The 60948-nt window shown below is 49.7% G+C and overlaps 2 protein-coding genes across 3 annotated transcripts; one reads left to right on the top strand and one right to left on the bottom strand.

Moving 5' to 3' along the window:
* The first annotated feature begins 1730 nt into the window (after positions 1 to 1730).
* Positions 1731 to 33569, top strand: HLF (HLF transcription factor, PAR bZIP family member). 2 transcript variants are annotated; one of them, XM_088535954.1, is made up of 3 exons: positions 1731 to 2066; positions 27779 to 27999; positions 30990 to 33569. In XM_088535954.1, exons 1-3 carry the CDS (start codon positions 1871 to 1873, stop codon positions 31206 to 31208), a joined length of 636 nt encoding a protein of 211 aa, XP_088392080.1. In that variant the 5' UTR covers positions 1731 to 1870; the 3' UTR covers positions 31209 to 33569. The 2 variants fall into 2 exon arrangements, with proteins under 2 accessions (XP_088392080.1, XP_088392078.1); XM_088535952.1 differs by having other exon boundaries at positions 1737 to 2066; positions 30993 to 33569.
* Positions 33570 to 51182: 17613 nt separating this feature from the next.
* Positions 51183 to 59450, bottom strand: USH1G (USH1 protein network component sans). Its single transcript, XM_010211799.2, has 2 exons — positions 59214 to 59450; positions 51183 to 52428 (listed from the first exon to the last, which is right to left on the bottom strand). The coding sequence occupies exons 1-2, from the start codon at positions 59375 to 59377 to the stop codon at positions 51183 to 51185; spliced, it is 1410 nt and encodes a 469-aa protein (XP_010210101.1). The 5' UTR covers positions 59378 to 59450.
* Positions 59451 to 60948: the final 1498 nt, after the last annotated feature.

Genomic DNA, 60948 nt, shown 5'->3' with positions numbered 1-60948 from the left:
GCGCCGCTGCCGCCGTGACGTCAGCGGCGGCAGCGGCTGCACATGGGCGCGCGGCGCAGAGCGGGCGGCGGTTGCTGCGCGGCGGCGGCGGAGGAGGAGGAGTAGGAGGCGCCTCTCCCGCTCCCTCCCTGCCCCGGCCGCCCCCGGGCGCCCCTCGGCCAGCGCCGCTCCGCTCCCCCGCGCCTCGCAGCGGGCCCCGCCGCAGGGAAAGGAAGACGAAGGAGCCGCCGCGCAGCCGCTGCCCCGACGGAGAGCCCACCATGTCGCGGCCGCTCCGCTGAACCCCTCCTTCCTACCTCCCACCTACGGCGTGCTGAAGTCCCTGCTGGAAAACCCCCTCAAGCTGCCGCTCGCCCACGAAGACGGTGAGGCTTCCGCGGGCAGCCCTGCCCCGCCGCCCCGGTTCCCCCCGCTCCGATCCCTGAGGTCGCAGCCCCCTCACAGCACCCCGAAATGGCGGCCCCTTCCCCCCCACCCCGCGCTTCCCTTTCCCTTTTTTTTTTTTTTTTTTTTTTTTACCCGCCCCCCGCGAGGTGATTAAGTAATTGGATGATTTCCGCGGGGATATTAGGATATTAGGCGGCGCTGGAGAGAGCGGCGCGTCTCGCCTAGCGGAAGGCGATGGGCTCGTTCCCTCCGCCGCGGCGGGGAGGGCTCCGGGCGGCCGCAGAAGCGGCGTTAGCGGCGCGGCGCTCCGCTCCCCCCCGCGCAGCCGCCGGCCGCGTTAACGCTAGAAACTTGCAGCCCTTTCGGTGCAAAGCTGGGCCAGGGGCTTAATTGTACTTGGTTCAAATCGTGTTAAAAACAAGAGAAAAAAAACAAAAAAACAAAAAACCCACAGCCCTGCAGCGGAGTCGGTGCGCGCGGAGTGCCGAGCTGCGCCTCGGCAGATGTAATTAATAAGGAAATGCTGGGAAGGCTTCATAGCTGGCAGAGAGCGATATCAGTTGAAACTGCAGCGTATCTTGCTGAGAAATCAGCTGTTCCCTTCAACGTGTGCTTTGCTGTTATTTGGTTTATTTATAGAAGCAAGTAGACTTTTTTTTTTGCCTGTTCTGTAGCTCTAGATTTTTTTTTTCCTCCACTTCTACACGTTAAAAAGTTTATTCTGTCAGATGCTGGCATTGTTTGTAACTTCAATGCATTGAGTTCTAATATCATAATTACTTCTGTAAATGATACTGTGTATTATTTATTGCCTCTTATGAGACTCCCTTGCTATCTTACAGTGAACTGTGCAGCTATTAAATTTCAGGGTTAATTCACTGTGTAAGAACTAGCAAGTGTAGGACCCTAATTGTACTGATGTACTTACAAATTGAGGAGTCTTGGCTCTGAGCTCTGATTTTTTTTCCATTTCAATAAAATTCAGTATCTAGCAATATGTTTTAGCTTTATTAACTTGAATGCATGGTCCCCAGAAGCCTGGGAGTACTTACTGAGGCTGACATTCAAAGCCACACATACAAACTGAAATTTTGCATACTAAAAATAGAGGGAAATCTTAAAAACACGTCTGGATCCAGCAAGGTGCTCAGCCAGCATGGCCCTCCAGTCCTCTACCAAATCGAATTAACTGAAGGATTTATTTTTACAAAGGATTTATTTATATGAAGGGAGCATCCCCCCCTCACATCTAAGGGAGTGCAGGAGGAGCAACTGAAGTAGTAATAGTAACTAGTAATTTAATTACTTAACATCTTACATCTTTATTATGTGTTTTGTTTAAGCATTCGGTAAAGAAAAAGACAAAGAGAAGAAGCTAGATGATGACAGCAGCAGTACCACGGTCCCTCAGTCGGCTTTCTTGGGCCCAACATTATGGGACAAGACGCTGCCATACGACGGAGACACTTTCCAGTTGGAATACATGGACCTGGAAGAATTCCTCTCGGAAAATGGCATTCCACCCAGCCCAAACCAGCATGAGCATAGCCCACACCAGTCAGGTCTGCAGCAAGCTACCTCAGCCTCACCTTCTGTCATGGACCTCAGCAGCAGGGCTTCTACTTCAGTCCACCCAGGCATGGTGTCGCAGAACTGCATGCAGAGCCCGGTCAGACCAGGTAAATCATCCCTAAGACCTCCGTGTGGATTTGAGCCTGAGCTTGCCCCCCTGCCTTCTCTCCATATCCCTTCCACCCCCGTCAGTAAATCACTTTCTACTGCATGGTTGACAGGCAGCTTAGGGCCAATATGATTCAAGACCTTGCTATGCCAAAAAATGAAATTAATATCTCTCAACTATTGCAAAGTTGCTCCGCAGGGATTTTTGTTTAAATTCTGTCAGGAAGCCATGGGAATTCCAAGGAAACATGCCTCTTATCTTTCCTTCATTGGTAACCTGCCTCTTAGAAAATGAAAAACAAAAACAGAATAGTAATGTTTAGATGACATGCTGTTGAGTGAACAGTGAGAAGGATCACGAAAGAGAATGTTTTCTTTGGCTGTATTTAATGTGAGAAGACAGGAATGACAGCACGGGCACTTACCTTGAAGGTAAACTTAAAAGACCGTGCTTCCTGTTTGTAGTTTTGGCCATCTGCTTGTCCTGTATTAAGCAAAATAAAATTCACCACAGTGCGTGGGACAGGAGATAAGCTTTGGGGTTGCATTTTAGTTTTGATTAAATTAGCATAAACTGAGTGCAACTCCACTGACCCTGGTTGCTGTGTTGGATCTATATTTGTCTTAAGCTGCAGGCAAAAAAGACGTCATGGAGCTGAGTTTTGATCAGGGTGCACAATTCCAACCCGTTCGATACCAGTGGAAGTTTTCTCTTAGTGTATTAGCACTTTAATTCATCCCTTTAGAGACACTAGTACAAATCTGGATAACTTCTCTCTGGCCTCACACCAGCATAGCTGAGATCATGGTCCAGGGAATAGTGTCAACATTGAGTCTTGGAAAACATGGAACTGGGTGTTTTTTAAGTCTGTGGGTGACTTATTTATTGTGCTCTTCTGTTCACGCAAGGTCTGCTAGACCAAAGTGTGCTCTGGGGAGCAGGAAACCACTCCTCTCCCTTCTGCTTGATCATTTGCCATGCTCAGCGTGTGAAGTCTTTGTCAGAATCATCCGATAAGGAGGCAAAATAAATAAATAGGAGGACAAAAGTTGTGGAACAGGATGAAGTGGAAAAGTCTAAATCTACAACATTGCTTTTCATTGAAAAGAAATTGAATGTGGTGGTCTTTGGTCCTAAGTCAGAAGTGTGCCCCCAAAGTGTGGCTTAAGTCTGTAGCTTTTATTTGCTCATCTTTGTTAAAAGTGTACTTTTCATAGTTAGCTTGAAACTGAAATATATATTTCCTAGTTAAACAGCAATTTGTGCAAGCTCCCAAAATGAAAATATGTTTGGGGTTGGCAGGAGAAATATAAAATGAGACTTTACTTTTCCTGTGGCTTACTCTTCCCAAGCCAGTCTTTAATAGCAGTGCATGTGTGCCTCCATATTTCTGTCACATATGCTTGCATAAAATTGAAAGCAAATATCTGACCTTATTTCTTTTTTTTTTTCCCCAGAGGAGACTGATTATGTACCAGGCTTTTAGTGATCACATGTCAGAATTTGCTTGTAATAAGTTATCTGCATGATTTTTTTTTTGCAACTCATTTATTTATTTATTTTTAATTTTTCCTGCGTTGTTCATAGCTTGAGGTTATAACTCTTCTCGTTAGAAATTCTGTATATTTTTGGTCCTGTTGTAAAGGTCTTTTGGGGTAAAACCATCTTGATCTACACGCTTTACTATCTGTGCCTTTCTGCTTTTAAGAATAATGTGGGTTTTTTTTTTCCAGAGGAATTTACTTCTCAAAATAATATTTTGTATTATTGTTATAAATATCAAAACAAGTAGTTTTCAAAACATCTCAATAAAAGCTAGTTTTATGTGATCTAATTGGTGGGAAAAATGAATTTTTTAGGTGATAGCAGTTCTTAAAAAAGCTGGTAGTGGTGGTAAACTCGGTATTTTGTATTAACAACTGACGCCTGTGTAGGAGTGCGGGCTCTGACTTTGGCAAGGTCGTCCCCTGCACTTTCCACATCCCTGCTCACTGCTTTAATTGGCTTTGTGGCATTTGGTGTCGGAGCTGGCCAAAACATGTCCACCTGCCTGTGCCCCTGCTGCCTACGGGGCAGGGTGCGTGGGGAACCCGTAGGTGCCTCGTGGATACGTGGCACCCCAGGCAGGCCAGCGAGCAGGAGTGCCACGAGAAGATTTCATCTTATATGTATGTGTTGAGATGCAGGCAAAGCACAACTGACCCTGACTTTAAGACGGCGCTGCAGAATCCTCGCTGATTTGTTTTCAGTAGTCAACAATAAATAAGTTAAAAAGCAACTCTTCTTCACTTAATTCTGTATTTCCAGCTCGGATTGTCTGGTTGGCAACAGTTTCATCTGTTTTCTGAGTTGTATGAAAAAATGGAGGAAGCTCCTACTTCCCTGTGAATTTCTGTGTTTGGGAAAGCTGTGGCACTGTCTTTATGATCGTGAGGAGGGATACATTGTATTGCAAGATTAGAATCTGATGCATTTCTATTTTCCAATTCAACTTTGGTCAAATAATATTTCGATGATTTATTTTAGCAATGCCTGTTCACTGTAATAGGTAGATGCATTTGAAACCTTTCCTCTGTTCCCTAGTGAATGTGGATTAGTTGATTGAAATCCGTAGCTTTTCAAATAACCTGTTACTGCAAACACACTTCTTTGGTTCTCCATCTGCTGTGTATCTCGTGTTATCTCTTGTTGGTTCTTTGGAACATAAATCTCCATTTAACTGTGACGTGCTTTAAGGGAAGATTTCCAAGTTGCCTTTTTTATGCAAATGGAGGTTCATATTTTACATTAAGTAGCTGGTGTTTGCTTTTACCTAGCCTTTCCCCTCTGTGTTGCCCTTACTTGAGTGAAGGGGGCAGCTAATGTAAAGAGTTTGTACGGAGTGAATTAGAGCTCAGGTGCCTGAGCCAAGTCTGGTGAAGATGGTAGTTGGATGGTTTGTGTTGTAGATCTGAATTCTCTGTCTGCCACCAAAGCCCCAGATCCAGGGCCGTGTTTCTGAGGATGCTGCTGATGCAGTGTTGTCCCATATTGTTGTTGCTGCCCTCCCGCTTGAGGAGGATAGGGATAGTGTTGGAAAAACTCCCTCTATTTTTATGTTCCTGTGGCGGTGGCCTTAGGTCCGTGATACTTGCACAGCTGGTGCAAGTGGTGGTACCCTATAGTGTTTGCAAGTGATCTGCCAAAGCTGATTTTAAAAATTCAAAAGCAAAAAAGCTCTATCATCCACATGTATGCAGTAGCTATCTAAGGGTTGAAAATGTCAGGGATATTCACACCATAGCACTACACAGGACTAAGTAGTTTCCAGCACTCCCCACTCCTGCTTTGTGGCGGTTGCACCAGCCCAGGGGCAGTGGTGGCTCTTGCTCTCTCCGGCCGCACGCCGAGTGTGAGTGGGGTGGCCCTGCGCAACCCTCCCTCCCTCGTAGCCTTCCTCCCTTGTGTTCCTTAATGTGACCTCCTCTTCGATCGTAGCTGCTGCAGTGCGGAGGGCTGTGCTCCCAGCAGCGTGTGGGATCTTTTCCTAAGCTTTAATCAGTGCTCGGAAGCAGTTATTAGGTGCTGCACGAGCCACAGCATGAGCCCCCTCTCTTAAAGTCCAAGGACGCTACCTGCAGCACTAAGAAGAGCTGGGAATTTCCTGAACTTTGCTCTCCCACGTGACGACGTGGGAATGACCAGCTAAACCGTCAAGCGGGCTGGTCCTGCCAGCTGCTCTGCACATTGCCGCTCACGTGAGGCTCCGAGCGGCGGTGCCTGCATGACCATGTGCTCAGGCACGTGGCAGTCCCTGTGCCGCCTGCTCAGCATGGCTTTTGCTGGAGCAGCAGCACGCACGCACACGCGGCTCCGCGCTCCTGCCGTCGCCCGCCTGGGCTGAAATCGCAGGGAAATGGAAAAGTTGAGCTCTGTGCGCTGCCGGAGCAAGGGAAGTGCCGTATGCAGACAAGCCAGCCTGCCTTCTGGATCAAAGAAAGATGCAGTATATACCCTGGCAAATATAAAAATAGCCTGTCGCATGATAAGAGGGGGAAAGTGCTTTAGCATTAACCAGGCTTGTGCATTCAGCAAGAACACTAAGTCACCTTTAGAAATCCTCAGGCTTGTGCATTCAGCAAGAACACTAAGTCACCTTTAGAAATCCTGCTTTAATATTCACTGTTAAATTTTGATTAATGGTTAAATCATTGCTTGACTATGTGAAAGAGCATAGAATAATTTAGGATTATAAAAAGTAAACCCTAAGTCTCGTATTGGGTTTGTGCTATAATTCTAAAATATACCCAGCCTGACTCTGTTTTTGGTGAGGAATAGTGCTTTCCACACAAGCAGTGCTGCTTCAGCTTGTAAGGGCTGCTCAGTGTCAGGAGGGAGGGTACGTGGAGGGACCACCCAGGATTTTTTTCACCTTTGCAGGGATGTCTGAGAACAAGTCAAACTTGTTGCATATACCTAGAAAAAGCACGGTGTCTTTTTAAGAGCCTTGCTTCGCATCTCAAGCTGTATTGAGGACCGTTTGAACGATTGTCTAGTGCAGTGATTGGATTTTTAAGATGTGAATGCACCCTGGGGTCTTTCATAAAGCAGTAAGTTATAGTTAGGAGGGGAAGATATCCTCAGGAGCTGTATGTGAGGAAGACGTTGATATTAGCTGCTTAGATGCAGCTCCTAGGAAACACATTTAAATATTGCAATTTGCATATTTATATGACAGCAGATTGGCAACTGTGGGAGCTATCAGTGGCCAGATTCTGCCCGGTTAAGCTGTGACGAGTACTTTACTCCTCGTGTAGTCTTATTGATTTCAGTCCTGCTCAGCAGGCGCACAGTTTATTGACTGTCCTCTTTCATCGGCTCCTAGGTGGAGCAGCAAAATATCACTATTTGTTCTCTTGTCGTTCATCTTTCTGGCTCTTTCTTTTTTTCCTCCAACTGCGGGGGATAACCGGTCTCAGTGCGTTGCTAGTTTTCTTCTCACAGGATAAAAGGACCCTTGTGATGAGGAAAATGTTCTTGCGAGCATTATGTAAACAGAAGCATGGTTGACTGGCAGTGCATTAGCATAGAAATATTCAACATGAATTTTGCTAATGTCATCGTCCTTTTTTTTTTCATTTTTATATTTATAAATATTGTAATACTTTTGTCTCTGAGTTTCCCCCAAAAAGCGGTGATTAGGAAAAGGCCATTTCAAATAATTCAGAGAAAACTGTGGTTTGAGTTGTTGTTTTATGCATGAAGTGCTATGGGTTATGGAAGAGCTGGAAAAAGAATTTACTTAAGGAAGAAAAAGCAGCTCGAATCCAGTAGCATTTAATGGAGTAAGTTACATGTGAGGAGTAAGTACAGAAAACAAATGTGAAATGCACCACTGTCAAAATGAATACACCACAAACAGTTTTTTGTAGCATCTGTGGCAACTTTTATGAACAAATAAGACTAAAGAAGCTGTCTGTTTACCACAAAAGCGAAATGGTTCCTGAGAGCGTCAGAGCTGATGTGGGGAGAGCTAACAGGCAGGTAAGGCAGCATGTGTTGCAACATTTTGCCTTTTTTTCCCCCCCCCCTCCCGTGTTAGGACTCTTTTTGGCACTTCAGCTGTGCATAACTAAGGCAGTATCTGTCAAGTTTTAAACTAATGCAAGTTATTCTTCAACCTCTCCACGTTTTCCAGCACGCTAGAGGCTGTAGTACGGTTATGCTTCCGTGTTCCATTCTCTGAACCAAATCTTGCCTCTCTAATGTGCAACTCTTTCTTGCTTCACTGCTCTCTTCTCAGCTTTGATAGAAACAGCTTTAGTTCTTCATGTTGCTGGTAATCTCTTTGTATGATTTGCTATTTAATGAAGACAAACATGCTGATCTTGAAGGTCTTTGCTCATAAACTCATGTTTTTGTGTAGACCATATGAGAATTAACAAGAAAAACATGTTGCATCTGGGTCCTAGAAAACTGATGATTTGTTACCTAGAGCCCAAATCTACATGAGTGCTAAAACAGAACTGGACAGGTACCCATGACTCGATGTGCTCCTTAGTAGCATGCATTTGTTACACGCAGATGTCAGCATGATCTGCAGCACTAACTCATCTGCGACAAAATGTCGTCCGTAGAAATGTAGGTATATAAATGGAGAGGCAAAAATACACTGTTAGGTAGAGATTTGTTGAAGATGGAGATTGGTAAAAATGACGACTTTTCCGATTAGCCTTAGGGATCTCAGCTTGCTATAAATTCTCTGTTCTGGAACATGGCTGTGGACAATAGGTCAAAGATTAAGTAATTCATTATAGAGCTGGTTGGTACTCCTGTATTTAATAAACAAATGAATGAACGAGGCTCTCCGTCCACCGCAAACTCCATTACTTTGTGTAGCAAGGATTGGACCTAAATTTTTGTAAAGCATTTGCGAGGCTCACAGCTCGTTTAGCTCTGGTACTTGAAAATTGCTATAGTTGAGGTAAGCTGGGAACTCGGTAACCACGATACAGATGGAAGCATTCAAAACAGAAATTAAATGCTGTCCCACCAGTAACTGCATATAATCTGAGTTTCTAAGGAGGCAAGGAAAGAAGCTATATCTTAACACTTCAAAAAATAGAAGCAACATTGTGAAACCTCTAAATGCAAAATGTTCCTGCAGAACTCCATTTGATGGAGGAAATCGATATTTTAGTACAGTGGAATTATTGAAATAACGAGCTAAGCCGTTGTGGAGCAGAGTACGTTACCCAGGGCTGCGGAACATAAAACACAGGTTCGAACTGAGAGGGGCTTAGCTGAAATAAAAGGGGTGTCTTGAAACAGTTTAGTCATTTTTACAAGCTCTCTATTTGAAGATTTGAAAATGAATTGTAGTCCAACAACAAGCCTGTTTAAAAAAAATCTGGGTGCTTAGTTTTTGTTGCTTAATAAGTAAGGAAGCACTTGAAAACAAATCCCGTTTCTCATCTAGAGAGGGTTAAACTGCCTTATTTGAAGGACCCCGCAGCAATCAGGCATCCCACTGTTCCCTCTTTCTTTGTGCTGCATAGTGGAAATACAGATGTTACTGACGTCTGTAATCCCCGCAGCTGCGGCCTCTCGTTGTGGCGTGGGGCATTTGGCCATTTTGTGGACGTAACTCTTGCAGTTCCGTCGCTCACTGGGAGAGATCAGAGCTGGGATCTTTTTGGGATCTTTTTTTTTTTTTTTTCTTTTCTTGAGTAGTTTGCTATGAAAACAAACCGTACCATTTGCTTGGGGTATGCGTGGCTCCTTGTGTGTTACTGCTTCATAATTTGTGAGTCTATGGACTGATTTCACCCAAATGTGAGAGGTTAAGGCAAAAAAGGGGTAAGACTGTAAAAGAACAATTGGATTCCAAGAGTTTCTTGGAAAATGGACGGCTGGGTAAAGTAGGGAGATGTTACTGAGCAGGAAGAGCTGTAATGCAAATGTGAGTTTTCTACATCTGAATTAACATAAGACCTTTGAAATGTGTCATCTATGTGAAATGCTTCTGTGAGCTGACACCCTTCTAGACACCATGAGATGTCAACCCGCTTTGAGAAACAAATATGCAACAAACCAGGCTTAATTGGTTTAGTGTGCGTTTGGAGGTTGGTCACAGAACTATTTTACCATTACTCTTCCTTTAAAATCCTCAGCTCCTGGAGTCATGTTGTTATATGAAACTGCAGGCTTAAAAGGAATTAAAAGAACAGTTAGAGAAACAGTTACGAGATGTACAGACACACAATTTTGATAGCAGTGAACCAAAGTAATGGATTGATCTTGGTCTCCCAACAATGTTTATGAAACTTATTTTACCCCCCAAAACTGCGTAACGTGCAGCCTTGCAATATCTTGTCCCTTTGGTGCAGCAGCAGCACCCCAGCTCCATTGACCTGTTCGGAACTGTCTTGGAGTCAGCCAAGTTTAAATTTGAGGCCAGTTATCTTATCATAATTATTGCAGTATCACACGTGGGCACACGTCCAAGTGACCTTGTGTGTGTGTCTTGCCATTCATTCCTCGGCGCGTGTTTGGGCCGGGGTGCTCTGCACAAAGCTCCCTTTTACGGCTTGCTTTGGTCGGTGTAAATTTCCACTCTGCCACTGGGGCCTGGGGACGAGGGTGGTTAGGAGTGAATGAGAAACATGGGAAAATGAGAGTGGGCTAAAAATGTTCAGGGATCAAAGAGGAAAAGTAGGTCGTGGCAGGGCATGTGTGTCGGGAGGAGGAACAGGGGGAGCACAAGTGAGGGGAAGATTTGTTTTCCTATTGGCCTTTCAAAGTTGTGCAATTTAAGAATTGGATTAACCTGATATGACTTTGTTTTTCTGCCAGATTAGATATGTTGAGTTTCTTGGCATTGTGAATTGTACAGTACATTGTGTGCTGTAAATATGGGTGTGTCGGGATAAAGCTGTAATGACACAACACACTCGCAGTATAATACCCTGCTGCTGGGTGGACTCCTCCGTCCCCTTGGTGTCCCATTCCTTCTGCCCCATGAAAGCCCGTGATTGTTAGAGCATTCCTAAATGCTAAGTGTTAGAGCCTCTCCACGTTGTTTCTAGCACTACATCAAGACATTTCAAAAGCCTTTGTGGTAAGGCAGCACTCGCTTATCCATGGCCTGAAAATCCTTTTGTTCTGGCAGTGGCATCATAAAGTAGTGTTGGCTCTATGAAGTGTATAAAGAGGGGAGACAGCTGTGTAAAAAGGTACTCAAGAATCTCTTCCTGCCCTCTCAACCTTAAGATACAGAAAGTTTTTCTGATAAATGTTGCAGTTTTCTGTCTTTGCTCTTCTTTTTTTTTTTTTTTTTTTTTTTTAAACTATGCCTAAGATACTGCCCAGAGGAGAACTTCAAAGAGTAAAAATCAGATCCAGACCTGAAATAACTGCAAGTCCTGAGCTTATTGCTTTTCGAAGTATGTCACAGTGCATTTGGATACCAAGTTGAAACTTCCATGGTGGTGTGTATTTGCTCAGTGGTTTTGGTATGTTACACATGCCATGAGATAGTTTAACTTGGTGTATCAGTTTTATATGCTTGGCTAGTCCCGTGGAGGAGCCTTGCTCTGTTTACTGCAGAACAAGGGTGGAGCAGCGAATGACTCCTCCAACTTGGGCAACACAAGCAGGTATCTAAAGATAGATTGTCAGAATCAGGGCCATAGTGAGCAGAGTAAAAGCTGCTCTGCAAGACTAATGAAGGAAGTGCAGACTTTGGGGAATGAAGCAAAGACTACTTTAGGGCACCTTTTTAAATTCCCACTTTCCCATTTCCAGGTTTCTCCGGAGACCAGAGCTACCCCAGCACATTAGTCACCATGGGCTGACCCTCGTGTAGTCTCTGTCACTGTTTTTCTAAGGACTTGCCTCTGAGCTGTTGTACATACCATAAAGATGGGGAGTAATTACTATGTCCACAGTGGGGATTAGTGTTCCTGGAAGAGAAGAACATAAATAATTGATAACAATTTAAGTCAGATATCAAGATTAGATCGTTTTACTTGGCCACGTGTTGTCATAACACATTAGTTGTTGGTGTCTCAGCGCTTAGAAAATTAGGACCCTAAGCACCCAGACTCTGAGTCTGAGGTTCACACATCTGTGTGGCCACTCTCAGAATGGTTGATCTTTCTCTTGGCCTTTACCTGATGCCTTTTTCCAAATTCTCTTTCTCTCTCCAGTTTCCTCAGCACAAGGTTGAAGTCATTGTTGAGAATTGTGACAGTCGCTGGAAGCTGTTTTGAACATGTGAAAAGAAACCATTAGCCAAATAGAAGGGAAGAACTGGAGGTGTCATTGTCAATCTGTGTGTGTGTCTGATTTCACCAGCTTCTGCACGTGTCCACGTTATCAATCGATTTCTGCTAGGAAGTAAACAAATCTCACTTTTCTTAAATACTCTCATGACTTTCATCCGAGTTGCTGTTATCTGTGGCAGGGATGTACTTCTGAGGCTTGTGTTGGGAGGCTTTTGTTTCTGCTTTCCCTTCTAACATGCTCTAGAGTCACGTGCACCCCTGATACTGGCCAGGGATGCTGTTTATCTCTTCCAAAGTCAATTATTTAAAAGCCTTATTACTGGTAATATCAGAATATAGTAACTTACCACTAAGGCAGCTTTTATCCCAATTGACCTTGTATTTTGTTTTTCAGGCTGGATCCTTTGGCCAAATTTTGTCTCACTTGGTGAATGCCCCTCTGTGTTCCCTGTACTCTTTGGTAGCTGTTTCAGTTGTGTCAGCAAAATCTCAGCCATGTGGGATGTGTTGCTCCATCAGTCACATTCTGCCTCTGCTGGGCCACATCCTGAGAAGCCTAAGCACCTCTGATTCTTCTGCGTATGGAATTTGAAATTATTCAAATTCGATTTGTGTTTCTGAGGCATTCGGGGAAGTGCTCACAGCCCCAGCATTGCCAATTCACACTGCCTGTCTGGAATCACGTCCACTCAGTGCCTGCCTCCTTGAAGGAGCAGATGATGTTTAACTCCTGTCCGAATCCCGATGACCGCCTCGTGCTCTGCGCCCTTTCAGAATACACTTTGCTCTACGTATGATGAGAAACTAGTTAACTACTAGTTAATTTACAGCACTAACAAACCTCTGAAGTAATTTTTCTGCTGCCCTTGGGTTTACAGCCTGTGGCTTGTTGTTTCCCACTCTCTCACGTTTCCCCCAAGCTGCTGGTGTGTACACTCTGAAGATCACATTTAACCAACACAAGGAAATCAGCTTGGCCCGCCTGGCTTCTCTATCACGTGGCTGAGAATGTGTTCACTCTGTTCTGCCAGACTATGGCTAGCTGAGCAAAATACAGTGAAGCTCTGGGCTCCTAGCCAAGCCTTTATTTCAGTTTGGAGCTTACAGCCACATATTTGCTGTTTGGCAGGACATCCACTGGGGTATATTTGGATAGTAATCTAGCATTGTTTTGCTGCTTTTTTTTTTTCTTTTTGCTTCCCCCCTGCTCCTTTTAATGCACACGGATAGTATAATCCCATCACACACTTTGGCCAGCCGATACTTAGAGACTTCTCGGCGTGCAGCACTCTGTATGTGCACCCAGAACTTAGAGCTATGACCTTTGGCAAATATAAGCCAAAGCAATTAAATTTCTTTTATAGAAAAATTCTGGATGTCCTACTCTTTGCACCCTATGTGCTGATAACAGAGCTATTTTGTTACTCTTTCCAAGATCAAAAGCTTCACCAGGGTTTGATTGAAGTCCAATTATGGAAGGAAGTAGCTTTGCTGGAGTTCTGAAAATAGCAATAACTGTTCAAATAACAAAGTCTGTCCTTGTGCGTCTTTATAGTCTTTAAAACTTTTTTTTGGGGGGGTTGTATGGTGTTGTATGTGGGTTGTTGTTTGTTGTTTTTTGTTTTCTTCTCTTTTTTCCTCTCCTCTGGTCTTAAAATATTAACAAATGACTTGGGATAATAGGAGTGAGCTGTTAGAAGAACAAGTATCCCTCTCTGGAATTGCTCCTTTGGTTCTGTTCTCCACCCCAAGTTTGCCTTCCTCTGAAGCTCTTTGCATGCCGCCTGACTCATGCAGGAAAATAAAGCTGGATTTGATTTTTAACAGTATGGGAGGCTTTGGGTTTGGGGGGATAAAGGCTTTGTGATGCAAACTCATTATTTGTGAAAGAAAAATGGGCTTTTCAAACTGCAGTGTGTTTTGGAAAGTTGGCTTTGGGTTGGAAACCCCAACATCTCTGACGGCACCCTTGTATGAAAGAAATAGTGCAAAGCCACCACCACCAACAAAAATAACTAGGGGAAGGGTACAAAGCATAATTACAAGCAGAAGTGTTTAGGGGCAGTTCCTGTTATTTTATGAGGGGGCATCTCCTGAAACTTCATTTTATATGTGCTGTGTTCAGCCTGGAAGGCTGCCTTTGTGCTCGCCCTGTCAAGCTGCTTTGAGCCGTGTCTGAGTAGATGAATCCTGGCAAAAGTTGAAATACTTTTCCCCAAACCTTTGCATTGCTCTTTAGAATATGTATTTAAAGACACCTTTTCTTAATCCCTCCTGCATCCTCAGAAGGGAGAGTGACGTGGGAGAAAGCTCCCTGTGATGAGGTTCGTGGTTGATGTGGACAGGCAGAGCTCCAGGGAGGCAGGGTTTGTCCCTCGTGTTAATCCACAGCTCTCATAAATGTCCATTTGGCACTTAGAGCTTTCGGTTATCAAAAGATCAGGATGAATAAATGTAAGCAAAGGTGACTGTGCGGGGTGTTAAGTGAATCTTTTGCAACATTTGGTGCTAATAGCTCTGGATGCTGCTTTGGTTATTATACAGCCATGGGTAGGTGCAATTTCGAACTTAAAGCAAGATTTTAACAGGTTTTATCTTCCTCCTTTTAAATCGTGTGTACTCATCTTGTGTGATACAATATACACCTATATGAAAATCAGCCCTCTTTCCCTTTAGACAAGTGAACTCAAAATCACTAATTACTCGAGGAAAGCATTTGCGTTATAGATACAGTGTTGAATAAAAGACCCAGAGGACTGTACAGATCTAGTGAAGCCCTTTGGTTTGTCACATGAACCCTGAGGACTAGATTTTTTTTTTTTTTTTTTTTTTTTAGCCCCTTAAGTTACTAGGACAGCAGCTGTTTATTCATTAGAAACTCCCTGTTATGTGTTTTTTTTTCCATTGCAGTGAGCATTATATAGTCTTCATTCACCTAATCTGTTTGGAAATTGTTTAGCCTATGTGCAAGACAGTTTTATGTTCATAATGTCCATAAAATTTTCTATCTAAAATAGCCTAGTGCCCTGTTCCTACTGGGTTTGGATGAGTGCTTGGCATACAAGCACTTCATTGCCTTCTGTAAGCCTTAGCAGTAGAAAAACAGCCTTAGTGAGGGGTACCCTGTTGATCAACTAAAGATGTTTATACAGTCAGCAGCTTTAGCCGCTCTCAGAAACAGCCTTGCCTGATCTCTAGGAGCTGCTAAAACTCATCAAGCAGGTTCCTGTTAACCAATTATCCAGTTAGGCAGAAAGAGGAAAGGTGTTTCTCTTGCGGATCATTTTTTCCTTGCCAAGTTAACACATTCAACCCCAAGCTTCAATGTTTTTCTGTATATTCTTGACACTGAAATAACAGCAATGGGAGAAGGAGGAAAGCCAATGAGAAGGGATCCAATCCTGTAAATATATCCCTCTGGTGGGCAGAGGTGTGCTGCTTCCAGCATAAATCCGGAGCACTTGGATTTTTAGCTAAGTCTTCCTCATTGTTCCTTTTATCTTGCATTTTAAGGAAACTTGTGCACAAAAAAAGAAAAAAAAAAAAAAAAAAAGGGGGGGGGTGCTTCTCCCAATATTTCATTGCTGCTAGAGAACACTGGTGATTCCCAGGAACTCCTACTGTCTGGGATGGAAGACTCTGCTTGTTTTCAGGCATAGTTAAGAGTTGTGGGGTAATGTTAAAGAGGCTCTTGCTAAGAGAGCTCTGCTTTTCTCTGCATGTTATAGGAATAAACATGCTCAGGTGACATCAGGTGGCTTGGTTGTCCGCATCAGACTTTCTTCTGCACTGATTTTTAGGACAGGCCATGGATATGATTGTTTTGATGACTGTCAATACTGGATGTATCTGCATGGAATTGACAAGATTGTCAAGTGACAGGTCAGTTGGGGAGCAAATGATTTACCTCATAATTACTGAAAATTGTAAGTGAATGAGAGATAAAGATATTCCAGGTTGCAGTAATAATTTGGTTAGCATTTTTCTTTTGCTACCCGCGTGAAGATTTGGTTCAATGAGTAGCAAAATCTCTGCATACTCTGAGGTAGAATGAGGTGTATGTGGCCTTCCTTGAGCCAGGGAAGCAACAATTTTTCATTTACTTTGTTTTCACAAAGCTTGAAGAAGCAAATAATGTATATTTGAGACTAAAATGTCTTTACCAAATTTGTATTGTATTTGCCAGCAGTTTCAGAGATTATTAGAAGGAATATAGACGTGTGTGCAGGGCATGATTGCACAAACCTATTTGCTTATGGAAATTGAGCTAAAGAAAAACTGTCAGATAATCTACAGTCCAGGTCTGTGTGTTGGGACACCTAGATGCAAGTTGGCAAATCATGGAAAAGACAGGTAGGCCATTTGGTATCTTAATTGCCCATGGAGCCTTTAACCACACCACAAGATACATAGATCCACACAGATTTCTAGCTGGCACAACCTGTCTTCATAAAAATCAAGTGCAAGCTGTTGACTGGGCTGATGGATTTGGAATATTCCTGGAAGTGCTTCTAAAGAAGCACTTAGTGTTAGGCTGTGCATGTGGCAGACCTTGAACTGGCAGTTTGGCAGCTCTGCCAGCTGCTCCGTTGTCTATGGAGTTACCTTTGACTGTAGCCGAGTCTGTAGTTTCCGGAGTAGCCTCGGGGAGTAACTGGGTGTTTGTTCCATACTGGGCTTTGTGTTTTTAAAGGGAGGCCTGTGAGCACGCAGGGCGGAATGCTTGTTAATAACAAGAGTTGTACAGAGCCCTTCGCTGAGTCGTTGGGGGTCTACCGAGACTTCCTTCTGTGCTAAGTACCCGAAAACCTTACCTGGGCAGCAAAATGGAGGCAACGGAGGCAGAGTGAAGTTGTGAGCTTGCTCAGAAAGTAGCCAGGAACGACGGCCTCTCCTTCCTGCGAGGACAAACGTTCTGAAACGAGTGAAAATGGGTTCAGGCGTCTGCTTCAGTAGATGCTTCTTTTAGTCCGCGAGGAGAGCGGGCGAGACGGGAGCCGAGCAGCGCGGAGGGGGAGCGTCGCCTCGGCTAGGCCCAGGCGCGAGGAAGGGAGGCGCTTCCACCCGGGAAGCGCCCGGAGCGCAGGGTTAACCTCCCTGCAAAGACTACGCTGAAGGTGGCACTGCGCATTTTGCTTGTGAGAACAGCTCTTCGTTTGCTTTTGAGCCTCTGGAGGACTGTTAATCTATTCGGTGCTCTTTATTCCTTCTGCATTTGGAAAGTGAGCACGAATAACGTTGTTCTCTAAGCTTTGCCGCATTTCTTCAGGTATTATTTGTGTGGGGCAGCTCTGTTTGCTGTAATTTTTTATATCCAAAATACAGAGGGCTTTAAAATGGGAGAAAAGCTGCATATCTGAGTTTAAGATAAAATAAGATGATCTCTGTGACAGAGATAGCAGAAATGATGTGATATGACAGTTGCTGTAGCAACACCACCTACTTCATGAAAATCAGAGTTAACAGGAGTGTAAAAGGTAAAACCCACATAATTTTCCAAGCCCATGAATTGTTGCTGCCCTCAGCTTGCAGTGCTTTCCAACTCTTAACTGTTTTTCCCTTCATTAGAGCACAGAAATGCCTCTTCCTTCAGTGTAGCCCGCTCTAGCCGACCTGATCCTGTATTTCGTGTTGTGGGAGTTGTGTGAAGCTGTGCAGCATCTCTGTATGCAGGTGACCAAATGAACCAGAGGAAAAGAACTCAAAGATTGTGGGTGCTCCTTAAAGTCCTCTCAAAAGCCTTGGGCAGCCAAGTTCCTTAATACCTGTGCTGTCTCTCAGGTATTCTGTGCAGAAAAGATAACCACTGCCATTAAAATAAAAACCCAGTCCAGTCAACTTGCTTTTGTGGGAATTGATTTAAAATAAAGCTCTCTTATTTTTACTTTAAGTTACTTTCTGATTGTCCCAAATGAACCCTAAATGATGGTATTTCATAGCAGTGATGGTTGCCGATAAAAGTAGAAAAATGCCTCGTTTGGAACGAGGATTATGTTGAAACTGTTACAAGGAAGGGCTGAGTACAGCCCCACCGGCATCTTTGTTCGCTGCCTGGCAGAGAAGTGCATGAAATTCCCTGGATTTGAAGAGGGAAGATGGGGCTCTCTTAAAGAAATGTTTCAGTGTCAAGACATTGTTTGCAAGTTATTTGATACATCTGGATTGGCGACTAATTTTGAAATTTGTAGCTATGGTTACTGGGGGAAAAGTACTATATTAAAAATACCGTTAGTGTAAATGCGGCTGCCATTGGCTTACACTTGAGTAATAATTTTCAGTGAACAGTCTGTATATTTATGTATATTTATAAGATGCAGACACATATGTTTTAAAGCGCCTGTAAGCAGTGAATTAATAAGGCAAATCCCAGTTTGCTTTGGCTTCAAGATTAACCTCAAACTATATATATATATATATATGTACATATATATTTAAGTCTCTGGTCAATGGAAGGCCAAATTGTATGCAATAATAATTGTAAAATCTCTATGTTTTGTGAAATGGGGGAAGAGGCTTTGGAGAAAAAGGCAATTTCACGTTTTTTTTTTTTTTTTTTTTTTTTTTTTTTTTTTTATTTCCTGCAGAGATGCCTCCACATGCATTGCCCTGAATATGGAAGGAGGTTTGACTTTTGTTTCTTGGGAAATTTTTGTTTCCCTTCTGACATTTTTTTTTCAGAGTCCCGACAAGTTACGTGTATCTGTTATACTCCAAGCAGGTGCTCCTAGTGTGCTCAGGATCCCGGTTCAGGGCTATGGACAAATCTCAGAGCAGGTCATAACAAGGAAAAGAACTATTGGGATTCCAGTATTTCTTCAGGAAATATTCAATCTTCACCTTTTTTATTGCTACTTTTAAAAAAAAAAATTTTGAAAAAAATGGTGTGTATACTTTTTCCTGAGAATTTTTGTTTGCTTTACTATTCATTTTTCTGTTAAAATGTGACTACAACTCGTAGCTATGAAAATCTTGTCAGACTTTAGTTTGGTTGCTGAACCCAAATGTGCTCATTTTTCCTGATTTTCTGATGCTAAATGACTTTCTTTACATTTAGAAGTAAATTTCTGAGACAGCAGCTTCCCCACTGGTCAGTGTCATAATCTTTTTTTTAACCAGATTTGCTTTTTGAACCTACCTATTTCTGTCTGACATACCATGAAGACCTGCATTATACAGCAGTTGTAAATAAGTAGTTATGGGCCCACATGGTAATTTCTGTATAGAACACTCTGTTCTCCTGGAATTTTCCCTAAGCCTCACTTACACATTTCCTGCTCTGACCCATTTTTCAGACTACGCTGCAATTGATGCATTTGTATGCTTTTAGGTAAATATGAATATATTGATAGGGAAGGAGAAAGATAGAGCCCCACACACGCATGTGCTTTTTTTTTTTTTTTTTTCCCCTTAAACATGTAGAAGGATCTTAACTCAGAAAAAAAAATGCAGAAAATCTCCCTTGGAAGATTATGGGAACAGCATGTCCTCGTTCTGGCATCTCTATGTTTTAAAAAGTGATCGTTTTATCCAAATCACTCTGTAAAGCATCAGTACTGCTCTGTCACATAACAAGTGCACTTGGTTTTAGTGGAAAAAGGTGTAAACCAAAAGCTAGTGCGAAGAGTGTTTCGGATGTGTGCACAGCACAGGTGGAGGGAGAGGGCTGGATGGGCAGTGTCCTGTAACGCTGCCCAGCGACCCCTTTTTCTTCAGGGCCATCTTCAGAGAGCAGCTGGTGGCGTCTCCTGTCGCGCTTTCAGGACTCCCATTAGCCACTGATTGGGACTTGGAGGACACGTAGGTGCCTCGTGTGGCTTTTCTGGGCCACTTGCAATCTCCCCGCGCTGCGTTTTGGTTCCCCGCCCAGCGAGATGGGCTTGGGTACCAGGCCCGGGTACTAGATCCGTGAGTCACGGCTAAACATGCTCTCAGGCTTACACACTGGCTCTGCAAGAGCTGTTTACCGCCTGCGAGTGTGCCGTCCCGCGTGCTCGTTAGCCAAATAGCTGGAACAATGTGAGAGGAACTTGGTCTGGAGTCTTGCAGAGCACATTGGCAGCGACACGAATGCGACTTGAGGACAAGCGCTGCCTTTGTTTGGAAAGCGGTATTCCGTGTGAGGGGGTATTCGTGGCTGCCATATGGGGCTGGTATCTACAGCAGGGGCTCTGCTCAAGTCTGCTCTTTGAGGGGTGGTTTATTAAGGCCAAGCATGTAACAGTCAAAAGAAAGAAAGAAAAAAAAAAAAAAAAGACCTTTTGACTCCTTAAGAACAGGTTTCTGATGCCTCATCAATTTCTGATGCTCCAAAATGCTTCTCTGGGATCTTCTTTTTCAGAAAGGAAAGAAGAATTGTGCTTTCTGAGGAACTTTACTACATGAAGGTTGCCAATTGGAGAGCCATAGGCAGATATAGCAAGGGATATCCCAAAGCTCTGCTTTACCAGTTATATCTAGTGAAATGTGCGTTAATTCCAGTAGACATAAATTTTACCAAATCTTTGCTCCAAATGCTTGTTGCCAAGGTAAACTGGTTCCTCACATATGTCTGCTCTGCTTTTGAAGGGCAGAGCGTTACTGGCACAGCATATTCAACGCACACTATGTTAACCAAATCCAGAAGCTGCCAAGTCAGAACCTCCAAAGCCTGTGGTCCTAAAACTAAGGCCACATGTGCCACTTGGGAGAACATCTCCCCACTTTGTGATAGTCTTTAATTATATTAACTCTTCTCCTTCCTTTTCCCTTTTTGAATACAGAGGACAGACCTGCTCTGGGGTGAATTAGGGCTGTTTTGGGAGTAAAGTTTTGGGTGTAGGATCTTGACTTCATTGACTGCAGATGTCAGAGGATGCAGGGAGCTGCACAAGGAGAAGAGAATCTGGCAGTAGACTCCAAGATTTTTGTCTAGAGAGAGACTAGATTTTATTTTCTTTGCCATTAAGTTTTGATATAATTCTGAGCAAGTGAGGTAATTATGTGAACTTTTCATGCTGTTTGTTCCCCATTTACGGGGAACCCAGTTTGATACCTGGGGTTGGTCCTCAGAGTCCAAATACTAATAGTACCATGTAATGTTGTGTAACCTGAGAGGCTAGATACTTCTGGTATAAAATCTCTGTACTTGTGCTCTTCACTTACAAAAAGAAAATAATCCTGGGAGTCTTGTAGGGAAAAACTACTAGTTTCATGAGGGAACTCACAGAAAGGTTGCTAAGTCTGTCTGTAGATGAGGTTGGAATCGTTTGTGGCAAATAATGGATGAGATTCATTTGGGTAAATTGAAATGAGGCAAATGGGTGAATCTTGAATGAGGAGAGCATCCAAGGAAAAATACAGTATGTGATCAAAAGACTAAGGATAACTGCAACTGTAACCGAGTTTTATTAAAACAGCTCTTGTGTAATTTCCTCAATTTGTTTTTACAAGCAAACTGAAAAGACAACCTGGATTTTCTCAAGTGCCACCCCTATGACACGCACGCTGGAAATGAGCAGGAGCGGAGCTGACAGCATCTCCCCAGAGCCCTGCCGCTTGCACGGAGCCCCTCGCGGGGATGACGAGTCCCCCTTGCCCTCGGCTGGAGGGGACCGGGACGCTTTGCCAGCGCGCTCCGCTGGCGGCTGACAGCAGGGATCGGATCGGGGGATTCGGGAATGCGGAGCTCTCTGCCCCGCTCCCCTCAGGATGGGTCTCTCCTGCTTCACGTTCCCATCTCAGCCTCCTTCCCCCAGCCTTTTCCATGGCCTCTCCTCTTTGTCTCCCAGCCTCCCTCATCGTTGCCCTCTCTACCTCCTTCACCCTTCCCAGTTTTTATTCCTGCTCACTTACTTAAATTGCCTCTTTCCGACCTAGCATGCCCACAGCAGAGAGGTTTTAAGCCTCAAGTAAAAGGGAAATGCACATCTGATCCAGGAGCTACCCTCTATTCCTATGCATAGGCCACGAGCACATTTCAGTGAAAAGCTTGCCAGAAACTTTTAACAGGTTCAAAAGAAAGTATTTTTGCTGAACCTTTTTCAGGAAGCTGTGGAACCGTTTTGGCAGGCACATGAATTGGCGCCTACAAATCCAAACAGAATGGTTGATATTTGGCAAAGGTCTAAGGAACTGAAGGCAGCATCCTCCTATGGGAAGCGTCAGACAATCTTAATAAGGCTCCCAGTGCTGCCTGTAATAATACTGTAGAGGCCCCGAGCGGGAGGCACACAATGCTGAGAGGGGAAGTAGCATTTCTTTTATAATTAAATGCACAAAATTCCTAAACAATCCTGGTATCTTTTAAAAGTGCCTGTTTTGAAAACATTTCTAGGTGCCAGTCTCTTGATGTGTGTGTGTGTGTTAGGAGCCGTGAATCTGTTCTGTTTGCACTGGATGATCAAGCTGTCTCTCCTCAAAAAACACTGTTGCGCTGTGTTCTGCAAGTGGCAGAATCCATTTTGCATGAGGTGGGCAATATAGGCATGGCCTTGCTGTATTGGAATATGATCAAAGCATACTCATCTTGCATTGCTTCACAGGAAAATTAAAGCCCCTCTAATAATCGATTGTGTAATTACAGCCCAAGGTGAAGGAGCATCCTCAGCCCACGCAGAGAGTGGTTGGCTCTGTCCTGCCGTGTGAGGGCTACAAGATCATACAGCAAATATTGGCATTCACTTCAATGCTAGCGTAGATGATAGTCTCAATATCCATGTAAATATTTTGATTTCAAGAAGACATTGACATCCTAATAGTAGGAAAATTAGATATGAAAGTCGTGTGGTTTATTTCGTAATTGGGGAATTGTGACCTGACAGGATGGTGTTCTTACATGAATCGTGGCTTCCACATCTTTCTTTTACTTCTCTACCTTTAGAGATTTTTGCCTGTCTTGACTTCTGCACCCTCCCTTGTGCTGTGTGTTTGAGATGCGTTGCCTAGAGGCTGAAAGAGTTAATGCAAAAATAGATCCCAGATTAGTCTGGGACAGTCTGTGATTTGGAGCAAGAGAACTATCCCAAATAGGTGGCCAACTGCCAAAGGAAAAGATTTGGAAAATGTACCAGCAGAGAAGTAGGGTTTTCTAGAGCAGCTCTGGGCGAGGATCGTGTGTCAGTTCAGCACCACCACGCTATACAGTATGTGACATATCCAAATGTGCAGTAACAAAAACTATAGGCAAGTGCGTGTTTTCTCTAGGCTGCCAATGAACTTTTTTCCTTACCTCAACATACATTTTGTTTAAAAAAAAAAAAAAAAAGCTGTAATAACAAACAAAAAATAGTATTTTGATTAGAACATTGCCACCTCCTGTTCTTTTTCTTCTCGGTCACTGCTTTCCAGCCAGCTGTTGAACTGATGAGAAGTGCGGAAGGGGTGCGAGAAGGGAGAGTTTCTGAAAATCAGGCATGTTTTTATGGGAGCCGAATGACTCAGAACTGACTTCTACATAATTCATCGGGGATCTCTTGCAATACAAATAAAAAGCCTGTCAAGTGGTACAGTTGAAGAGGTTATTTCCCTCCTAATTCTCCTGGGCACAGCTGATGAGTTGGATACTTAAAGAGGGGGAAATTAAGAGCTAGGATACTGCGACCAAGACCCCTCAGTACCTGATCTGTGTTTTCATTTTTTAGTGTATTTCAGTATAAATGCACTTATACATGTGCATTTTAATTAACATTGCTGGCAGTTGTGCTATGTTTTGCCAGCTGTTCGGTGACCTAGATGACACGAGTGGATGGCCTCAGTCCATTTCTCTGTGAATAAGGAACTGCGCTCAAAATATAGCCATTACATTTGACTTCCTCGCTGGCAGTGTCTGCTGGAAGGAGAAGGACTAAAAGGATTAGAACAGCCAAATTGCTTTCAAGTCCTCCCTTCTGGAAAGTCTTCTGCTATTGCTAGGTTCTGCCAGAGCAACACGAAACAGAGTCATGAAGGGAAGGCGCTGGGGCTGCCCTAACCGTTGGAGTTGTCGAAAGCTGCCGATTCCTCGGCCAGGAGACACCTGGAGCTCTGTCTATCCTGGCACACTCGGTGTTGCTTCAGTGGAGCCCTGCACACGGGAATGTGTCCAGACAAAAGGCCGGTGTTGACATGGTTGTGGTCTCCGCAGGCCGCATCACCAGGGTGGTGTGAGGGGAAGTTTCCATTAGCCGTTGTTCCCAGCTTGCTGCCGCGCGGAGCCCTGCAGCTGCGCTTCCCAACTCAGCGCTCCAGATCTCTCCTTCAAGCGACTTGAACAGAGGGGCCAAGTCCTTTCCCAAGCACTTGGCAATCATCAGCCCCCATTGAGAACGAAGTTAAGCACATTAAAGAGCCTCGCCACTTCTTCTGTGGAAATTGGGCCGCTCTTGTGAGTATGGAGTGTTTAAATAACACTGAGATGGCAAAAAGGAATCCGGCCTCGACGCGGGGCAGCGTGGGGCTGCGTGTTCCTCCTCGGCCCATCGCTCACACCTCACGGGCGCCACGGACCTGCTCTTTCTGTGCCCGTCGTGCCAGCTGGGAAGCCCGCGGATGTGCGGATTAGTCGGCTGCGAGGCACATGACATTCGGATTGCTGTTCTTACTTGACCTGCCTCTGATTGCGAGGAATTTGGTGCATAAAAATAACACCCTGAACAAATTTGGCAGAAGGATGCGCAGCCAACGGGCCGTGCGCATGGGGGAGAGGGGGCCGGGGAGCAGCGCGACGCGAGGCCGCGTCCCGGACGCGTGCGCGGAGAGCCCCGCGCGGCCCCGCTGCCGCCCTGGCTCGCGGCCAGCGCCGCGGGGGTGTTGTGGCCAGCGAGCTAACACAGACAGGTTCCTGGCTCGTAGCGCTGGCAAAACTTGATAGAATAAATTAAAAGGTACAAAGTGCCAGCAGTTGCCTGATGTAAAACGCTGGACAAGGAAATGCTTGTTTTTCTGTGTGTGTTTTTTCTGCCTATGGTCTTAAATATTCTTATTAACGCTGTTCTTGGTGAAGTTTCTGATTGTTTACACTAGTACAACTGGGTAGAGAGGCAAGTTAGGTAGACAGCTAGTGTAGGGGTGTCCTTGTGCTGCGAGTATGAATATCTTACAGCATGATAATCTGTGGCCTTCTAAATGATTGTGTTTAGCAGCGTGCATTTTTATTTTTTAGTTTTACTTTTTTTTTCCAGAGGGAAGAGCGTTAGCCCTGGAGCGAACTTAGTATTGGCGCTTGGGCCACTTGATGTTTGCTGTAGGACCAGGCCAAGTCAATTAGTGCTTCTAGAGCAGGGAAAGGGAGATTTCTGCATGGAGAAAAGAACAGGATCTTGACTAGCATAAGTTCTTGTTCCCACCTACCTTGGAGATGGGTCTCCCCATTATCTTTAAACTACCTTTCATGTTAAGTGCACAAAAGGCCTGCTCTGTCTCCGAGAGGCTTTTTCAGAAACGAGGAAGAACTGAAAGTCCTGGAGTCCTTAGCTGTGTCTGCAGGGCCCTGGGAGGTGAATCCATTGCCTTAAAGTGCTTTTGTTTTGCCTTCTTTCTTTCCTTTTTTTTTTTTTTTTTTTTTTCTTCTTATTTTGCTCTTGCACTGGGCAAGATTTAATACCTCAATTTCCCATGCTTAAAATAATCTTTTTGCCTTTTCCTTTATTGGTGAGATATTGTTAACATTTTGAGGCTAATGATTCCTGAGCAGATATAACCCTGTAACAACAGGGTATGTTAAAAATAAATGGTAATGTGAACTGATACTATATAGCGAGAAATCCAGCAAGATTTAAATACAGGGTTTTTTGATTAGGGCAATCTAAGTCAGCTGCAGGTTTCACAGTCGACTTGTCTTTTAGAAATAACCTGCAGATTCCCTAGTAATACTGTGAAATGTTCAGACACAAGGCCTTGTTTCACTTGTATCTGCAGTCCCGAATTTGCAAGGCTTGGGTCTGTGTACATCTATATATTTATCTGTATTAGAAAATGCCCGGCTGCTGTGATATGAGTGTGCTAACATCAAAGGAAGCTCTCCCTCATTTAATCCTTTAAATAAGCCTGTTTCTGCCAGCCCATATATTTGAAATGAGCTTAGCCATCCTTTTAAAGCAGGGCTGCAGCAATGCCTTGGTTAATTCAGCCTCTTGGCCTGGATTGAAAACAGTTAACAGTCCGGGTTGTGGTGTGTGTGTGGCGGGGTGTCGATTCGCTTTTTTTTTAGACACGATTTAATCAGTTATCTCCCGAGTTTAGCTGCAAAAACAGGTTTGTGAAAACCCTGCATATGATGAGCGAGGGCCTGGCGCTCCGCGCTCTTCCCCGCAGCCCCTTCCCTCCGCGGCGCTGCCGGCGCGGAGCCTCGAGCCCTCCCGGAGCCGGCCCCGCGCGCCCTCTCACGGCCCCGGCCGCCCGTTCTGTCCTCATCTCCTTAATGAAGCACAACAGGAAATGTCTAGTTTGGAGCTCCAAGGTCCTGGCAGCAGCGTGCCACCTCCTGAGGCACAAGAGGAAGCGCTCTGCTGCTGGTACAATGAGGGTAAAGCACCATCCTTCCCCTCGCTCGGGCTCTTTCATATAGACGTGTATATATTTTAATCGCAAAACTTTGATCCTCCTGTTTTCTCCTCCCAGGCCCTCGCTACCCTTTCCTGAAGCTGATTTTTATCAGGGCTATTTTAAAATAGGTGTTACAAAAGACGAGCTTGCCATTAGTAAGCCCTGGTTTGTGCAGTGCAATTCCCAAGTGCGATTTCTGTGTGGTTCCAATATTGCTGCTATCCGTTAGATGAAAATAAAATCTACATTGTTAACGCTGACCTTGGTTTGGAATTAGAAATGACATTTAAAGATTGCCATTTTACACCACGGATATTACAGATACAAAGCACAAATGAGGAAATATTATGAAGTCACAGGATGTTTGTGAAGTTGTTATAAAAGCCAGCATATCCCAAAGTCGTAGTGAATTAGCTAAAAGCCAGAATGACAAAAAAAAAAAAAAAAAAAAAAAAAAAAAAACTCGATCACAAGTCCTTCTACTGTGATACTTTGTATTTCCAAGGCATGTGAAAACTTTCGAAAATGCTACCCCTAGGGATAGACCATGTTTACATATCTGACTTTAGGGTCCTATTTTTGAGAATCTTTGGTCAAGATTTAAATTTGATTTTTAAGAGGAATGGTGCTCAAATTAATGTTGTAAAATTGAAATCTTGAAAGATGTATCTAAGATGAAAAAGGATAAGTTGGGGAAGGGAAATAGTTATTTTCTTTTGATAGACTCCTTCCAAGTAGCTTTTATATACTATAGAGGAACCATGTGACGTATATATATATGCATTCTTTCATTTTTGCAGAGTATCTTTAAGTAGTCTTTGCAGCCTTTCATGCCACTAGTTTCTTTTAATGCCTTTTAGAACATAACTGGTGAGATTTCATGGAAGACTTTTAGCATCCTCCTTAGTAAAGTGTTTCAGCAAAGCTTGACATTACATTTTCATCAAATATTGTCCTGTTATAAACATTAGACATTGTGTGATCCTATGTTAAGGGTACCCTTGAAGATGTATGTGAAAAAATCTCTTTGAGAAATAATTGGAAGGATTAAAGTGCAATGGATAAATCAGAATTAAGAGACAATGCTTATGATTTGTTTCTGGTATGATCTTAATGATATGCTGAGGGTTGGAGTGATATGTCCTCTGCCTGCTCCCTGGTGAAACTCGGCGTTGGATTCAATCATATTAAGATGAGCATTCAAAACTAGTCATCAGAATTAGAAGCTCATTCTGAATTCAATGGTATGAGCATGTCTGGACCTAAGCATGCGCCCTACAAAATGCCCATTGTAATACTTAATAAAAGTAGCTAACAATGTTACTCGGAGTTATAATAAATAATCACTCTAAAAATTTAGGGGGCCTCTAAAATCTGTATATTCGGTGATGCCATTTATCTTCTATCTTTTAACATAGCTGTAATTCATCTTTCATTTTTGTAGGTCAGATCTTGCCAGCAAACCGAAACACACCAAGTCCCATCGATCCGGAGACTATCCAAGTTCCTGTTGGCTATGAACCTGACCCAGCGGATCTTGCTCTTTCCAGTATTCCTGGCCAGGAGATGTTTGACCCTCGTAAGCGCAAATTCTCTGAGGAAGAGCTGAAACCCCAGCCGATGATTAAGAAAGCTCGCAAAGTCTTCATTCCAGATGACCTGAAGGTAAATTGGAACTGGTAACCAGGTTGTTCGTACACAGGCTCTATCACGGTTGTTTTCTGAGCTATAGATTAGGAGCCCGAATCTGTTTTCTCATCAAAATCAGCCAAACAAACTCTGACTTTGATGCAGAATTAAACTAGAACAGCTCCAAGTATGACTGAGGGGCATGTGTCCTTTTTGAGACAGGCAGCAGCTGAAATTCATGAGATCAATATTAATTTCCCTTGTATGCCAGAAACTTCCTCTGTGACCCAGGTCACAAGCTTACTTTGTCCTATATTTCCCACTTATGAAACAGTCTGATCATGTTTCCTTTTCCTCCACCCTGTCTGTCTCATCGGCACAGATTGTAGGCTCTCTTAGGAAGAATCCCTCTCTTAGAGGGTGTAGTCCAGGCAGGTCCCTGATAAGGACAGTGAAGTATTTTGTATCTCATGTGGAAGGTTTTTTAGCTCCCTCTTTAGTAATTAAGGAAAACACTGCATTAAAGAAGTCTAGATGAAAGGGTCTAATTGTAGAAAAAATGGGCAGCTCTACCTGGTAGAGTATCTGCAGCGAGGATTGTATGTCATTAAACAGACACTTGCAAAGGAAACATTGAAAATGCACAGCCAAAAAGTGTGATTTAAATATTTAATATTTAATATTTAAAATAAAATGCAATCATACAAAATCGCACCCTCTTTTATGCTTTTCACTATTTGAGATATGAAGAGCAAAATTCTTAGAGGAGGGCAGAGCAAATTGATCAGTTGATATACTGAATCAGATAGCCATGAAAATTATCTTTATTTGCAAAATCCTATTCCCAGGGCGCTATTTCCGAGAGGAATGTTTTCTCAGAGGTTGTCAGTGCAGAATTTCATTCTGCAGTTGCTGCTGCCCCCCGAAGGCACAGACTGAAAGCCTCTTGGAATCAGTGGGAATCTTTGGCTCTGCACCCAAAGAGCCTGGGATGCCATGTGTTTACACCAGACTGATAGCATTAGGAAAAGACATTGATGCTATTTGCTATTTTTATATCTAAGGATAATGTCATCCAAATTAAAAGCAGAGAAATGACAATTCCAATGCTATGGAAGCGGTCTGCTGCTTCTCCTTTGTCTATAATGCCCTTAGTCTTTGTTCAAAAAGATGCATCTGCACCACATCATTACTATCCCAGGCAAATTCTGTTACTGGAGATGCTGCACTGATACTGCAGTATACCAAGTCTGTGTAAAGAAAAGTATTGAAACACCTACCTGGGTATAAGGAAGGGTGGAATGGCCAACTCAGTGGGGTTTTGTGCTCTCTCCAAGGCATAAACTTGTACGAGAGATGCCCTTGGACTATTTCAGATCACAGGTGGTGACCATCAGTGTCTGTAGGCTACAGTGGAGCCTGCAGGTTTTCGGTCTAAGACGGAACTAGAAGTTCAGGGTCCCTCATTTCCCTGAGATAATCACAGCAGCTGCCCTTGACTGTCTTGCAAGTGCTTGACCCAAGGGCTGCTCCTGTCCTGGCATGTGGAGTGGCTGGCGAGTCCCGGGGGAGGGTAAGCAGATTAGGCCGGTCAATCGTCTCTGGGCTGCATGTGATTCTGAAATGCCAGCCTTACCTCTTTCAGGCCTGGATTAAGGGATTTGCCATAGCAATTTGTTAAAATAAAGATGGATGAAGCCTAGGTGGCACACTAATAAATTGCATAAAGCTGATTTTTATGGGGTGGAATGAGATGGGAAATTATAAACAAGATTTGGGTCATAGTGTTTTGCTGCATGCTTGTTTTTAAGAGGATTTTTCTGAGGGTCCCACCTAGGCAGTGTAGAGATACACCGGACCCAAATTATTATTTCTGCACACCTTATTAAGCTAAGCTAATGCAATCCAGGCATAAAATACTTCCAGCAATTGTTTTATCCTTCCTCCTTGTGGCAGGAGGTGCAGAGCAGCAGTGTACACAAGGCCTGGCGCGCTCTGCTGACAGACACATGAGGGCTGGAGAATTTACCTGCTCGGTCGGAGCAGATGTCTCGCTGTTCTCGCCCAGGAAATGGTGCCGAGCCGAGCTCGGAGCATAAGGAAATGCGAGAAAATAGCCTGGATGATTCCAGGAGGGGGCTGCATCAGCCTTGTTCTGCAGAGGACTGAATGTCACCTTTTCTAAAGGCTTCTGCACAGTTCCCACTCCATCGCTGCTGTTAACACTTAGTTCAGTTTAGCTTAGATCGAAGCAGCACTGAAGCTGCTGTGGTGTTGAAGGACGCTTCGTTTGGAATCTGGAAAAATCAGGTGAAAGTTTCAAGTGCCTTGCAGCCTTTGATGCACAAGTAGAGTGAAGGTGGACTCCCAGAGGTGAGTCTTCAGGCGTGACACTTTGGGAATGTGTTGTGGAACTTCAGAGGTGAGAGGTACCTTTTTCTGGCAAGCGCTTGTTTTGCTATTCCTGATCCAGCTGTAAAGCAGTGCCAGGAAATCCCCTTCCATTGACTTGCTGTTCTAGAGGGCAAAGCGAGAGTGAGTCCTGTGGAGCTTTGTAGAAAAATCTTTGGACAAAGGAGGAAGAGTTGGAAAACAGAGAGGTGGGAATGGGTGATCCCAGCACCCCTGGGATGGGAATGGATCGGGCTGGCAAGGAAAATGTGCAGGACCTACACAAGAAGACAGACACCGTGCAGCATTTTAGTACTACTCGGTGATGGGCAGAAAATGAGTCATTGCATGCGAAGGTGGGTGCGCTAACTAGGTCAGGGAAGATGCGAGCTGAGCTGGACCGCTGGAACACGCTTTTCCTTGGAGGAATCCCACGAGGAGGGCGGGGGTGAAGGTTTTGACAGGGACACGGGCCTCGCTGCTCGCTCGATGGCTCCTGCCGTGTAAGTCTAAAGCCTGTGGGGTTCAGTGTCCGCGCGAGCAAATCACGCGGCGAGAGCCCGCGGCCGGATCCCGGTGGCTGCTCCGTTTGCTGAAATCTAATACTCTGTCTGCCGCTTTCTGTGTTTAATGAGCAGGATGACAAATACTGGGCCAGGCGCAGAAAGAACAACATGGCTGCGAAGCGCTCGAGGGACGCCCGGCGCCTCAAGGAGAACCAGATCGCCATCCGCGCCTCCTTCCTGGAGAAGGAGAACTCGGCCCTGCGCCAGGAGGTGGCCGACCTGCGGAAAGAGCTGGGCAAATGCAAGAACGTCCTTGCCAAGTACGAAGCTCGACACGGCCCCCTGTAAATTCGAGGCGGGGAAGTGGGTTTTTTCTTTTTTCTTTTTTTTTTCTTTTTCTTTTTTTTTTTTTTGTTGCAGGTTGGCATTTGACTAGATGGACAATGTGTTTCCTGTTTGATAGCACCACACCCAAACCAACCTTTCTGTCTTCAGCACTTTACCAGAAGCAGAAACAAAACTGACTTTATTTTTTGTTTGCGTATGCGTGTGTCTGTGTGTGCACACGCGTGTTCACACGTGCGTGTGCTCGTGTGTACGTGTGGGTGTCTGTGTGTGCGCACGCATCTCAGCACTTCCCATTTTTATGAAACCCTCTTCAAAGGGTGCCACATTTTTACCTGGACTGTTGAGAACCGCCATAGTAAGCTTTTTATTATATTTTTTTTTTCAGTGCTGCTTCAGATTAGGGTTTTTATGTCATTGTAACCAGATCCATCCTCCTGATTTACTTGGAAAGATCCCAGTATAAGTTATAAAAAAAAAAAAAAGGAAAAAAAAAGAAAAAAGGAAAAAAAAAAAGTAGATCTCAGTTTTTCAAGAGTAACAAGCTATTGTTTAAGTATGTCTAATCAGAAAAGTTAACATGCTAATAAAGTGCACAAATAATAATTTAGTACTACACTGCAGAAATATTAATTTATAGATTGCTTTTGTTGTATTTTAAGTTTTGGTGATAAGTGTCTCCGATTTAAAGTGCTGTTAGACTGAGTTAGCTCTACTCATTATAGATCCCCTCATGGCTTCTCTCTAGCTGTTAAGGTTCCTTTTCTTTCCACGGACCCCCGAGTACTCGATAGACCACAGAGTGTGTATTTTGCACTGTCTGTACCTGAAGCAATAATCCTGTTGTACGCTAGCGCATGCTGCCCGGGTGTTCCTAGTGGACGTAGGATGGTTCCCCTCCCCAACAGGAGTTTTCATGTCTTTAACAAATAAAAAAAACACAAGGCGTCAAAGACACCTTAATGTGAGCATGCTAATTGTGTCCCTGCTGCAGGGAGCGCATGTATAAGAAGCAGGATAATTAGTTGGAATGAGAACAAAATTAATAGTATCGAATCAGATCCGATGTTGAAATCAGAGGGGCTTTTTATGTTTTCAGTTAGTTTCGCGTTTCTTTGAGTTCCGTTTTGTGATTCAAAATGAAATGAATACCCAAATTCAGTTGGTCTTTCCCACGTTTTGTAATATATTTTCTGTGGATTATATCTTGCTGTTGAAAAATCACTTTAATTCAGTTAGAAGAAGTCCCTGGTTTGCGAAGCCCATCTTTCCTAGTGGTTGTTGTTTTGAGTATGACATGAACTGATGGTTCTGAACTTTGTTACGTTTCAATCTCTCTATTTGCTTTTGAACACGTATGTTCTAGTATAAAGTGGACTTCTGAAACATGAATGTAAGAGACACTGGTGTATTTCAGAAGGGGATGGTGTTGTCATATACTGTGGTTAATCCAATCAATCTAAGTGTTTACTATAGACCAAAAGAATAGATATTATAAAATGTATAAAGTTTATACAGAATAATTATAGTATGTTTGTTTTGTACAGTATTTTTCAAGTACAAATACTGACAAATGTATTTTGAAAGACATATATTATATATAGCAAAAAGAAAAAGCTATTCCATGTTTAAAATATATAGCAAAGATATATATTCTCCAATATTGTACAGAGAGGAAATGTTTGTGTTTTTTTTTTAAATCTTTAATATTTTAAGCCTGCCACTGGCACATTGGTATGCTTTGTGCTTGAAATTAAATTTTTATGGAAGTAACATGGCTTTCAGGGGGTTCCATGCTACTAGGGAAGAGAAACTTTATTATTTTCCATATGAAAAGAATCCGTTTATTAGGGATAAAGCACAACATATTTTAATCAACTCTTGATTGGACAATACAGTTTTTTATGAAGGCAGAAAAATGATATATAGGACAAAAGAAACTCACATTCATTTGTAATCTGCTGCTGCTGCTAGAATTTGTTTCCAGCTGATTCTTTGTTGTTGTTTTTAAGTAAATAGGTTGTATGTACTGCATACGTTTCTTAACATGTGAGGAAAATAAGGTGCTACACGTCTTGTTCACGGTTTTCTAAGTGTTTTGACATTATTTTCAAATAAAAGGTTGTTCATTCCATTAAATCAGTAATCATGCTTCAGGAGATTGTTACAGTGGACTCAACGTTTTGTTCAGCATTAAATATATCCTTGCATCGATGGCTTTTTTTGCAGTATTTTTCCTCAAATGTACCTGACTTGTCAGTGCCCTGTAATGTGCAGTACTTGCCTGTGGACCATTTATTCAGTGCATTGAATTTCCATGTGCTGCAGCCAAGTTTTCATGTGTAGCAAGTTATTTTCTAAAGGTCAGTATAAGCCACTGGATGCAAGGGTAGAGAAACGAGGCTGAAAGTGTTGGACACAAGTCTGTTTATCTGCTAGAGCCACTAGGAAAGACACCCTTTTTCTCCTTTTCCTTTGGCACAGGTTTTTGGCAGGGGCAGGGCTCAGTCACGCGCCTGGACACACTTTCAGCAGCAACCCAGCAAATTGCCCCAGCATCGTCTTGGCCAACGCTGTCATTATTCTTGGGGTGACACGTAAACGGCAGGAATTGCGGGTGTGACATCCCCAGCTGGTACGCAAACAGCCAGACCCAAAGGTGGGTTGTGTTGTCACCACCACGTGGTCATTAAAGCATAAAAGGCAGCTCGGAAAAAAAATCGAGAGGGTGATTTTTGTTCCTGGGGTGGGAGGTGTTGGTCAGTACAGGGCAGGGATCGGGGGTCCAATTAATCCATGGCGCAGGATTCGCCTTTCACTGTGAAAGGCAGGTACCCGGCGCAGCTGGAAAGCTCACCCTTGGTTAAAAAGAAAATAGGTGAGGAATATGCATGGGATATGGCATGAGAAGAACAGGTTTTCCAGTCAGAGTGTCTCCCCAGAATAACAGTTTTAAAATATATAATATATATATATTTGTCTTGTTTTCAGTTCGTAAGGACAGTTTAGCTGGGATCATCAGGGCTCTGATGGCTTTGTTGTATAAAGGAGCTCGTAGGTCTATCAAAGTATAATTTTATAAAAATAGAAATATATATATTTGCAGAGTGATTTAATAGTATCTCTAAGTAATTTGCTGACTTCAATTAAAGGGTAAGCATTGGTAAAATGCCTTTTTTTTCCTGAAACTTATAATATATATTTTTTCTTTAAAGAAAAGCCCTCTAAAAATAAAATGAATGTGAGATGTTGGTGAATCCTAGCACCTTGTGCGGCAGAAGGGGGATCTATTTTTCAGTTTTTCCTTTGTGGTGCGGCGTGAGAGTCGCTCGAACGCTGCGGAGGGCCTAGTGACTCGAGGCCACAGAAGGAAGAAATTCCAAAGAGAGGCTGGAGTGTGAGCTCAGTGTGGAGCTGAGGCTGGCTTGTGCCTATAGACACGTCCGTATGTGCATGCACGTTATACAGCTCTGCGGGAGCTGCAGGGGGGCCGAGTTAAAGCCAAAGGATGCCCTGCCCATCCTCTCCCCCCAAACGCAACTATTGGAATCTCTTGCCTCTGTCGGTTTGTAGTAGCCCCTATTTTGACTATAAACTCTATTTTTGCATGTGATTTACACAAGAGATGTGCAGATAATTTTTATTTTGTTGTTTGTTTATGTAAAGAAAAATTCTATGTATTAAAACTTACAAGTGATCAACCATTGTATTTCTGGCAACACCACAGGACAGCATCTGTTTCAATATGAGTTGAATAAATAAGATCAAATTAAATGTATGACATGAAATGAATTGCATCCTGTATGCTGTTCAGCCCTTTTTTTTTTTTTTGTCTCTTATTCTTAATGTTTAATAAACTTTAAATTTTTTCTTCTCTCATCATTGTACTTGCTTGGTGCTTGGGGCTGGGGGTGACGGAGAAGGGGACGTCAAGGCGAGGGGACTGTGGCCCTGGGGGACCCCGTGTGCCTCGAGCTGCCACAGCACTAACTGCAGCTGAGCCCGTTCTCCTCCCTACCATAAAATTACATAATTGTAATAGGTATTATAATATATATAATTGTATGTATTACATAATACATACTTTAATATATATTAAACACATGACTAAGCTTAGTAAATGCAGCTACAGACTTAAGCATGTTATACATGGTAACAGTGTACATTATAAACACTTGAAGTATTCTGTGAGCACAAGCACAGAGCACTTAACTCCAGATTGATAAAAATTGGGAATATGAAGCTGTGTTTCTGTTCTGCTATATACTAAATGACTGCATGGTTCATATTGGGCATTATAAAGACAAGGCTCTTCCTCTCTCTCTGTAAATGCAGAGACATGCATAAGAAATACTTCAGAGATGATAGGTAAGCACGACACAGTGTACATACTTCGTATTCAGTTTTATAGATAAAGATCAATTCATACTGGGGGTGACGTTTGTTGTTGTGTCTACATAACATAGAGTGTCCATTTATATATTATATATTTATAATACAATAGAGGCATTAATTATAATAATGCACAGATATTATAGCACATAGTACATGCATAAAGTATGATTTGTGCCCTGAAATATGGTGTAGATTTAGCATTAGATAGGTGGGTACCTAGGTGAGGAGGTAGGTAATTAGGTGGGTAGTTAATTGGTTAGGTGGCTAGATGGGTATTTCACTATTTAGGAAAGGAAAACATGTCATTGCTTATTCACTGGAAGCTGATGTTGCAGTTAGAAAGATGCAGACAGTGGTGGCACTTCAGCCCTGGGAACACATTAGTGGCAACTGCAAGAAATTTTTCCAATAATCCAGGTGGAGATGGCAACACAAGCCAGTAAGGTAGCAATGGAGCAGCTTTTTCCTGCCTCTTGTTTTGGTCCCACAACCTGGTGAGATTCACAGCAGATAACCAGACAAAATGCCATGAGAAACGTCCAAGCGCAGTATATCATCTGTGAGACGTGAAGGACTTTGAGTTGGCTTCAAGTGACCACATTGGGCCATTTGATTTGTCATCTCACAGGGCTTTCCGACCGACCCACACAGCAACCAGCCACGCACCAGCCTGAGAGATAAGCTGCTCCCCCAGCACTTGTCACTTGTAATAGCTGTATCTGTGAAGACAAAAGGAAAACGGTACAAATTATCATCACCGCCACTACTTATAGCCCAAACAAAAGGCTGAGCAAGACAGCTGTAAAAATTGCATATGTAATCTACATAAAAAGCATCACTTTAGTCAGCTGCAGCTAAAATAAAGCTAAGTCCGCAGGTTTAAAGACTGACATGAGCACTGTAAATCATTATTCACCACTGATTAATTTACTGGAATTTCAGCTAAGGAGTAATAATAATAATAAAATAAAATAAAAAGTTGCAGCACTATTACGCCAATGATACTCCTCACCCAAACATAACTTACAAAACCTAAGCTATATTCCTTAGTTGCTTTTCCCAGTATTGCCTACAACAGAGTTAACAGGATTTTCTGGGGGCTGACTCACAAAAAAAAAAAAAAAAAAAAAAAAAAAAAAACAGGCAGAAACAGAACATCACAACATTTAAGACTTCTGCTACTTTCTGACTTTTTAGTCCTTATTGTAGGAATGATATCCAGACAAACACAGAAGTCCCCGGATTTGAAACACTGTTAGCTAGATTTTTACGTAGCTTACAGTTAGTTTGTTAGGGAATTTTTAACACACAAACAAAAGTAAATCCTTTGAGTCACAAAATACTTCCTGGATCATTTTTATAATAGTTTTCAGACTAGAATTCTGCATCTTAGAGAGCGATGAAGTAAGGGCACAGTAATAAATCATTTCAGCGTAATACTTTTGTCCCAAAGAGTGTCAAAGGGGGATTCATGTTATTATTTTGCTCACTGCTCAGGATAACTCCAAGTGCATGCAACACACAGCTAGGCTAGGGTATAGTGGCAAAGTTAGACCAAAGTTGACCGTACCGAACCCTATGCAGCAGTGTCAGAGGCCCAGGCTAGTAGAACTACAGTTGTTTGACCACGCAGTAGTTGCTGTGGCTGTTACTCTGGATGCTCTAGCATGAGTCAGGCAGCTCCTGGCCAGGTGCTCACGAGGTGCAGGGAAGTCCCTCATCAGCGTTCAGGCCCGTCCCCCACCAGGCTGCGCACATGCACACACATATGCACACACAGAATAAAGGCCCCAGCCAGACATGGGGGCAAGTCCTTAACAAGGCACCAGCGCGCACAGCTCAGCAGGTGCCTCTCCAGGCACACACAGGCCGGTCCCACTCACCTAAGGGCACCCAAGCAGGTCCCCACGGAATCACTTGCAAGCGCTGAGGGGCGGGGCTGGAGGCGCTGAGGGGCGGGGCTGGAGGCGCGGTGGGGCGGGGCTTCAGGCACTGATGGGCGGGGCTTCAGGCACTGATGGGCGGGGCTGCATGCGCTGATGGGTGGGTTTTCATGCTCTGAGGGGCGGGGCTGCATGCTCTGAGGGGCGGGGTTTCATGCTCTGAGGGGCGGGGCTGCATGCTCTGAGGGGCGGGGTTTCATGCTCTGAGGGGCGGGGTTGCATGCGCTGAGGGGCGGGGCTGCAGGCGCTGTTGGGCGGGGTTTCAGGCGCTGATAGGGGGTCTGAGGCACTGATGGGGGTTTCAGGTGCTGAGGGGCGGGGCTGCAGGTGCTGAGGGGCGGGGTTTCAAGTGCTGAGGGGCGGGGCTGCAGGTGCTGATGGGCGGGGCTGCCTGCTCTGAGGGGCGGGGCTCCGCAGCCTCACCTGAACGGCAGAATCTCCCCGGAAAAAGGGAAATCTCATCCCAAAACCCCTCCGAGCCTGACGCTGCCGGGAGGACGGGGCGTGCAGGGATGGAAGGGAGGGGGACGGCCAGCCAGGAGCTGCCAACCTTCCCTTCCAATGAAGACATATGTATTTATGTGCCCTAGCGTGAGGAGCTGCCTTTGGCTCCGCTGACTGCTAGAGGAAGCGCCCAGGGTGGCGGTACAGGACGTACAACATGGCCGCCGCGCGGCACAGCCCTCACCGGGACTTCGCTACCGGAACCGCTCTGTTCCGCCCTACCGGGGCTGGCGGCCCCTTCGTGCCAACCCGTCACCGCCAGCCCCTGGCGCCGCTGGCCCTTGGGACCCCTCGTGCCCCCGCGAGGGGCAGCCGGTCCTGGCTGCAGCGGCATCTTCCCCACGCGGCAGCTGCCCCCACTCGGGCTCTGTTTGGGGCCAAGCGCCTCAAGGCCACGGTGGGTGGTCAAGGAGGCCTCGTTGTGCAGCAGCTACCTCTCCCTCACGGAGCGGGAGACAGCGGGTTTGATCTGCAAAGGCCAAGGCGGAATTACCGCTGCTGGGGGCAGCACTGGTGCCCGTGTGCGCGTCTGGCTTGGTGGTGCCGAGCCCCCCCGTGCAAGCCCGGAGCGCGGTGCCATCCTGCCCTCACTGTCAGGCACATGTTGCCGGAGGGGCTGGGAGGAGGAGATGCTCCACGCAGCGGCTGACGAGTGGGTGACCCAAGGACCGGGTGAGCCGCGCGGTGCGGGCGCCTCGAGCTCGCCGAGGCTCCCGAGCTGAATCCACGCAGGCTTCACATGCTGCCGAGGTCAAACAAGCACCAGAAGGCTACAGTGAAACACAGCCAGGAGCCACGGGCCGCAAGTGACAGGAGGTGCCAGTCTCCTCTCCCCCCCAGCCTTGAAACCGCTTCTCGCCGTTATTCTGAGACTCTTATCCAGCAACAGCCACAGATAATTCAGAGCGAGATGAACACAGGTGATGGCACCGTTGCCCCCACGCCAGCGGAAGGAAGATGGATGTTTTGCACTCCCTGGAGAGACTGAGGAGCTTTCAGTGCTTTATCTGCTGTAAGTGGGAGAAGCCTCCTCAGCAGGGCCGCCTCGTGGCCACAGCGGCCACCTGCCGCGTGCACTGCAGCCGCACAAGCGCCACCGGCATCTCCAGGGCTGCTCGTGTCCTTGGGGGCCAGCTGAGGGGCTGGGCTGGGGAAACTGAGGCAGGACGGGGCAAAGCGAGAACTGCAGGTTGCAAAGACTCAACATTTACCCTGAGCCACCAGCCAGGGCCACAGTGACCTGCTCCGCTTCGTCGCCGGCCCGGCTGCCTGCAGGAACCGTGCGTGGGACGGCCCGAGTCGCACGGGTGCTGATCCACAGCGGCCCTGCCGGCTGCATGCGCTGCTGCTAAAGCTGATCCGTGGCGTAGGTCGAGGGGCAGGGAGGTCCATGCTGAGAGCTGGTGGCAACTGCAGCCTTTCAGCCTCCTCCATCCCGTCCCGGCTGGGGAAAACCTGGTGCTGGCCTGCAGGACGTGGGCTTGACCGTGGCACCGTTCACTGCAAAGGTGACCAGGGGCTGGATGCCAGCAGGGCAAGGGCACCTGCAGCCTGGCACGGGACAGCACCGCTGGTTAACAGCCCCTTGCACCCACCCCCTAGGCCATCATGGCCTGCGGTGACACGGGGTGCCCGGCACGAGCGGGCGGCAGGAGCGGGAGGGCAGCAGGAGGCGGCTGGGGGTGACGATGCAGATGTCCAGAGCGCGCTGCTCCCACCAGCTGCTGCTCCAGCTTCCCTGGCACCCATCGCCTTGTGCTGAGCCCATGCTGCTGCCAAAGGACACGGCAAGGGCAGGGATGTTGGAAAAACAAACACCGGAGCAGCAGCACTGCCGGGAAGCCTCAGGATGCAGGAGCAGCGATGGGCAGGAGAGCCGTGGGGGAGCCCCTGGCTCCGGGGAACTCCGCTGTCCAGGCACCCGCCGTACCCAGGCAGCCGGACGGGCTCCGCGCGGTGCGTCCCGGCCGGGAGCAGCTTGGGGAAGGGAGGAGCGCGGCAGGACGGGGAGGGCAGCGAATGCGGACGAGCGAGTGCGCTAATCCAGCCGTGCCACTGCCTGCGTCCCGGAGCGGCCTCCACCCTCGGCACCGAGCAGAGGCACTGCAGCCGCCAAGGGCCAAGGGACGAGAGGAAGGATGGAGAGATGGAGGAGAAGTGGGATGGAGAGAGCAGCGGAAATGCTTAAGCAACAGAGTCCCAAGCCAGAAACAGCACCAAGAAACCCAGGCAGAGTATTTAGGAGGGGGAACAGGGTTTCGTTCCTTCCAGAGAGGAGAGGGAGGGCGAACGCAGACTGTCCTGGGAGGGAGTGATCCCTTGGCCTCTACAGTTATTTTAACACAGGGCTTAAAAGCAGTCAAGTGGTGGGGAAAGAGGGAGACAACGCAGGGCCATGTGGCCGTCCCTGCACCCACAGCACTGATTTTCCTGCCAGAAAAGTCTCCTTCCACGCCACGAGCACCAACACACGGCAGACACGGGGCGCCCATGGGAACCAGCCCCCCCCAGAGCTGGGGCTGCACCAGGGTTGTGCTGTGCAGAGGTTTCCTCTTGTGCTGGGTTCCCTCCTGTCCACTCACCAGCCTGGGCTCTCTCATGAGCAAAGCTGGAAGGGGAAACACAGCACCGCGACTGTGTCGGACGTGGGATCTGCTCCGGCTCCATCCCTGTGTTACCAGCACAGGGATCAGGCTGGTGCCACCTCCACACGGCACACGGCCAAGGTGCCCCTGGGGACATGGGGTGGTTGCAGTGGGTGCCAGCGTCACACAAGTGCCCGTCAGGGAGGAACAGGCAGAGCCCGGCATCCAAGATCCACAGGAGCCAGCAGGATCCGCTGCCGCGGGAGGGACACAGGAGCAGGGGCATCGCTCCTGTCCTCGCAGGGCAGCTGGGGCCTGCAGCCAGCGGCGTGCAGCACAGGAGAAGACATAACAAGGTGAAAAACACTCCAAACACCCCCAGTTTGGCGGGGGGAAAGCACTGCAAGGCCTCACCAGCCCCGAGCACCTCCCAGGGGACATGTCGGAGTGTCTCAGCTCTCAGCTTTTAGGTGTCCACAGGAAGACTCAGAAGATAGACATGAACCCCAAGGGCCGAGCTGTACCGGGCCTCAGCAGCGCCCTCCTCCACACCAAACTCCCCCAGCTCGGGGGCAAAACACAACAAAGTCTCATCAGTGCTTGAGCGCCCTGCGGGGACCAGCATACGCTCCGGGGCAGGAGGGAGATGCTCCCACCCAGCCCAGAGTCCTGGGAGTGGGGACATGGAAAAGCCAAACTGGACTAACCACTGCCTTGGGGTGGGCTTTTACCCTCCCCTCCTTACAGGTTCAACATGCTCTCAGGGTAATTAAATTAATGAGGGCTTCATTACTGCCAGCTCCCAGGCAGCAGTGTTTGAAGTTGCCCCTCTGCAGGGCAGAAGAGCAATTAATGCCCTGTGAGGCTGACGAGCTGCAGGCTGAGGCTGGGGTCCCCAGTGTGTCCCCGTCACCTCCCCGGTGCCGGCAGAGCGGGAGAGCTGCATGAGCAGCAATCTGGGAGCTCCATCCGCAGGGGACCCCCAGCACCGTCCCCCAAATTTGGGCCCGCACTCATTAAACAGCCCTCAAAGTAAAGCCAAGCAGCGCCGCTGGCCCACAGCAATACGCACGCAGGGGTACCAAGCATTCGCAGCAAGTGCACGTCCTAACAAAGAGCGCGATGTTTGCTCGGTGCTTTCATAGGACATCGAATGATTCAGCTTGAAGCTCATTGAATTGAACCCCTCGGACAGGGGCACCAAGGACGTCCCCGGTGGGGGCTCCTGGGAGGCACCGGCCGTGGCCGAACACAAGTGCCCGGCAGCGGCGGCGGAAGGGCCGGTCCTGGCAGCCGCCCAGCCCATTCGATAACCCCCGCGCTGCCAACACGAGGGGCCGGGGCGCCGCGTTTCACCTGCGCAAATATCCCCAACGCCCCAGTTCCCGGGAAGCCTCCGTGTTTGCAGAGTCACGGGGCAGCCCTGCGCGTTCCGGACCATCGCGGCAGACCAAGCGTTTCCCGCCAGCGCTCAGCACCTCCGGGAAGAAACTGGATGCCGCTGCCGGCTAATCTGGTGTGTGTTTCCGTACCAGCCAGGGGGCATGAACCGCTCGGCGTTGATGATAACATTGAAGCAGGTGACCCGTGCGGCTGAGTCAGCGGCGCTCGCCGGGGCCGGTGCGGCCGGTGGGACCGTGGCCAGCGCTGCCCGCGGCCGGGTGGTTGCGGCGCCCTGCGCCTCGTCCCGGCTCTGCTCGGTGCAGAGGCACCAGCCGTGTCGGTGCGAGGCTGCGGCTGCAGCTCATCCGCCCGCCCTGCATCCCGGTGCTGTGATTCCCACACAGGCCTGGATGTGTGGGAAGATGTGGGCCGGTGGAGAAGCCCCGTATCCGAGGGCTCTGAGTGCACCCAACTCTGTGGCTCCTGTGCATGGGCCGCTCGGGTTTTATCTTGCACCATGGCTAGACATGATTCCTGGTGCAACAGGGCAGAAATATCTGCAGAAGCTCTGCGGGGTGAAGGGAGCTCTCCATGGCACATCCCATGACCCCAATCTCTTGGTCACATTGTCTGCCCTGGCAGCCCACAAGAGAACTATGAAGCCTGCTCAGAAATGCGACGGTGGCTCCAGTTCACCCTCCAGAGCCTCGTTCACACCTTCCTTTGCATCACTGCGGTGCATTTGACCCTGGGACGGGGGCTGGTGCAGCTGCAAATGGGAAATTGCCCTGTCAAATCACAATTAAATGCACCCCGGGGAGCAGAGCCAGGGATTTCCCTGCCAGCTGCAGGGGTGACAGCTCTGCTCCTCTGAAAGGTGCCAGTGGCCACGTTGGGATGTGACCTCCCACTTCCATGATGTTTATTCGAAGCCAACCGTACGTTAAACCCGAACCTCACAGCTCAGCCCTGCACCGAGCTGCAAAAACCAAACTACCCTGTCCCATGTGTAGCCCTTGCTCAGTCCTGTGCCCCAAACCCCTCGTGGGGCTTTGCCATGTGTTTGCTGCCCCCACCAGACCCTCCTGATCCCACGTGTGGAGCCTGGTTTCCATTTTCTCTGCCATTTTCCACACACGTTCGAAGCCGCTGTCACCCGCCGCCTGCCCCGGCCCGGCTGGAGGTGCCGCCTAATCGCAGACTTCCTCCACTTAGCAGCTCAGGGCGCAGTAATCACCACCGCGCGCCCGCGCCGGCCCCGACCGAAACTGCTTCCCCCACCCCGCCCAACGCCAGGTGCCACGCGGGGACACACGGAGGGACGGACGGGCGGACGCTCCACCACCACTGCCAGCCCTGCTGGTCCATGCGGCGGTTCCCGCCACTCGCTCAGGCTGTTCTTGGCGGCCGGACGTCCCCGCTCGCCTTGCAGGAGGGACGGCGGCAGCGCCCGGTGCCGTCTCCTCCGGAGCCCTTTCGGCGGGGCTGCCGTGTTTGCCCGCTCTGAAGGATACAGCGATAAGCGCAATCAGCAGCTCTGTTTTGACTCCGTCGCTTCCCGCGGGCACAGGGGACGTTGGACGGGATGCCCATAAAAACACGCGGTGCCCGTAAGAAAAACAAGCTCCCGCTGCCGGGAAAAGGAGCCCACGCACAGCTGCGGGCAAAGGGGGCACCTCCAGCCATGGGCGCTCTCCATCCCAGCACGGAAACCAAGGCAGGGCGCGGGGAACGGGCAGCCGAGACGCACGTCAAGGACACCTACAGCTGCACAGCCCCGTCCCGGCTCTTCTGGGGCCTTCCCGGCAAAGGCATCGCACCGGTTTGCCCCTTGATTCCCGCCACAGGGATCGCTCGTTCTCGCTCCAGCCACCCCCGATTTCATCAGCGCTGCCAAACCCACACAACCAGTTAGCTTGGAAAAACAGGCGCGCGCTTAATGACACCTTTGGAGCCGCGGCGCTCCGTGCGGCCCGATGCGGGGGGACTGTCTGGAGGAGCCTAGTGGACGAGGTGGCCCAGCCGATGCCCCGAGAGCTGCCACTTCATGGCTTCCCATGACGGTGCAGCGCTGCTGCTTGGCATGCAGGTTGCCAGCGGCAAAGCTGAGCTCCCGAGTCTTCCCGCTCCATCCATTCCTGCCCCGTCCCGCTCGCCTCGCGCGGTCCCGGCAAAGTGGGGCAAAGCCAGGGAGGGAGGAGGCCTGCTGAAAACCAGAGCTTATAATAGAAACCGGGTTAGGGCAAAACTGTGGGTGGCAGGATCTGCCGTGGCAGGTCGAGCCGGGGGCTCCGCTCTGTCCTCGCCGCCAGAGCCGGCCATGCCGGAGGACCAGGAAGGGAGGCAGGTGCCAGGCAGCCAAAGCTCATCCTGGTGTAATCCCTTTGCGGGCATGGATACGGGCGCCAGCATGGCGGGATACGCGGCACCTCGGCAGCCGGCCAGGGGTTCAGGGGAAGCGGGAGCGCAGCAGGCGCTCGGCAGCCAGGTTTTCCCCTCCTTCCTTCCCAGGAACAATGCACAAGGAGCCGTGGGCGGGCGGCGCGGTGCCAGCGGGGACCGGCCCCCCGGGGGACGTGCGTCACCGGCTCCGACCCGCACGGAGGGCTCGGCCGGCCCGCGGCCACCCCGAGGAGCCCGCGGGCGGCCGGGGCTGCTCCATGTGCAGGGAGCCACGTCCTGGAGGGATGAGGCCGGCTGGAGCCGGCAGGGCTGTGCCTGCGAGCTGCTCTTGGGGATGTGCCATGCCGGGGAAGAGCCTGCTGCCCGCTCCAGTGCCATGCCGAGCAGGATGCGGCCACGTGGTGCAGACGACAGCCCTGGAAATCGGGGCACTGGGTGCTGTGTTGGGTGAGGAGTGACTAAAGCACAGGCAGACGAGCTCCTTCGAGCGCGCTGCACGCCCTCGGCACGTGCGTGGTGGCTCTGCACGGGATTTAGCTCCTCTGGCTTCACGCTGGGCAAAAACTCCCCATGTAAAAAGCCCAAGGGCTGGATGCAGCCCACAATGTCAAAAAACACCCCCGCGAGCTCCATTCACCTGGACGCTGAGCTGGGCTTTCCAGCACATCCCGGCCAGCCCAGGAGCGGGCACCATCCTGCCGGGCTGCACCCCGGGGCGCGTGAGCAATGCCCGGGATGACAGCAGTGGATCCAGGCGGTGGTTGTATCACCCGCGCCTGCTCGAAGGCGCCTGCAGGAACTCTGGTCACGCGGTCCTGGGGACCCGTAGCGAGGATGCTCATCCTTGCATGTGTGACGCTGGGGACACGGCCCAGCTTTGCACATTGCAGCCACCCCTGGGCTTCCTGAAAGCGAATGGAGCGACTGGTGCTGCGGGTGGGATGAGGCAGCGGCAAGCGGGGGGATCAAGGAAGGCAGGATGATGGGGATGCTCCCAGCAGCCGGGGCGGCTGAGCTCAGTGGAGGCACCGCTGCCGCCATCCCTGCCCTGTTCTCCCGATGCGTCCCGCCAGGTTCCGGGGTGCCAGAGGCAGCCGGAGCGCCAGGAGGTGGCATCAAAGAGGAACCCATCATCCCCGCTACGAGGAAAAGACCTCCCCGGGCAGAGGCGACGGGGCCGTTCACCCAACCGAGCCTGCAGCCTTGCTCCAGTGCCCGGCGCCTTATGCAAGAGCGGGGCCGGAGGCCGGTTTGTAGGTCAGAAAATGGAGGCGCGGGGCAGGTAGGGGATTGGGCTGGGTCAGCCGATGAGTCAGTGGCAAAGGAGGGCCGGGAGCGGCGAAGGCTTTATTAGCCGGCGCGGGGTGGAGCGAGGCTGCCCCGGGAGGCTGCGCCCAGCGAGCCGGGAGGCAGCGTCTGCCCCGGGTACCCGCGAGCACCCGCGTCCCCGCGATGCCGCCCCGGCCCCGCAGCCCCTCGACGCTGCCCCGCCGCCCTTGAAGCCTCCCGAGCCGCCCGCGCTGCTGATGGAGCAAGGTCAGTGGAACAGGTTTCTCCTCCTCCTCCTCCTCGTCGGTGCCTTTGTGCCGCCGCGGCGATGCGGGTGCCCTCTCGCCGCCCCGGCCGCCGAGCTGCAGACGTGTTGACAGCGGCTCTCGTTAGCTCGGTTATTGCAGCGGGTTTGGGCACAGCTTCAGGCTCGGCTCCGGATACAGTGGCTCGGCCGGCGCAGAGGCTCGGAGCTGCCAGCGGCCATCCCGTTGGTGCCAGAGAGCCAGGGGAACCCCCAGGGAAACCCTGCCGGGCTGCAGGGCTTTGCACGGGCTCCTGCTTGCAGCCCTGCTCGCAGCCCTGTCCCGGCCCCTCGTTTCCCTGCCAGGTGCTATTCAGCAGCAGGACTGGGGCATGGAGCCTTCACCCCTGCAAGGCTGCTGGGCTTCCCCCAGGAATGATGCTCCGGGTCCTGCCAGGAGCCTCTGGCCTGGGGCTGGCTCCATCCATGGCTCAGAGGGCACCTAGGAGCACCGTGTCCTGCAAGGGTGAAGCCCGTCCTCGTGCTGCACAGGGCATGGCAGCACAGCACGGAAGGGGCAGAGATTGCAGAACCGGGGGGAGGCCATTCCTAGACCTCCAAAAGAGTGGAGGTAACGAGCAAAGCTGCGATGGCAGCCGACTCCCGGGGTGGTCTGGGGGCTCCGTGGAGAGAAGTGTTGCCGGGATCAGGCACACGTAGCCTGGGCCCGCGATGGCCCCGGCACCCGTCCGCCAGCAGCGCTTGGAGCAGTTTGAGCTTGACAGTCCAGGGACAGGGGTCTCGCCCGACCCCACACAGAGACAGTGGCGCTGCCCCTTGCTCTGCCCAGGGGGATGCTCAGTGTTGCCCTTTCCAGCCTGACCCGCTGTCGATGCCATTGGCTCCGCGTCCGCACCGGCTCTGCTTGACCCGCCGGCCCAAACCCACCTCCGTTGCAGCAGGTGCTACCGCATCCCGGCCGGTCTCGGGCTCCCCGTCCCCAGGGCCGTGGGCTGCAGTCGCTCCACGTTACTCAGCTGCTGGGCTGGGAGGTGAATCCCCGGCACCACGGGCAGGAAATAGCTCAGCACAGGGAGTGCAGCGGCCGTGGGCCAGCACCCTGCAGCCCCCGGCCCCTGCCCTGGGCATCCCTAGGGATGTTCCTGGCTGCAGCAGGTGAGGAGCATCAGACTGGAGGTGCCCTGTTCGCCGGGAAAGGTCCCGGAGTGGCAGTGGGCACTGGGACAGCTCAGCATGATGGCCAGGCTCTCTCCCCTCACACGGGCGATGCTGCTGCGTGCCGGGATCCGCGCAGCCCCTCTGCAGCACTCCCTGCATGCCTCGTTCCCTGCATCCCGGCGCCTCCGGGGAGCGGAAACCCACTTATTCCCAGGGCTGATGCTCCTGGGAAGCCCATGTACAGCAGCGAGGGGTGGTTTGGCAGCGTTTGCCTGGGCTGTGAAGGGTGCGCAGAGCCTGTGGGGCTGGGGCTCGCTGCAGGAGGGTCGTTGCGGCCTCGTGTCGCGCTGCGGGGCTGGCAGCGGGACGGAGGAAGCTGCTGCCTGCGCGGTTTCTGTCCGGGAGGGTATTTCGGGGTGTGCCAGGCCCGGCCTCCACCCCCGCTTTCACAAGAGGCCGCTCCAGCGGGAGCAGGTTGTTCTCAGCCCCAGCCAGATGCAGTTCAGAGCCACGAGCTGCCCAGGCCGAGCGTGCAGGAGGCCGCGCAGCCTCCGCTATGGGGCAGGTGCCGTGGGGCCAGACCTGGCTGCTGGGAAGAGCTCCTGGGGATCGGGGACGCTGAGCAGCCTGCCCGGGGCCGGCTGCATCTGCACGTTTTGTGTGGGACAGCGTGGTGGGACCAAGCTGGGGGATGCGTGGACTCCTGCAGCCAGCATCATCCCCATGGCCCAGCACCCGGTCCCATTCCTCACCCCGTGTGGGGACAGTCCTTGGCCCCGACCAGGTGCTGGGCTCCGCCAGGGCTCAGCGGGGACCGTGCTGGGACCCAGGAGCTCAGGGCTGTGCTGAGGAGCGTTTTGGGCACGTTCTTATCTTGGTGCAGACTTGTCCTGTGGCACCTCGGTATTGTAGCATCCCCTTTTCAACCAGAGCAGCTCTGGCAGGAAAGACAATTTGGAAGGGGCCTCAGCACCAGCAACTGCTTGGATGCTCCCAAGGTAAAACAAACTTACTGAGCTTGCAAAGGTGCGAAACCTCCCTGCACTCTGGTCACACAATTGCTGGAGATATAGAAGGCAGGGGACCAGGATGTGACCACAGAGGCAAGAGGGGAAGGGGATGAACACGGTCTCCACCATCTCAGCTGCCTCCTGGGCATCCCGTTCGAGGCAGGACGTGTCCATGTGCTGCCGTGTCCCTGCACGCGCCCCGGCCAGGCGGGCGCCCCCGGGGGCCGCGTCCCGGCAGAGGGAGCTGTGACACTGTGTGACATTAACACGCGGAGCCGCCAGCCCGCGTGCTGGAGCGGGACTGCAGGAAACACAGCTTGGGATTCACAGCCTTCCTGAGGAGCCACCAGCTCAGCACACTCCATTGCCTGGAGTGCTCTTGCCTGGAAATCAAGCCAAGATTATTCCAAATATAAAAGCATTTTTATCTCTAGAAACTACTTGTAAAAGCTAAGAGCAGATTTTGCTGAGGTGCCTTTATGAACCAGCCTGACTAGCGCTGCCCTCCCTGCGCGGCCGCGCTGCGAGCAGGGCAGAGCAGAGCACCCCTGTGTGCACGGGGATGAGGGTGTCACACGCACCCTGCCAGAAGTCACTGTCCTCGGGTTATCCCTTATCGTTTGCATCTCTGAGATGGGGCCAGATAAACAGCTAGGGAAACCCAGGCGTAGCTGAACGTGTTCCTCGAGCTGTGCATGAAGGGGCAAAGCAACCGTCTGCTTGCGGGAAGGGTTTATGTCCACGGAGGCTCTTGTGCCCCGCCAGAGCAGCCAGCGTTTCTCACAAGGGTCAGACTGGAGCTTCCCCTATCTCTGCTGGAGCCAGAGCTCAAACCTCCCTGCGAGGAGCCCGCAGAGCCCAGGCCCCCTCTGCGGCAGCAGGGGCACCATGAGGTTGGTGTGTGGCTGCTGGTGCTGTAACGAGACAGGCCGCGGCACGACCACGACAGGAACCAAATAAACCCAACTTGGATTTGTTTAGATCCAGGAGACCTTTCAGGCCTTGTAGCATAAGCCTAAGATAGGATCCCCTGGTCGATGGGGTTGTTTGATCCACGCTTGTGTTTCTGCTGTGGCCCAGCTGCCAGCCACCTCCACTGCAGTTTCAGTGCCCTGTAAGTAGCCTATGGGCTGTCTAATGGCCGTCACGTTGTCTGTGGCTTTACTATCTCGCCTGAATCAGGTCCAGCAACAACGTAATCCAGGCGGCACTTCTCTGAAGCGGTGGTTTGCATCACGGCCTGCACAGGCACCTTGCCAGCGCGGACATGTTGACTCTCCCCCATTGGGCTGTGTCACTGCCAGGTGAGATCAGGTGAGGACGCAGGTCCCCAGCTCGCTGCTGCACCCAGAAATGCTCCTGCCACCCACGAGCCACCCATGCAGCATCCCGTGTGACACTGCAGCACCGGGGCTGGGAGCTGAGGGCCTGGAAAAGGAGCGTAACGGTCAGTGAGAGAAGTGACAGGTCTGTGTGGAAGCCCTGACACCTCCAGCCCAGAGCGGGGCTGTGTCTTGAGCATCGCTGGTTCGGAGCTGCCCAGAGGAGCCTCCTCGCTGCAGCCCAGCGGTTCTGCTCCGGCACCGGGCTCGGCTGGGGGAAGCTCCTGGAGGAAAATGCCCAGGCCCTTTACACAGAAACTGCCTGCACAGCGCAGAGCCCTGGGGAGACAGGACAGAAACGTTACCGCTGCAGGACAATCTGTGTGACCGGGGTGCTGAAAAGCATCCGGCACCCCATTGAAAGCACAATCTTCGTTCCAGTCTCCCTCAAGAGAGCCCAGACTTATTTCATAAATGACAGATATCAGAGCTGGGCTATCTCTAGCTAAGACACCCAAAAAACAAGACAATTAAAGCTCACCCCTGATAACACAGTATCAAACAACATACCCAAAGTAACCAAGAACCAGGAGAGGGGCCAGGAAGCCCCGCTTTGCTGCACCTCCATCCCAAACCCAATATCAAGAACTTTGCTCAAGGAAGACTGGGTGTAATTATTTATTTTGGGTCCCTTTGAAAAGACCGTCGCGCAACTCCTTCCACTCGTGGCTTTGTGGTTTCTCAGCCCGTGACTGCATTTCCTAGCCACCTGCGTAGCACATCCGTGTCCCTTTGGAGAGCGGCCACTGTTGGATGAAGCTGCCTGGTCCGAGCTCAGCAATCACCCCTCGGCACCAGGAATCCCTTGGGAACACTGCACGGCCGAGGAGCAGAGCGAGGGAGCGGGAGGGCAGTTCAGAGGGACTGATGGGGACTGCATCCAGCTGCCCCAGGAAAAGAGTCTCTGGCTTGTGTTTTCTGGCAACTTAGAACTGGTTTTTGTTTCTGCTGCTGCTGCTGCTGCTGCTATCTGCAAAGGGAAAGAGAAAAATCTATCAGCACCCTGGGGATCCAAGAATGAGCAGTATTGAAAACCAGCAAGAAACACACAGATGTTTAAAGGCTGAGAAGCCCAAACAGCCCAGGGGATTGCAGTGTCAGCGGATATGACTGTGGGGAGACCCAGTCTCATGCCACCCATTCACCTCAAAGGCAGGCGTGTGGTCCTTTGGGACCAAACCAGCCAAACCCTGGAAATGCCAAAACAGCAAGAACAGCTCCAACCCAAACACGCAATCTCCAAAGGTTTGAGTAAGAACTCAAGCATTCGAGGAAGGTTTCGGAAAGCCAATGGGCACTGGCCTCCATCTGCTCCCGCTGGAGCACTGCGGTTGATTTCCTAACACCTTCAAGAGGTGAAGAGTCAAGACAAGTGTGAGCGTGGTTGAAAATCCCAGCTACAAGGACTCAGAAGAACCAGACCACAGAGCAGTCCACATTCATGTAGGTTATGAAACAAAACTTCATGTCCCGCCCAGCCGCTTTAGGGCTGTTGAGTAATGAACTAACACTGCTGCCACCTTTCCAAACTCTCCTTGTTTCCACACAAGCAGGAATTTGCCCACACGCAGAAGCACAGCGGTTGCCTGGACTCTTCCAAGTAGGTTGAAACCAAACCCTTACGTTACCCACATCTCCACTGGCTGAAAAGTTTAATCGCTCAGTAGCCGCCTCTCCTACTTACAGTTCTGTGTCCACGATGATGTCTGGCCTCTCCAAAGTCTGCCGTCTCCGCTGGATGGCATCCACAATCTTTTTCCTGGGGCCCAGTGGGATATTGATGCTTTTCAGATCGTTATCTGAACACAGCATGAGGGCCTCCAAGTCAATCTTTTCCTTCTTCAAGATGGAGATGAACTCAAACATGTGCAGGGAAGCCAGGAAAGTCTCCAAGGGGCTGGTGTCTGGTTCATCATCGTCATCTAAGCCCAGCTCCACCTCGTCCCAGGGTAGCTCCTCTGCGTTCCTCTCCTGCAGGCTGTTGGCACTGCCAATGCTGTCGTTGAGACTTGGCGAGCGCTGCAGGCGGCTCCGCAGTTTGACACCTACCCCGTCGGCGTTGCTTTCTCCCGGCGCGCCAGCATCCTCCCGGCCAATCCCGAAGAGCCCGCTGCTCACGTAGTTGCGCCGGAACACCATAGTGCCCAGCCCGGGGCGGTTGAACAAGGAATCATGGCCAGAGTCGGTGCTGACCTCTGAGTGGGCTGAGTCCATATGCAAACCTGGATCGCTTATGGCACGGGAGACGGTATCTTCATCCGTGAGGAACATGTCTCTGATGTTACGCCGAGTCCACTCCTTGGGGCTGGCGTATGTGCCTTGTTTCACAAACATGACATCGTTCCCTAGCTGCAGGCCAGACAGAGACCGCACACTCTTCCTCCCATCCTCATATATTTTGAATGTCCCATCCACTTGCTTCTTCTTCTCTAGCTTCTTCTGTATTTTTGTCTTTCCCTTGGCTGTACCATGGATGGTGGCTTGGGAGTATGGCAGGGAAGTCACCATAGACATGTGTTGGAACTTCTTACTTAAAGTGCTACTCGAATAGCTAGAGAAGCTCATGGTGTCTGAGCTATCTGACATCTCCTTTTTGTACCGTTTCTCCATCCTCTCGTGGTGCTTCTTTTGCAGCTTCACACAGTCCTTAATCCTCCGCTCGGCATCGCGGAAGGCCTTGTCCTTCAGCTTGCTCACCAGCTTGGGGTTGAGGCTGCTCTGCTTGGCAGCGATGGAGTCCAGGTAGCGCACGCACTCCATGTGGCCCTTCATGGCTGCCATGTCCAGCGGCGTGTGGTAGTCGTTGTCCAGGCACCAGATGTTGGCCCCAAAAGAGATGAGGAAGGAAAGGCAGTTCAGGTGACCATTGGCTGCTGCCAGGTGGAGAGGGGTGTTCCCCCAGATGTCACATTTGTCTGGATCCCCTCTAGACAAGGAAAAGAGCTGGTTAGCGCACAGGCCTGCCCGGCAGACTCTACTGAGATATTTCCTAGAGAACAAGCTATTGAAGTTGTGCAGTGGCAAATCAATAGCACCAGCTCCATGAATCATCCCCTCCTCAAAATACAAACCCACATGCCTCCAGCCCCCACAACTTCACTTTTAAACCTTCTGGAGACTCGTACCAATGACATGGAATCATGTTCCTGATATGGAAGCCTGCGGCAATTCCCATAACTGAACTTAGCTCTCAAGGGACATGTTCCTGCATCCAAACAATCTTTGGAGAGAGACAGGCTGGATTCTAACTAGACCAAAATTGAGATGTGGGGCAGATTCCAGCTTAGGTTTTTAACTTACAAAATTAAAAAAATAAAATTCTGTTAAATCTTATGCAGATTCCAGCTTCAAATCTTGGCTTCATTCTCATTCCGTGCAGAGATATCCTAAAATATCCCTGCATACACCCTGTCCTTGGGGAGGGTCCCACCATGGTGTAATATCATCAAGAAATGGGCCATCTTAGGCACTGGTTCTGAAAACTGCCAGCTGCTGCTTGCTCTAACTCAACGTGAACTAAATCCTCCCCTCCTCTCTCATTCATATGAAAACTCAAGACAGAAGAGGACATTATGTCAATAGAAAATAAGAACAGAGTTGTTAAGAAGACACAATTTAAACAGAAAGCAAGAACAGAGTTGTTGGCATGGGCCTAGGGGCTGGCTTTTTGTGGGGGTTTTTGCTGTCCCACGCTGGGTTTCGATTGCATGCCTCGAAGTGAGTTGGTGTTAGCACATCCTGAGAATCTAGTTTCAGAGAAAGTGCAGATTAGGTTTCTGCACTCCTCAAGGGCTGGACACCCGACTAATGCAATTAGCAGCTCTTCTCACTTCGTGTCAGCCCCTATCCCCGCAAGCTGTCGATGGGGCACAGCCGCTTGCCCACGTCTCCCATCTCTTGCGATGTGCTGGGCCCACGGAGCGGGATAGACGTGAACCCGGCACTCGAGGCAGCTCCGCGCTCCTGGCATTCCTCTGTATTTATGATGTGCTGAAACAAGAGCTCGTTCACACCCGTGCTGGCACCAGGCTCTCGCTGGAGCACGTGTGCTAGCGATACGCAGCCAGCAGCAGTACCTGTCAACAAGGCTCCCGCCGCCGCGCCGCGGCCGAGGCCGAGCCTGGCCTGGAGGCCGTGCAGCTCCACCGCTCCCAAGAGCGCCCGGCCGCACTGCAGCTCGGCACAACCCCTGCCCGTTGACCTGCCGCCCTTCCCAGGGAGCTCCAAGGCCTGTCCCTCAGCCATGAGGACTCCAAATCCAGACGCTTGCCTGGAAGGCAGCGTTTGTAAGAGGGTTCAGCCAGCCCAGGCATGAGGATGCTCACTCGAGGTCTTCAAAAGAGAGAGCAAACGCTGGGAGAACCAGTGGTCTGGATGGGGAATGGGCTGGGATGAGCAGAGCACAGAGAGCCAAGATTGCTAGAGACAGGACTTCTCCCCCTGCCAGCTTTGCTGCTTTACACCCTCACTGCTGGCATTCATAGAGCCAGCAACGTCCCCTTCCAGCACACAAGTCCTCACAAGCTCAGGGCACACGCCGGGCTCCCCAACATCCTGCTCTGAACATTTGTGCTCAGCTAACAGTTGAGTTTGAGCAGAGCTATGCAGGCTCTTTAAGAACTAGCTTCCAGTTTTCAGGCTTTGCCAAAAGATTGTAGCTATCTGATATGGAAGAGGAATGATTCTGGAAAGGGCATAAGGAATAAAGCTGGCATTCTGAAGTTAACTGGAAATTATTTGCATTTGGAGCATGAGTTTCCCATCAGGACCCATTAACAGCCACTGTGAGGTGCATTCAGCATTTCCCTTACTGGGAGCACCAATAGCCACTCTCTATCAGGCACCTATTTTCACAACATTTGTAGAAATTTAGTATTTCTACAATCTTGAGTCTTGCAAATTCAGCAAGAGCCGGTTAGAAGGTTTAAAAAATGTGCAAGCAAACTAAGCCTTGAAAAAAAAAAAGGAAGAATCACAAAGCCCTGCAGAACTTCTGTATTTAGAGCCTTCAGCATCTCTCATTGAAGCCAAGAAAGGCTTCAAAGAAGAGGCCTTGGGAGAGCAGGGGAGGCCACAGGAACGAAGGAGCTGTAAAGCAGCTGAAGCAGAGGAGGGGACCTGCCACTACTGTGGCAAAGACAAGTTACCAGAGGAGGTAACTCCCTCTCCACCCCCTACCCTCACAGTGACATGTCCAGGCTGGGAAATTCATGGGGAACATAAATATTTGATGAATTGCAAGAGAGGAGTAAATTATTGATGGAGCCGGATTAAAGAGCCAGTGAAACTAGAACTGTTGGGGCTGGCGGTGGGACTCAGCGCATGAACGGTCATTTGTTTACGTGTACTTTGAATGGCGACATGTGTGTCAGCTCGGACATGTATGGGCAGATGTGCCAGGCCACTGTGAGGGACCCAACTCCTGTACAGACTTCTTATTTGGGCTGTGATTTAGCAATGGCCACACTGGAAATAGCCTTGGTTCCCAAAACAACCACTTATCTCGCTAGGTGCTTTATCCACATCCTGCATCTCAGAGCTTGTTCTCATGTCCGTCTGGTTTGGGTGGTAAAGGGCAAAGCCAGAAGGATTTGGGTAGATTTGTGCGTAAAGATCTCCTTTCCTCATGCTTTCTATTGCCTTGAGGGAAAGAGCATCAAAACTGGCTTTCCCTGGATATTTCCACTGTCTAGAAATCAAGAGATTATAACAAAATTAGATCTCTGGGTCCTTTTGCCCCATAGAAGTCTGACAGATGCACTAAAAATGCATCAAAAGGAAAGAACAACAGTGACTTGCAAAGCAGCTGCATTTGATCTGTTGCTGATAATAAACATGAGGGCCCCCTCCGGCAGGTCTCTGACCAAGCAAAACTTCACCTTGAGGGCACCGCACACCGGGAGATGCTGACTGCAGGGTCCACTAAGTGGGAACGTATTTTAATAACAAGTGTGAAGCTCAGCACTTCTCAGCTTCAAAGCATCTTCAAGTGCTGAGTCAACACCTGTAATAATTATTATTAAAAACACTGTTAATTGAGCCCCTTGGGTGGACATGCGCATCTCCTGAGTCACTGCGTTCTCGCTGTGACGCGCACCCGCACTCCCTTCCTGCCGGTTTTTCCCCCCACTTCTCCCATGGGATCTCAATTAGCCTGGGAATCCACTGACACTCACACACGTCCTTCCCTGGCTGCGTGTGTGAAGTTCCTCTGATAGCAATGGACTGGCTCACCCCCTGGCAGCCGCGTTCGTGATGGGAAGGACCAGCCCCTCAAACCGTGAGCTGGCCGGGTGCGGGTGACTCTGGCTCCTGCGAAACACTCGCCATGGTCGGGATTATCGGAAAAATTCTGGCCTTGAGAGAAACAACTGATTTCAGCAGAGCCAGTTAGGGCAACGACTTAGGCCTAGAGATGAGTAGAGAAAGATGAGTTGGGGATGCAGGATAGTGTTTTGGGTCTTATATCCCAAGTTTTTGTCCAGGATAGGTCTAGTGGTATGTCAAGCATTAAGCTCTTCTCCAGCATGTTCAGGTACCCTCAAAACTATCACCCGATGCTGCAAGGAGGTTCGTCTCAAGGCTTCCCCCCTTGCTGTATTTCAGCAAGAAGCTAGATGAGCAGCTCTTGTGGGAGCCGGTGTTACTAATGATTATTAATGCTATTTGTATGGCAGTAGCGCCTAGGGGCACGTCTACCGGCCGGGGACGTCACCACTGCCAGGTCTCATGCTGGGCGAAGCAGCCAGCTCAGGGCCCGGAAGCAGCCAGGCCACGACCGCGCTCCACCCGGCTGCTTCACCTCCGCACCGGGTCGTCGCCCCGGGGAGCTTCCCACCAACACCGGCATGCGGCGGCTCCCGGGTGGCCACCGGCCAGCGAGGAGGTCCCTCACCTTCATAACCTTCCCTCCAGCAGCCGGGACATGCCAAGAGGCAGCTCTTCTCCTCCAGCCCCTTGCTTCAGTGGGTGCCTCACATCCCGCTGCCGTTGAAACTCAAAGCTCTTCCCGACAGGAGGCCCCTGTTTTGCAGTATGGGAAACAGGCGCATGGGAACGCCAGGTGACAAAGCTGATGGTGGCCCTGTCTAGCAGGAAGATGCATCGCACCCCGTCCTGCGGTCCCTGCAAGAAAAAGTCCTGGCTTTTCCCAGGCAAAGCCCTTGGTGCTGACGGGAGCTGGGCTGATGCCTGTCGTAACCAGCCGTGCTAAAGAATTATGGCCTCTGAGAAGCTGCAGTACCAAATGCCAATTAGCCTGTCTTTTCCCAGCCGTCACGTTAATTGAGTTTGTGTCCCTCCCTGAAGCCCAGCCAGAAGGAAGAAAAAGGCTTTTTTTGTTGCTAGCAAGAAGGACAAGCCACTGCTGACCGCTGCATCCTGTCCCCTCGCTCTGTCCCCTTCTGAAGGTGGCATCGAGACACAGGCGAATCAGAGGCCACTACGAAGCCTCCCCTGCTCTGACACGGCCGTAGCGACGAGTCTGCTTCATGACCTGTCCCGCACAGGCTGAAGGGATGAGCTTTCCTCTCACGTCCTCACTCCAGCAGCACCCTCATACCTTATTTTGCCTTCACCATTTCAGTCCTGTGATACAAGGTGCCAAACGTGAGGACGTGTCCTGAGACCCCTTCGCTCAGGACAGCAGAGCTTAGCTAACCCTAAACACCCACCGGCCAGGCCTGCGATGAGGTATGGAAACGAGCAGCAGAGATTTTGTGCCCCTTGATGTCCTCTCCTGGTGTCCCTCACCCAGGGCCTCTCCTGGCTGCCTCCCTCACCGTGCCGGGCTGTTTCGTAACAGCCTGGCCCCAGCTCCCGCTTGACGGAGCACCGAGACCAAGGGAACGCGCTCCGAGCTTGTCCGGGCCCTGGGCCTTCACAAGGGGGTTTCAAAAGCCCCTCTGCCCCGGGAGCTCCGGTCACCGCTGCCCTGGGGCTGCCCATGCGCGGTCACCCACGCTCCTGCCTCGAGGAGACATCTCATTTTCGCCGAAGGAGGAATATTGTGACAGCCAGGAGCACAGATGACTATGCTGACATTTTGGCACAGTGATGAGTCCCAGAAGGGAAAATTCAAGGGTCTTTCTGGAGCAGGGGCCTGGGCAACTTGGCTTCTCCAACTCCAGCAGCTCCTAACCCTGTTTTGGAAGCTTTTTGGGCCAAAATTAACTCCCAGGAGCACAGAGCCCTGCACCAACCACCCCGGAGGCCTGAGGAGGCTTCTCTGATCTCTGCCCAGTTGTGGGCGAGGATGTGACAAGCAGAGACGAATGCTCTGATGCAAATCCACGCTGCAGCCCCCGGGCCTGTGCTCTGGCCACCATCCATCACTTAAAGGGCACCCGGCTTCTGCCAGGCTATTTTCCCTGTCACTAGCAAATATATACGAGGCTGTTAATTAAACAGCAGCTGCGATGCACCCGGATATGTCTGCTAGGAACTTTTTATAATGAATTTATAAAAGGGGTTCCTGTGCAGAAAAGCAGCCCTTGGGCTTTCTGGCAAGGGGACAGAGAGCCTTTGGATTCCAAAAAAAACTTGCCTTCCCGAACATGTTCCTGTTGCACCAGCCATCCATGGACTTCTCAAAAGGCCCACAGACACACAGGTGACCAGGCATGAGAGCTGCCATCCCAGCCCGGCAGCTGCACGCAGGGAAATCTCCACTTCGGAGCCCCAGCCTGAAGTTGAGCAGCAAAGCCCTTTCAGGGAGGCGGGATGCATATCCAAGCTTCCAAACCCAGCACTATGCCTTGATATTTGGGGGAAAAAAAGAAAAAAGGAAAACCTGTGCCATCACCGAGCTCTCAGCACAGGGCTGAAGCCTCCCCTTTAGATAAGGTGTTTGGAGAAGGTACCTGGAGCGGGAAGGAAGGCCTGGAACGTGCTGCGACCTGGGAAGGGCACATCTGGCCTTAGCACAGCCCTCCCCACGAGGTTTCCACCACCACCAAAATCTAAAGCCTTCCGCTCTGACAAGCCCTCTCAGTCCCACTCCCTTCTCCCCATCACATCCGTGCTTATGGCCCCAGAGATCTACACAGTCGAGACTTCTTCCAACCCAAGCGAGGGACCAGGAGACCTGTTAGCAACAACCAGCCCAGCGGGGATCTGGGCTTAACCAAACCATCTCGCAGGAGGCACAGAATCCTGAATTTCCTTCAGGTGCACAACAGGTTACCCTTGGGTCACATATTCCGCTCTCAGTTTAGGTTAAACGGACGAGCATCATCGCCTGCCAGCTGGCACAGCCCCCATCTCTCCTGCCTGGAAACATTCCGTGCAATAGAAGGAGCACTTACTCTCTCCATCCCCTAACTTAAAAGGACATTTTTAGGGTCTGGCAGTGACCTGCCGTGCTCCCTTTTGGACCTGTCTAGCTCCAGGACCTGGCTCAACACCGCAAAGCACTTGCAGAGGGTGCAGTCCTGCCTGCAAGCTCGGGCAGGGCACGGGGCTGACCCACAATGTGGTTACAGGATCCACAGAGCTGCGATAACCCTCAGTGATCCACATGCACCAGGAGCGTTGGATCGGTCTCCAAGCAAGAGAAGAGAAAACAAGAGAGGAGAGGGCAGGAGAGGGGCCGTGAGGGACAGAAGCTCCTGGGGCTCCCGCACCCACATTGACCTGCGAGCAGGGAAGGGGAGAGATGGGGTCCCCGCTACTCTATCCCACGGGGAAGCCCCGCGCGGGGCCAGTGCTCACCCTCGGCTCACGATGAGGCGCAGGGCGTCCAGGTTGCCATGGTAGGCGGCCCAGAGCGTGGGGGTCATGCCATCCTCGTCCGGCGAGTTCAGGTCCTTCTTGGTGGCTTCCTTCAGCAGGTCCAGGTAGCCATCCCGGGCTGCTCGGTGGTACTGGTCGTTCATGGTGCGAAGCCGTCCTCGGGCGAGTGCATGGGGAAGCGGGCGCCCAAGGGGGCTCAGAGGACGGGCATGGACGTGGGGAAGGGGGAGCTGCCGGCAGGCCCGAGCTCGCCTCGCCGCAGCGCCCGCGGTGCCAGGACACCTGAGAAGCGCTGCCCGGGAGGCAGGGACTCCTCGGAGCCCAGCCAGCGGAGCGCTCCGACGCTCCCCCCGGCTCCCGGGCGTCCTCCGGCGCCGCCGCTCCTCACAATGAGCCCTTCACGCGCCAGCTCCGCAGCGCATGGAACGCTCCAATTAAGCAGCCTCGCTGCTCCGGGCTGGCAGCGTCTCAGCCCAGCGCGGGGGACGCAGCACCCGGCGGCGTTAGCTCGTCAGGGCCAAAAACGTCCCCTAAACGGAGCACGTCTCGTGGGCCAAGGCTTTCCGACAACATCCCCAGGCACCCTCTGCGGGAGCTACCCCGTAGGAGCGGTGATCAGCCCCCCAGAGCTAAAGCTGGTGCAGGAGGGAGCGTGGGCTGCTGGAGCACTCGCTGCGCCGTCAGAGAGGCCTTTGGTGGCTGTCTCTAGTGTCAGAGCAGCTCAGAGGGGGCTCTTTGTCCCGTTTTTCCTGGGAAAAAAAATGCACTGTGTAGATATCCCTAGATTACTAAACAGCAGGAAACCCTGCGGCCTCCCCTGTCCTTGCGCTCTCCTCCTGTGCTCGCTGGGCTCTGCTCTGCAGAGAATCACAACAAACTGTGAGACATGAAACTGCGACAACCCAGGGCACCCAGACAGGCTGAAATCGCCTCTTGTCCCGCTGCAGATGCTTGTCCAGTGTTTTAGGATGTCTCCAGTGATGTGTCACAGCGCCTGGTGTCCGCTTTCTTTTACACTAGCACAACATTTCTGGTAGTGATGTCTGCTGCCAGCCCCTCAGGGACTGCTAGGGGGACTGGATGCTCCCAGGGCTGGATCTCATGAGATTCCCGGGCCTGGGGCACCCTCTGCCGTCGGGAGATGCCAAGTCGGGACATTGACCGCAGCACACGACTGTCAGTGCACATTGCACCGAACAGTGAACCGCAACCCCCGGCACACGGTGTCACGGAGGAGGAATTTCCTGTTCCTCACCGCGCACGGTCTCCATCATGCCCCGCAGGACCTGCGTGCTTTACCTCTGCGGAAGGGATCGCCAGGGCTGCCCTCTGCCTTTTCCACCAAGGCCCCGCGACAGCGGATGGATTGCCCTTGGAGAGGAAAAGGAGAGGCTGAGCATCTGCTGGGGTTTAAAAAGGAGGAAAGAGAGGGTGAGGGAAAAGGGGAAAGACTGCAAAAGAGCAGCAGAGAAAAGCTGAAAGGGGATGGGATGAAAAGGAAGGAGAGAGAGGCAAAAAGAGAGGGAAGAAAGACAGAAAAACACTTTACATTTCAAGCAAGGAAATGCTCCAAGACAGCAGAACGGTGGCCCAAAAGCAGTGCCAGGTGCATCTATACAAGATGCCACCAATAGCCCCAGGGTGACCAGCACTGAGTCACTCTCCCAGCTCTCTGGGGACACACATACGCACGGCAGGAGGGTCCGTGCCCTGC

This window comes from Tinamus guttatus, unplaced genomic scaffold (genome assembly GCF_059628265.1).
Source record: "Tinamus guttatus ecotype Peru unplaced genomic scaffold, ASM5962826v1 Tinamus_guttatus_pri_ptg000649l, whole genome shotgun sequence".
In the NCBI taxonomy this organism is placed as follows: domain Eukaryota; kingdom Metazoa; phylum Chordata; class Aves; order Tinamiformes; family Tinamidae; genus Tinamus; species Tinamus guttatus.
This window is presented reverse-complemented; position numbering and strand designations above follow the sequence as displayed.

Excerpts from the sequence above, each read along its gene's own strand:
- HLF (XM_088535954.1), top strand. The coding sequence starts at position 1,871 with ATGGACCTGGAAGAATTCCTCTCGGAAAATGGCATTCCACCCAGCCCA. Across the intron at positions 2,067-27,778 it reads GCAGAGCCCGGTCAGACCAG|GTCAGATCTTGCCAGCAAAC; the intron begins GTAAATCATCCC and ends TCATTTTTGTAG. Across the intron at positions 28,000-30,989 it reads TCATTCCAGATGACCTGAAG|CAGGATGACAAATACTGGGC; the intron begins GTAAATTGGAAC and ends GTGTTTAATGAG.
- USH1G (XM_010211799.2), bottom strand. The coding sequence starts at position 59,377 with ATGAACGACCAGTACCACCGAGCAGCCCGGGATGGCTACCTGGACCTG. Across the intron at positions 52,429-59,213 it reads CGCCTCATCGTGAGCCGAGG|AGGGGATCCAGACAAATGTG; the intron begins GTGAGCACTGGC and ends TTCCTTGTCTAG.